This window comes from Pezoporus occidentalis, unplaced genomic scaffold, assembly GCF_034315485.1.
Source record: "Pezoporus occidentalis ecotype Australia unplaced genomic scaffold, CSIRO_AGI_Poc_V1 ctg18, whole genome shotgun sequence".
NCBI lineage: Eukaryota > Metazoa > Chordata > Aves > Psittaciformes > Psittacidae > Pezoporus > Pezoporus occidentalis.
Genome location: NW_026913640.1, coordinates 10,233,143 through 10,305,015, shown reverse-complemented (window position 1 = coordinate 10,305,015; position 71,873 = coordinate 10,233,143). Strand labels below are relative to the sequence as shown.

The following is a 71,873-nucleotide window of genomic DNA, read 5'->3' as shown; positions in this document are numbered from 1 at the left end:
CTCATATCCTCAGCTGCTTTCAGCCCCATTTTATTAAAGTTTTATTTCAGTGTGCCCTATCAGGCTGCTCATCCCGAAAATCGTAAGTTTGAGTAGGTGATAAAAGCAAATAATAATGATAAGTGAAAGCACAGAACATAATTTTTAAGTTTAGAGTACCTGCTTTAAGTTACAGGTAACTGAATGCGCAATGCCACTTACACCTAGACACATTACTGTGCATTGCTATAACAAAACTGTATTTTCTACATTTACCTTATCAACAAAAGAAAAGACAAAAACTATCATACAAATTGAATTTAAAATCTGAAGCTGCAGAAGGAATTCCTTGTAAAATTATGAGTAAGCATAATTTCAGGTTTGGGGTTTTTTTTTAATTGGAAGTATTTACGCCACTAGAGGTCCTTCATGGTCAGACTACGATTTACTCCAGTGTTGGGGTTTTGTTTCTATTTCTTTATCCATATTACATATAAGAATGACTGTCTCTAAATAAATCTGTTTTGTTTACTGTAATGCATTCTGTAGAGTGATAATATAGAGTATACACTACAGAGTATAGAATAATAGAGTGATTTTTCCTTTATTAAGCTTCTTCTGGGAAAATACCAGTATAAGGATTTTTCCAATAGAATTTCTTTAATAAAGTCTCCTGGTTTATTATGAAATAAAATTTTGTTTTTTGTTTTTTGTGTTTGTTTGTTTTTAATTCAACAATTGCACAATTGCACAATTTTGATTTTTCATCATCTTATACCACCTCTCCAGCATGCCCACTTTTCTCACAGAAAAATAAAGGAAGAAAGCAAAGGTCAAACTAATGAGTGAAATTAGGATGAACAACTGGAACAATAAAACAATGATTAAGGTAGTTTTTCACCTCTGCTTCATTAGTTTCTTTTTACTTTTCCTAGTTAAAAGCCATTATTAAAAGTGTTTGAAAACTATTTGGATGAACTGGGCAGCCTTGGGACTGAGATTAAATTTATCACTATAGAACACAACGTCATGTATGGGGGAACCAGTAACAGAGATTTGTGGCATAAACTCATAATTTGGAAATGTTTAGGAACTAAGTGAAATAAATATTCGCTGTTCCCAGAATGGCCATGAGCTGAAAAGGCGTAATAGCTGCACAAAGGGCAAATGTAACCCTAGGATGCATCAGCTGGAACCAAGACAGGGATGTGTTAGACTGTACAAAATCCTGGGATACGTTTTCTGAAATATGGTATATGTGCTGATTATTCAAGGAAAATGTGCAGAAAGATGCAAAAGGATCTATATGCACCCTAACAGCTTGGTTTGTTAGTCTAGCAAAGGACACTGAGATGGGACACTACTGCTGTCAAAAATGCACAAGAGTAGCAGAAACAAGAAAATAACTACCTGGCAGTTGGGTATTAACCCTGATAGCCAAAAGATGCTTTCCTGTCCTGTATGTATAGAAAGGAAGGAAATCACAATTTTAAAATTAAAGTATTCTACCACTCTCTAAAATGAGCCGTAACAAATGAATCTGAGAAACATCATGGTAAGCTACTCAGTGCAAAAACATGCCCTATGGCTGCACTGCCATCTCCTGTGGTGCATGGGTGGGTCTGCTGTCTCTGCCAAGGAAATGTGAAGCAGGATGCACTTCTGTATCACAATATCAAAAAAGGTATTAACTAAGCAAAAGCGACTGAGTAAGGAGGAAGTTGAATTTCAATATGTGGAGAATATTATAAAAAAATATCAAGAATTGAACTTAGGTACTCAGGTGTCATTGGAAATCCCTAGACCCAACGGAAATGGTAAGACAAAGGGTGACATTTTGAAGGCAATCAGTATGAGGTTACACAAGTCTTTATGCTTCAGTAATTCAGGTCTTGCACACTACCCTCAACTGAGATGTGAACCCCTGACTGGAACGGTACCCAGCCAAAAAAATGGGTGTTTGTTGCAAGCATAGTGCCCCTGAGGCCTAAGTAACTGATATGGGTGCTGCTTTCAGTAATAACTGTAAAATCTCAAACAACACTGGCTTTTCACCCAGTCCAAACACAGCTCCCTCAAATCTTTCGTCTTCCAGCACTGAGACCAACGTAAATGATACTGATAGAGCTAATGGTAAAACTGGAGATTACAGCTTCAAACCTTGAGCTATGCCTCAGAAAGGCAGACATAGTAAAGCCCAAGGACCATCAAAGTTTCAATCCACTCAACACATGCTGACAGCATGACTTTTTTTTTTCCCCCAAACTCTCTGTCCCTGAAATGAAGGAAACTGTTCTTCGACCATGTGACAGATTTCCTTCTCTTAAGAGAATCATATTCTCCCAGGGGTTTCATAGAATAACACTTAACATCTCTGACTGTGCAGCTGCAGCCTAAAACACAACCTCTTCAACAGGCATATTCTGTTCTTTGGACTGAACAGAATAGTTTCTTTTTTTTTTTTTTCAGTTGATCACTCTGATGACTTATGAAAATAATACTTAAAAAGACCCAGCAAATTGCCTAGAGTTTTCTCCATCCAGACTGGGGTACAACCCTATCTGAAAGCTTTCCATTATTATTTAGGAATTATAGCCAAGTGAATAGTCTCAAAGTTTGGGAAGACTTTGTGTTTTGTTTTCCAAGGAGAAACTCCTTGCAATACAAATTTGGTGTGGATCATGGGGTGCCCTTGGCTGCATTTCCGTCAGACTGGGCAAAGCACACATGATAGTTATTCTGCTCTGCACTGTAGGCCTGGAGTCTGTCAATCCAGTGTGTGTTGTTGCACCACTCAGTTCACGCCTTCAGCATGGAATCTCTGCCCTGCTCCGGGGGACTGACTGGCTTTTCTCTTCTGGGGTGAGCCACTGTGCTAAGCCTTCTAATTCTGGCTGTGTGGGCCTGCCCCTTCTCCTCCACTCATCTAATCCTAGAGGGAGCCCATAAAGCTGGCTCAGCTACAAGGAAACATCTTGGGATCTGGGAGGAGTTCTTACATAAGATCTGTGCTTTATTGACTTAGCTCTCAGAATGAGATTCCTGTCAAAGGGAAGACTTCCAATTCCAGTGCAACATCAGAGGCATAACGGGTCAGGGGCTGGGGGGAAAAGAGCAGCTCTGATGCAGATCCAATTTGAGAGGATTGGGTTCTTCTTGGAGAAGTAGATTTTACCTGTGCTCCCACCCTAATTTTAATATAACCAGATGAAGAAATATAGTCTTTAAAAGAAAATCACTAATAAAGTATTCCATTTACTACATTGATCCTATTTTTTATCAAAATACCCTGTGACACTGCACTCAGCCATGATATTACAGGAAAAACACAGTAAGTGTATACTTAATTGCAAAACTTGCCATTCTGATATTTTTCTTAACTAAGATGGCATTGTTTCTGTAGTACTCATTTCAGATTACCTGCTTATCTCTGAAGGGTTACTGTCATAATGGTAGACACTAAACCCAGTGTGGTGAAGGCCCGAATCCCCGACTGATCTGTCCTGTACATGCGTGAATGCCAGACTGCATTGTGTGGCTTTCCTTTAAATCCTACCATCCAGCTACAGAGTAGGACTGAGAAGAGAAAGCCAAAACCAGGCTAAGGGTAAAATAGCATTTTACAAGCAGACAAGACCTCTGTCTCCACTCCACCCCAACCTAGCAGAAGAGCTGGGACAGTCCTTCCATGCTTGTTTTTACACCTTACTAGCACTATCACTTTTCCCTCACACCCTGACAAGAGAGGTGTAGGTAAGAACATCCAAGGCAGCATTGTGATGGTCTACCACAAACAAAATGTGGTTTCCAGGCAGAAGAAATTGTTTCATTAGATCAACAAGTATAATTTGAAGTTGATTTAGTCTGACACACAACCAGCTCATCCATCTGGCTTTGCATGTTGCAGATTTGGGCTGCATCAATGAGGTATTATTAGGATAGGGAATTGAGAAAGTGGTTTTCTAAAAGAGCTTGCGTCAGCACATTTTACGTCATCAGTGAAAGACTGGATGTGAGGTAGTGTATCATGCAGCTGTACAGTCTGTGATGCACAGGTAAATGGTTATATCTGAGAGAAGTGAAGAAAAGCTAGCTCTTTCATTCCTGCCATATTCTTGTTTTCAGGTATCAAATCCTGTATCTCTATGTTGCATGTATTTAAGGCACAACAGGTTCCTTTTAAACAATTAGCCTAGCCTGAAATGTTCTCTGTAGGATTTGTGGGGTTTATATTCATAAGAACCCAGCTAAATCATTACATTTCCAGTAATCATACTGTGAGTCTCTGTAGTCTCCAGTCAGTATTACAACTATTAAAATATGCTCTGAATTTTATTTAGTTTCCACATTAATGTCCTAACTGTAATAAGGTAAGCACATGTATGTAATTCTCCAGCTGTTCCACCCTAATGAACATTCCTTTCAGATTGCTGCTTAGGGTTTATCAAAAGATATTCACAGAAGTCTAGAAGCAGGTTGGACAGGGCGTTCAGCAACTGGGTGTGGAGTCTGGTGGAAGAGAGGTTGGAACTAGATGATCTTCATGTCCTTTCCAACCCAAACCATTCTATGATCCTGTGATTCTATCTCTGGAGGACATTTAGCCCATCCCCTGACTTAAAGCAGTAACAGCTAGAACAGGTTGTTCAGGGTCATGTCCTGCTAAGCTTGAATATCTCCAAAGCTGAGGATTCCAGAACTCTCTGGGTCCCTGTTTCACTGTTTAAGTACCCTCAGGGTGAAAAAAAAAAAAAATAACAACAATCCTTATATCTGGACAGTTTGTGCAGATTGTTATTGTTGGCCTTTGTCCTGTTGCTGCACGCCTCCCAGAAAAGTGAGGCTCTGTCATCTCTACATTCTCCCATGAGGAACATGAAGGCTGCAAGAAGATCCCCCTCAGCCTTCTCTTCTCCAGGTTCTCTCAGCTTCTCCTTGGATGTTATATGCTGCAACCCTCCGACCATGCTGGTGGCCTCCACTGAACGCCCTCCTGTATGCCATTTTCTTTCTTGTACTGGAGAGCCCAAACTTTACCACAGTAATAATGCTTGTTAAGGTGGTGATGCAGAGTGATTATGGTAGTTTTAACATTTAACATCTCAGAAGCATGGTTTCTGCCACTTCCTTTCTGAAGTCCTACATTGTCTTACTTATCTAGTTTCTTCATTCTTTTTGCTGTTCACATGTGTCTTGAAAGAAGTGCTACTTACTCCTATGAAGGACTCTTAAAATTAAAATATGCCTTATGACATTTTAAACCATACTTGGAGGAAAAACTTTCTGTACAAGCACATTAGGTGTTACACAAGAAAAGCAGAAATTGAGTATCAAGTTTAATGTAGAACTGAGATCAAATTATTTTTTCTTCATTTTTGTCAGTATCAACAAAACACAAATAATACCAGATATTTGAATAGTGTAAAATAAAACTATTCCACACATGAAAAGATACCATAGAAAACAGATACTATAAGGTTACATAAATAATGCAGAGGTAAACTGCTTTAAATTCTTTTTCCTAAAGTTCCTACATACACAAAAGCCATTTCATTAAAAGTTCCTGCTTGAAGAAATTTTAGTTAAATAACATGCTCATGTTTCATATCAATTCCTTCTTTGAAAAATAATTACCTTTTCTCAAGAGCATTCTATTTTGGTTATGAATTTAAAGATGGGGGGGGGGGGGGGCTTAGTCTGTTCTTTTATCTATGATGAAGTTTAGGTCTTAGAACTTTTACTCTGAGCAGTTCCTAAACATTTTAAGTGAGAAGAGACAAAAAAACATTTTGTAAAAGCAGAATAAAAGTTAAAGAGGTTAGATGTCAACCAGACCTGTGGAACAGCATTCCACCTTCTGTTTTAATCTTGGCAAGACATTCCATTAATGAGTAAATGATGTAAACTGCACCTTTAACATAGCATTTCTTTAGCTGAACTTTAACCATGGGGAAAGATATTGGAGCACATTTTGAATCTACAGATTAATATACATTCAAAAGGAAAATGGTTGTTCTCGTAAATTAACATTATTTAACACAAAATAAGCTATGTTAAGTTTGTTTGTTTGTTTGGGGTGGTTGTTTTTTTTGTCAACATGAGTTTAAGAAAATATTAATCTTCCAGGCACTTGCAAGGCTTATTTTCCAGGTTAGGAAAATGTTAAGTACCCACTAACTTCATGTATATGATTCCATTCAGACAGAGACTGACCACAGAATCATTATTCTCTCTTTATCTGACAGTGTTAATATACATGCAACCTCAGTAAAATCAGTGTTATGTTGAAAAATAAGTTAATGATAGAGGAATTATTCTGGGAGGTTTTTTTACAAAAATAAAATAGCTGCTTCATGGCAAAGTGCTTTCTATGTTTCAAAACCTTTTCTCATTTATAACAGTGTAAGGTAGCAATAAATCTATGAAATGTGCTATCCTTATTCCAGAGACTTGCAACTTACAACATTGACGAGAATTTCATTTGGGTTCATTGGTTGGGTTTTGATTGGGTTTTTTTACAACTTTTCCTTAGCTGGCCTTCAGTCCTAGAACTACAAATTAGGTTTTCCCACAGGAAACACACAGGTGAAAAGTTATCCATGAGTAAATAACCATGTAACAGAGTACTGCTATTCTTGCTTTGTCATTTTGTTTGGGTATGATAAATATAATATCCCATGAAAGAAGATTACTATTACATCTGTGAAAGAAGAAAAAGAATGGCTAGACTGATACACTGAAATCACTTGCATGATGTTATCACAAAGTCACTATTGTCACTATTTTATGGAAACTGTAATTTTTGTTGTAATTTTTGTTGTGTGTCCTGTTTCTTTTGGTTACATTTTTTTTTCTGTGTGATGTCTCTTTGGCATGCAGATTTTTCAGGAGCCCTCCACTCCCAACAGCCACTTGACCCATCAATATCCCTTAGTCCACCACTACCAGTCAGACTACTTATACCACTAAACCCCTTGCCACCATTACCCACCATATCAAACCAACAGTGATTTCAGCCATAACTTCAGCAGTCGCTTCATGATACCTTAGGTTACAATGACCACTTCCAAGACACGTTCTGATTCCATAATCAGTATCTACAAATCAATCGCTGTTCAATAACTCTCAGCATGCTAAAGGGTACTCTTCTGATACCGACCTTGCATTAACAGTGCATTAAAACTTTTTTAAATAGCTCTGATTACTTTTGCTTGATGAAAAGATTGTTGTGCTTCCTGGAATTATGAACAGTACAGTATCTTGGACAATGCATATTTGAGAAAAAGAACTTTCTAAATTTGTAGTCAAATGTGTATTTACTTGTATTTTGACTTGCCTGGGACTGTCATACCTTTTCCCATTTCCTTACAAGTCAGAACTTTAACAAAAGAAAGAACAAGGCATTCTGCTATTTGGAAATCACAAGCCAGATTTTGATTTGAGGTAGACTGGTATAAATTCAGAGTGACTGACAACATATACTTTACATACACCTCTGAACTCAAACTTTGAGCTAGTTACACATCAGGATCATCACCAGTGCTTGGAGAGAAAAATGATTTAAATCAAACGACCAGGTAGCTGAGCTTGCCAGTTGGCTTTGGCTATCTGTGACTACTGGATGCAGGCAAAAAAAGATACAGCAAAAAATGTATCTACAAATGTTTGACATAAATGCATCTACTTGAATGAAATCACGAGATGGTTGAATTTGAGATCCTCAGGACAGTGAGAAGAGCGTGCAGCAAGCTCACTGCCCTGGACTTTAAACGATCAGACTTTGGCCTCTTCAGGAACCTGCTTAGTAAGGTTCCATGGGATATAGCCCTAGAGGGCAGGGGGGCCCAAGACTCTTAGTTGATATTCAAGGATCACCTGCTACAAGCTCAGGAGTTTTGCATCACAGTTGGAAGGAAATGCACCAGGAGGGCCAAGAGACCCTTGTCTCTAAATAAGGGAGACATCAATTTGATGGATGGACCACTGGTGGATAAAGAACTGGCTGGATGGCCACACACAAAGAGTTGTGGTCAATGGCTCAATGTCCAGATGGAGACCAGTAACAAGTGGTGTCCCTCAGGGATCGGTGTTGGGACCGGTCTTGTTTAACATCTTTGTCACTGACATGGACAGTGGGATTGAGTGCGCCCTCAGCAAGTTTGCCAATGACACCAAGCTGTGTGGTTTGGTTGATATGCTGGAGGGAAGGAATGCCATCCAGAGGGACCTTGACACACTTGTGAGGTGGGCTGATGCCAACCTCATGAAGTTTAACCATGCCAAGTGCAAGGTCCTACACCTGGGTCAGAGCAATCCCAGGCACAGCTACAGGTTGGGCAGAGAAGAGATTTAGAGCAGCCCTGCAGAGTAAGACTTGGGGGTGTTGGTTGATGAGAAAATGAACATGAGCCGGCTTCAGTGTGCACTTGCAGCCCAGAAAGCCAACCGTATCCTGGGCTGCATCAAAAGGAGCATGACCAGCAGGTCAAAGGAGGTGATCCTGCCCCTCTACTCTGCTCTTGTGAGACCTCACCTGAAGTACTGTGCGCAGTTCTGGTGTCCTCAACATAAAAAGGACATGGAACTGTTGGAACAAGTCCAGAGAAGGGCCACGAGGATGATCAGGGGACTGGAGCACCTCCCGTATGAAGATAGGCTGAGAAAGTTGTGGCTGTTCAGGCTGGAGAAGAGAAGGCTGTGTGGAGACCTCATAGCAGCCTTCCAGTATCTGAAGGGGGCCTGTAAGGATGCTGGGGAGGGACTCTTCATTAGGGACTGTAGTGATAGGACAAGTGGTAATGGGTTAAAACTTAAACAGGGGAAGTTCAGATTGGATATAAGGAGGAAATTCTTTCCTGTGAGGGTGGTGAGGCACTGGAATGGGTTGCCCAGGGAGGTTGTGAATGCTCCATCCCTGCCAGTGTTCAAGACCAGGTTGGACGAAGCCTTTGGTGATACGGTTTAGTGTGAGGTGTCTCTGCCCATGGCAGGGGGGTTGGAACTTGATGATCTTAAGGTCCTTTCCAACCCTAACTATTCTATGATTCTGTGAAATAGGAAAACCTGAATTGGTTGATAAATCTGCTGAAGCTTAGTAAGTGTTGACCGAAGTAAGCTAGCTTTTATCTTCAAGGTCTGGCTCAAAGAGTGCTGGTGACTGACCTGCAAGGCTGAGGGAAGCTGTGCGTGCCTAGCACTTCCCAGAAAGGGGCCTGTGCTCAGAAAATAACCCTCTTAAAAAGCAGCTGGGTAATTGTCTTCCAAACTGATAGTTTCATATGGACAACTGCTTGTTTTAAGTAACATTCATCGTGGTGTTTCTGTTAGATACCATCATTTCAGGAGACTGCAGAGAAGACAGAATGCATCTTAACCACAGCAACTGGAATTTATTTCTTGAGAAAATGTTTTTTTTTTTTCAATAAAAATGATCCATCTCTAAACTTGTCTGTGGCTCTGATCCTGAGAACCACTGACAATCTCCTCAGCACTGAGGGGTTTACCAGGGTCTCAGCAAAAAGGACTTTGTCAAAGTGTTCTTTACATCTTAAAAAGCCATCTATCACAGGCATGCGAACACATCTCTGGCACAGCACACCACCACCACCACAACACACCATCACAACTTCTTACCAAGATTAATTATCACTAATGCATCCACATAAACACTGCGTGTTCTATAAGATGCAATGGGTTAAATGCAACATGCTTGTAAGGCAAGGCATAGATTTTTGGCAGGTAAAATACAGACTTTTTCTACAATTTGTGTCAAAGCTTTTGTTGTTAAAAAGCTCTATTTGAACTTCATTACGCGTGCTCAGAGCTCCAGCCGGTACCCCCTCACCGAGCCCGGCCCGCTAACGCCCCTCAGAGCGGCGGCGGGCGCCCCCTGGCGCCAAAATGGCGCCTCCACTGCCCGCCTTTCGGGCTCGGCAACCCAGTAGGGGCTGGCGCATGCGCCGCTGGAGTCATGGCGCCGGCCTGAGGGGCTCGGCAGTAGGGATGTTTGTGGGGCGAGGGGTGCGAGCGGCCTGGCTGCTCGATGGGACAGCGAGGGCAGGAGGTCTGTGTGCTCCTGGTCCTGCCAGCCCGACCTGACTCGGGCTCTCGGGGGCACTTTGTCTTCCCGCTGGTGTCTGAGGAGGGCGCGGTGCCGTGCGCAGCCTGCACACCGATCTGTGGTGTGGTGGTACCCGGCGTGGCTGGCCTTGCGCTTACAGCTCCCGGCTCTGTGCCTTGGGGTGCAGTGGTGGGAGCGCGGCTTCCCGCAAGTTCAGAGGAGCCTGGGCTTCTAGGGAGGAGATGAAAATATATTGATAATATCTTTAGGAGCAAAGCCAGACCCATATGCAGGAGGTGCATGCAAACCTTTTCGATAAGAAGCAGCTTGCTGCCCTTAACATTTGTTCTCTGTTGTTTTTTCAAAAGGTTGAATTTGCTAGGAACCATTCCAGAGCCAGTCTTAGCTCAGAGATCCACATTCTGCACCACATTACACATTTGCAGCCAGTCTGGCTCCTAAATAGAGCATAATCTTAAAGATGAGCGCTTCCCTTTTCTAGGCTGCTCAGTTGCCATGTCTCATGTTGGGAGATTGCGCTGATTTTTAATGTATTAAACCACTACAGATACCTATACATAACCAACTATGTATTTTTTAACTACTGAGTCAGGGGTACTGTGAAACAAGATAAAAATTAAGTGCCATGGGAAAAGACCTCAACTTCAGACACCTTCTTCCCCTTGCTTTTGCTGGGTGTTAAATTCAGCCCCTTCAGCGATGCACAATGCAGCGCAGGAGACTGGCATCATTTGTAGTCGTTTCCTGCCACTCCACATTTTTTACCCTTTTCAGCTGCCCCAGACTGGTCCCTGCTCCCACAGGGATTTCTTCATGGCCTGCAGTGCCCTCAGGGTGTATCTGCTCCTGTGTCTTCTCTGCACTGTCTGTCCCGTGTATCCTCACACATCTCCTCCTGGCAGCCACTCTTTGTTAAACGTGTGTTCACAGAGGTGCTCTCTGTGTTTGTCTGGTTGGTTCAAGTTTTCACACGTGGTGGGCTGGTGGTGTCTATTGCCAAGCCAGCTGGAACCAGCTGTGAATGGAGGGCAGTCCATGACCTTCTCCTACTCAGTTCACTCCTGTAGTCTCCTCTGCTACCAAAACTCTGCCAGTTATGCCCATTTTACCGTTTTCTTTCAGCCTTGGACAACTCAGGATCTTTCTAGTTACGAGGCTTATTTAGGCAGAGGTATTCCCCAGCCTTTCACTGCCCTCCAGTGGACAATGCTGCTTCTCAGCTTTGTCTACCAGCTTTGTCTCGCCACTAAAGCAGCTTTAAGGAGCTTCTTGTCCTTCAGCACCGTATCCTTCAGCAGATAACAAAAGAACAACATGCATGTGAGTAGCAGAATTCCAGGATTTGAATACTAAGAATCCCTAAACATCTTTGACTCCTGCAAAACCGAAGAGTTTTCCTGTTGAAATCAGACATATTCTGGGGCATAAAAACTGAAGATCTGAGAGCACACATGTGCAAATAGTCTTTGAGAGACCTCAGACAGGTGTGTTAGGGTGAGGGTTTGTCCTGTTGATAATAGTCTTCATTTTTATTCCTGGGGTCAGCAGATCTGCTTAGTTCTGTTTCAATTCAAAGTATGTTTTAGCTGGGAACAGGACTTCACTGGTGAAAGTCTTGTCTGTATTTCTTTCTGAAACAAAACAGTTTAGTTTGGAAGCACAGTAATATCCCCGACAGTAATACAGAAGGAGTCTGAAGGGGTAGCGGAAGTGAAACCCTGGGAGGGAGGTCAGAGAGCTGGTTCTCTAACGGAGTGCAAGAAAACCCTGATAGAAAACCACCCCTTCTTCCCTCTCTCTCTTTAGTCACTTTTAAATGGCTTTCGGTTCCCATGAGCAGAGGGAAGACTTCCTGCCCTGAAGGCACTCTGTGTCCCGTATAAACAAGGTTGGGCTCAAACTGGATGGCATTCAAGGTGAAAGACCGTGGGACCTACTTCCAGCTGCAAAGCCTAAGACAAGCATTTGCGTCACTTTTTTGAAATTGAAATTGTCTCTAATCTACAGTATGCATCCTATGGTCACAAGGACATTAGATGGTGTGCTGCTGTACTCAATGATACATGGTCTAGTATATCTTTTCCTGAGAGGACAGGTTAAGTGGATAATTATTCCTGTATTACATCACACAGAGATGAGAGCTTCAGCCCCACAGGTCTAGTTTAGACCAGTCCTATACCAGTAAACTCAGAGGAACAGGTCACTCATTCTGACTGGTTGACATGGTGGGTCTATGGATGGCAGCTTAGTTTCTGTGTGTTGCAGTTTCTGGGCTTCATCTTCTACATGGTATCAGATGACTGTGTATGGTGGTTGCTCCCAAAGGGCTATCATCATAACATTTTATTACCTTTTATATTAGATCACTGATATAATCTGACAATGGTTCTGCTCATCACATGGCCCAATCTCTTTTATGTCTTCCATCCCTGAGGCCAATTAATTGTTGCCACCAGTTTCTATAACTATTCATTCTCCCACCTAAGTAATTTACAGGAAAAGAAACACTACCTGTGTTACCAGCTCATACTGGATTAATCCAGTCAATTCAAGCTTGCAGGTATAATCACAGCTCATTCGTCTGGACAGTTCTTCCAGGTAGGCTGAACTCAGTGGCACCATACAGGAAAATTCTTTGTATAATTTTTGCAGAGTGCAGGGTGACTTGTTTGAATTAACTCAGTGATTACATTTACCTATCAGTGTCTTCTCTGTCCTTTGTTGCAGGCACTGGACAGGACAGAGAAATAATACTCCTCTTCAGAAATGATTAGAGAATGCATCTGGCACAAAAGTGGGAATCTGGGAAAAACAGATGACCATCATAGGGGGCAGTGAATTGTAGGGTTTCCTCAGAGATGCAGTTCTTACAGAAAAAGTACCTCTTTGATCAATGTACGCAAAGGGTCCATGGCACAAAGCTCAAAGAGTATTCTTTGTTAGTGGAAATCTATGTGGTTTCATACATCAGCATTTCCCAAACAGAAAAGAGATGTAGGAGATGGACTTCATCACAGCAAAGAATGACTAGAAGCAGTCATTCCAAAGAACAAATCAAAGTGAAGTGTAAGATCAATAAATGACAAAAAGGAGGAAAGGAGAACAAATACTTCACTTATTTTACATAGTAGAATAAATTGCTAGTTTGGGTTTGGTTCTTAGCCTCATCTAAAGGCAGTCTTAAACTCACCTAAAGACAGATTCTTACACAGTTTAGGCATTAACTCTGAATGTGCATTCAGTTCAGTATTTCAGTGGAGCAGGTTTCATGATCCTGTAATTTCCTGACACTATATTGAGTTAGATATGCTTCTGTAACTGTGACAATCTAAGATGCTGTCTTAGATGTCCAAGATGGCAAGATTTGCAGAGATACATACCATCTACTACATTGGAGTAAATGGATGTTTGAGAGGGAAATACAATTCTTGTACATCTAATCTAGACACAACAAACATCAAGCTAGAAGTCATTCCTCTAACATAATACTACCAACATTTTGAGGGAGGAGATAGTTGGCAAAAATGGGTGAGACAATGATGGACCTATAGATCAGATATAGGTCGTTAACCTGTGTAGAACAGGGATGGCTTAACAGTTGCTGAGATGTGAGAGAAAGTATAAAAATATTTAATGGTTATAAAATGCTTATTGAGTTTGGTTTAAATATTCTGAAAAGTTATTACTTTCAGTTCCCAGGGTTGTCTTTGAAGTTTTGTTGTGAGTCTTTCTGGAAGATCGGGTCTGAGGAGTTAGAAGATTTCCTTGTCCTAGCTGTGTGTTTCTGTTCTTCACTGACTGCCTCTGTGAGTTCATTCTGCTGTGGAGTAATTTCACTTGCGTCATCTCCACAGAGATATTTGAATGTCTCATGAGCAAAGTGGATCTGTATGTAGATAACTACTTATTTAGATATTTTTTTTTAGATATTTATTATCTATAAACCTGTCCATGGATTTTCATGACTCGTTGTGCAGCTTTTTTCCCCTAAGGTATATACTATGTTCTGCCATAAACATATCTGTCTTAACATAAGGAACACCCTCATCAAACAAGAACATCTTCTAAGAGGTCAACCTTGAGTGAACAACCATATTACCACACAGAGATGTAGGACATTATAAAACTACACTCACAAACCATTTATTTATTGAAATTCATACAGGACGTCATTAACAATACCATCAACTGATAGAAGCTAATAACACCTGCCATGTTTTCTAGAATATTCCTTTCTCCTTCATATGTGAAGAGCTCTTCTATTGAAACTTACTCTGTGACAAAATTGGCAGCTCTATCAGCCTCCAGACCAATAGCCTAGTCAATTAAAACAGGCAAGGATAGGATCTTTCTTCCAGACTGGGCACTCAGTTCTCTTGGGTGGCAGCAGAACACATAGTTTTTCAGTCTGAGACTGATTGGGGTTGAGAATCAATTAACTTTCATCTGTGTTTCTCCAGACTTTCATTTAATCATGTGTGCGCATTCTTCAGGAGCACTGTGATCTATGTAATCCTTGGTGACCTACCTACTTACCAAAGGTTGATAAAAATCCATGGCAAATCATAAATGTAATAAGAAATAAAGATTTTTTAGATTTAAAGGTCTTGGATTTATGACTTAGTACAGTCATTTAGCTAATAATGCAGTAGATTTGGAAGTTTGGGTTTGTTTGGCTTTTTTATTATTTCCTAGAACTTAGATTTATTTTTTTTTTACCCTTCCTGGGAAGAGCAGATTCAGGCTGCCAATACCCAAGTAGCGGAGAGTGTCTGAAGGGAAGTCAGGTTCATGTTGCTGCTTTAACCACTTCACTTTAACTATTCCAGCTCCTCAAAGCATACTCATTTTTGATCACTGCTTCTGCCTGCTGGTCAGAGATTATTGTGATGGACTGCGTGCTGTCAGGACCTCTGAACTCACTGCTAAACTAACAAAAACTGAATGACTTGGAGAAAAAATTCACCCACCTTGTCCATGCCATAGTAGACATAAATGTGTGTTCACTAGGTAGCGTTTAACATCTGACACTCAAAAGGTCCCAAATGAAGGTATATATATATAAGGTTGTGCTTTGGATATATGTGAATTTATATACCATTGGCTTTCTACAATGACAAGCTTAGCTAGACAGAGCAGACTTTGGAAGCCTGGAGATATTTACAAGCATATTTAGTGTACTTTCAGAGTTGCTGATATCATATAGAGTCATAGAATCATAGAAAGGTTTTGGTTGGAAGGAACCTTGAAGATCATCTAGTTCCAACCCCCTGCCACAGGCAGGGACACCTGCCACTAGAGCAGGTTGCTCCAAGCCCCATCCAACCTGGCCTTGAACACTGCAAGGGATGGGGCAGCCACAGCTTCTCTCACCTGTGCCAGTGCCTCACCACCCTCATGTCTCTGTTTCACATGCAGATACTTCCTGTATCTAAGTGCCACTTTTGTCAGAACACTTAGAAGAGATCCCTAGGAATTACCTGTAATCATGTCTCATGTAAAGCTGCAAGATCTGCACTTATTTTACCTTTCTGAAGGTTCATTTATCTGAGTTAAGGTTGTTTTACTTGTTACTCAAAGGAGCAACTAGTCAAGACAAAGCTATGTTCAATTTATTTTTTACAAGAATGGGTGGTGAAAGTAGGGGGGAGAAATGAGCAGTGTTCAGGAGGAAGCACACGCAGGGACACACACAGACACACAATCATGAAGTCCTGGGGACTGACTGGCCAGCCCAAAAGGTCCCTGTGGGGTCCAGATTCTTGGAGCAGGCAGCATACTGCAGCTTCAGCTCAGTGTGGCAGCTCCTGGCTGTGCCTTTTACACATTCTGGGCAGCCAGGCCATGACTCTGCTGGAAGCTTCTGGGGTCACCTGAGCAAGTCTCTCAGGGCCAGCCACGTGCACATCACAGCCAAACTCATTTTGGGGCTGGAGGACATGGTCTTCTGAGTGGTGCATACAAACCCCTCTTCACCCTGCATTTGGTCAGGTGAAGGCCAAGGTGCCCTTAGTCTCTGTCATCCATGCTGTGGAGCTGCAAGGTCTAGCCAAGCTTACAAGGCAAAACTGGTGACCACGTAACACATTGAAGTAACAACAAAACCAGACTCGGGCAATAAGAATACTCATCATAACAAACTGCTCCTTAGAGTTACAAAAGAAATATGGATTCAGATATGCCCCTAAACAGCCACAGGCAGTTACGGTTTTAGTTGCATCCGTGCCTGCCGTTAACAGAGGGAAACAGCAGGCTGTGTGATAAAAAATGCCACCCATCTTCTCTCCCTGTCCTTTCCACTGTCGAAGTGCCCATTCATATGAGTGTCCACTTGCTGATGACCTTCTGCCAGCAACAAGCTACTTCCCAGCTCACCCCAGCCTACTCTCCTGGGTTCTCAGGCTCTCTGCCCCCGTGGGGCTCCCTCACCACAGCCGAATCTGCAGAAGCATCTGCTGCAGTTCTGTTTACCAGAAGTCCTGGGATTTCTGCTTATTTGGCTCTAATGCATTTACCAGCCATCTGAGGACTGTTAGTGATTGCTATCCCATGTGGTTCTCAGACTTCAAGAGAAATCTGAGGAATCTATTGCTCAGCAGATTTGTCAGAACATGATACTTAGCTAAAGCTCCCAGGAGGGGCAAAGACATTTCTCCAGCAAGCATCTCTACTGACAGAATTGTTCTATTGCCATAGATAAAGGTACTTTCACAGAGGCCCAATACATTCACTTTGTTCCACTGGGAAATGAGAAGTGTGTGTCCCTGTCATTTCCAGTATTATGCCTTTTCTCAAGCCACTTTGCATGGTTCTGTCTGGGAGTATCTAGATCACTAACTCTTTCCTTTCGCCACTTGCCCAGCCAAACTTTACCGTTTGGCACGTTCCTCTGCTTGTTGGTCCATCTGTTTTCCAGCTCTCACTCCAGCGGGCAGCCTCTCCCCAGCTCCCGCCCCCCGGCAGCTCCCTTTCACCTCCTTGCCCCTTTGTCACCAGCCGATCTGATTCCTCCACTCCTTCGCCAGTATTTCCTCTGAGCTCCCATTTTCTTCGCAGATCTCACTCTTTTAACAGCCCGGTTCTCTCTCACCCGATTTTCCATTCCGGCCTGATCCGCCACTCCCGCAGCACCCGCGTTCTCCTGGACCACCCCTACACTTGTTGCCCGCGGGAGGAGCTGTTCTGCTGGGTGAGCTGGACCCTGGGCACGGGCGGCAGCCGCAGGGCAGCGTCCCCGCCGCAGCTCCCTTTCGCAGAGCCCGCCGCGATGCGGGGCCGAGCTGCCCTCGCTGTCCGCCGCCGCGCCGCGGGAGAGGGCCGGGCTGGCCGCGCCACCGCAGAGCGGGAGTGAGGGGCGGGCAGACCGCGTGCTCCGCGGCAGGAGCGCCGGGGCGGCCGGGTCCGGCGGCGGGAGCGGGGCAGCGCGGTGCTGAAGGGACAGCGCCCGCGGGCACCGCCCGTCCCGCCCCGCCCCGCCCGGGCCGCCAGCGGGAGCCCCGGGAGCGGGGCGGGGGGACCCGGCCTCCTCCCGCCAGCCACCGCCCTGCCCGGCGCGGCTGGCACCGCGGCCCCGTCCTGCACCTGCGGGAGCAGCTCCCCTGCGCCGCGCACCGCCCGCTGCGCCGATGCCGGGCGTTGGGGCGGTCGGAGCGCGGTGCAGGCACCGGCCGCGCAGGAGCCCCAGGAAGAGCCCCAAGGCGGAGCCGGGCCAGGCCGGGGCCGCCATGGACGCGGCGATTTGGATCTACCAGTTCCGGCTGATCGTGCTGGGCGACTCCACCGTGGGCAAGTCCTGCCTCTTGCACCGCTTCACCGAGGGCCGCTTCCCGGGGCCGCTGCACTCCGACCCCACCGTGGGGGTGGACTTCTTCTCCCGGCTGGTGGAGATCGAGCCCGGCAAGAGGGTCAAGCTTCAGCTCTGGGACACAGCGGGGCAGGAGCGGTTCAGGTACAGGAGCCAGGATTTCCCCCCCCCCCATCCTCTACCGTCGCCCCCCAAACCTGCTGGACCCCAGGCACACCCTGTCCGCAGCCTGGCCCCATACCCTCGTCGTCCGACGCATCTCCTGTTACCAGGAATTCGCCTTGCCCCCGGCACATCTCACTGCATCCACCTGGCTGCTGTACCCCAACAAGCCCTGCACCACCCCACTGCCATCCAGCCTCACTGCCTCACTGCCTGCCGGTGCTCTCTCACCCCCAGCTAGGAGCTTCCTCCTTCCCCACCCTTTCCCTTCACACCCACCAGGGAACATCTACCCTTCTCCTCCCAGCTCACACTAGGGGGTAACAAGTGGCCTTGTCCTGTTTCTCCTTCCCTCCCCCATCTCTGCCCTGAAGCCCTGGACCTAGGGTAGCAATCCCTTCGCCATGTTTTCTTCCCTCTTTGCAGCAGGAGGCCCCTGCTTCACTGTGCATTTCTTACTTTGTCATCACCTCCGAACTCAGCCTCCCCTGCAGTAATTTCCCTCTGCCATTAACTCTTCCTCCCATGTGATCTGGAGAGAGCAGGTCACTTCCCTGTTCTTACCCCTTCCAGCACAGCCTCCGTGGTGTGGAAGCCACCAGCCAGCCAGCTATGGACCATTGTTAGTACCTTACCTGCCTTCTGCACCTGCTCTGCACTGATGGTTGCCAGGAGCCTTCACTACTACCTCTGTCATAGCTAAACTACCTCAAATGCTGCACTGAGTATTAAATCCTCTCTCCTCATTGTCACAAGCAAACCCTCTTTTCCTGCTCTCCAAAGAGTCATGGTCATTCCCCAACATGCAAACTGTTACTACCATTTCCCTACTCTTGTGGCTCTGCTCTGTCTGTGGTGCTTGCCACCTGTGGCAAGTTGTGTGTGGATTTCAGTTTGGGCTTGTGGTTCTGTAGGTATGAGCTCAGGTGGAAGGCTAATGTGTGGTACCTGACCCACACACTGTCTGGGTGCTAGCAGGAGGGCTGAAATAGGTCTTCTCACTGGCCAGAATTGATTCTTTCATGTTTCCTATGTTCAGCTGCAACAGTTGTTGAACAACTGTTCTTACACTCAGCTGAGGAGGTGGGATTTGGGATTTCACTGTTTTACCAGGGGACTCCAACCTTTTTGTTTTCCAATAACAAGCATTGCAGTGAAACAACAAAAAACTTCCCTGAGCTGGCATGAGTCACAACTTCATAAGTCTTTTTGCATGAGTCCTTTTGCAGGCAGGCCTCTGAAGGGTTAGCAAAGTAATGAACAGTGATAATAGCAAGCTCTTAGCGTTTTTACCTTCCTTGTGCTTTCCAGCAAAGTAAGTAAAATAGTTACAAACAAGTAACTAAGAACATGTGACCTCTTTAGTTTGAATTTGCTGACAAATGGTCAGGATGGCCAATGACAAGGCACTTGATCAAAAGGAGTACAAATGTAGAGTTTTGCATACAATTAAAATCAAACGATAGCCATCCTTTAACCTGGGGATGCTCAGGGGATGTGCAGTGATGAGTCATGCAGTCAGTTGCTTTTAAATTTACCATGAGTAAATGGTAAATCATCTGTTTTTTTTCTAATACCCAGACCCTGCAAACTGAAGAAATTAGTTTTAAACATTTGTGTTTGTGTTTCTGCCTAGAGTTTCTTGTCAGTTGCTGTACCAAATATCAGCATTTATTGTATAGTCCGTTTTACACTTATTCGAGTAAATTATAAATATTATACTAAGTTACACACCACAGCTTAAAATATTGCACATTCTGCTCTCTGCTAATGGAGAAAACTACAGATCACCGGCAAAGATGGTCTTGGGGAAGAACTAATTATTCCAAGAAGTAATCTAATTTTGTGGAACACCAGGCAGATTGCGGTTCTGTTCCCTGTTCTGTTCTGCTACTTGCAGTGGGACTTCACAGGAGTTAAAAACAGGCTTTAAAACTGCCTGTGGAGTTCCTTGCATCCAGAACAAACTACTGGCTGCATAATAACCCCCTTCTTTTGATTCCAGGCATTAGTGACATTCCCTGTGGACAATTAAGGTGTGACACACCTGCCATCATGCTCTTGAAAGAGCACACTTACTTCCTTGGAGAAATTGTTTTGGAAAAATTCTTACATGTGTCTAGTTCACTGCTGCTGCTGTAGTTGAACTTAGTTTGGTCTTAGAAATCATCTTTAACACATACTGCTTGAGTTACTTCTCAAACAAGGTCATTCTCACCACTTCCACAAGAAGGATGAGCAAGCTGCAAATGCTGGTGCAGAGCAGTTTGTTTACTGTGAGCCCAGACAGGGCAGTTACTGACTGTATTTTGACATCAGTAGACATCACTAAGCAGCATCTCTCATTGGGTGAGGTGCCATATGGACAACAACAACATAATCAACAGCTTAATCAAACACCTTTCTAGAACAAGAACCTGCAGATTTGCTTAGTGCAGACAGGTCAGCAATGCAGACTAAGGTAAATGAGGGGGATACCCTGTGTTTCTTTCTATCTTGTGGTTAGCTGTCATTGAGAGCAATCTGCTGCTTTGGCTGTGTTCCACATTGTCTACTTGGCTGTGATTTATTTTTTTGGTTATTTTCCTGTATTTAAATTCAACAATATATTTAAATTATGAAACTCTCCAAAGGCTCTAAAGTGCTTGGTAGTAATGCTAAGACTGAGAGCTCATTTCAAGAACACAGCGACAAAATATTATAGGGATGCCTCAATTATATTAACCCACTTTTTAGTAGACTGTGATACTGGATATGTTTCGTTCTAACACATGGCTTGAAAATAAAATACTGCCCTTATTCTTTTGGAGTAAGCAACATGTATTTTCAAAATTATTACCATTACAATGTAGTCTTTAGTCATAGTACAAAAATAAGTCCTCAAAATTAGATAAAGCTTTTAGTGAAAGTTTGGTTCATCTGGTAAAGATCAGCAAGGTCATAACGAGAAAGAAACACTGTGACTGGTTTAAAGTCACCCTTGAGCCACAGGCTGATGTGATTAGTACACCTTCATTTTCAGAAACAGTTGTTCAGTGGTCATCACTAAGGCTTTTCTTGAGAGTATTCATTAGGGTCTTACATCTTGAACCTGACATTAAGCTAAAAGAATGACTTCTGTTATGGACAGTATTTTCCCCTTCCATAATGGTAGTTTAGGCAGAATTAATTAGTGGAACTAACACATACTCTGCATGGAAAGCCATAATTTACAAAAGAATTTACAATCTCCATTTAACAAATATTCCCAGTTAAAGGTAGAGACTTCAAAGCTATCCTTTGGAAGAACATTCCAAGTATCATTACTGCACATCATAAAGTGCAACTTCTTGAGGACCAGTCTCACCTCCAGCAATTTCAAATATAGAACCATCTGGAGGAACCTCACAGCATTCAATATCAAAGTGTTGTTGTTCCCTCTTAATACTTAGTGCAGTCTTACCTTTTTAGCATGTTGTCATAGGGAAAATATGATTTTTTTCAACCCTTTATCTGTATTTACCTTTCATCTATTACAAATGCCAAGCATTATATGAAATGAGCAAAAATGTTATTTATACAACTATCCTTGCTGAAAATAAAAACTCAGGATGGTCTTGAGGATGCTGGGACTGGGACATACTTAACAATATCTCAGGTAAGGAGATTTGTAATCTTTATGTGGAGTAGTAGAGAAGATAAGAATTACCTTTTCAATAATGTGTTTGTAATTTTCAGGCAATAATGGTATAATAGTTCACATATTTAGTGTGGACATGCTGGAGGCTATAGCACACCCGTAATCAGTTGCTGTTGGGACATACTGAGGAGCTGCACAGACACTGTAGGCCTCTGTTCACAGTCATCTCTATTAAGTAGGAGGATTGTTTCCCTTCATTTAGTGTAGCCATGGGATGTGGGCAAACTCCCTCCTGAAATACAGTGTGCACCTTAAACAAAAGCCCAGGCAGATGATACATTAGTTTGGGCACTTCCATTAGCTACGGTTCAGGGTCTTCCGTGAAAGAGTAGCTGAGAGAGGAGGCAGCAAGAAAGTACTGGGCATAAATGAATAGAAGAAAACCAAAAGTTTAGGCAGAGGTGTGAATAAAGACAGGTGCAGGGATGGATTTCATAGCTCAGTTCCCCTTTCATTCCAAGTTGTGGACAGGTTTGCCAGGTTCTAAATCTGAGCAAAGTTCTGTTTCTCACTTCCAACCAGCACCTCCTCTGAACAGTTTTCTGGAAGGAGACGGCAGGCTTCATTGCTGTCTCCCCAGGTGTAGAAGAAAGGCTGCTCTTTGACCATTACTTTTTCACCCTAATCCCCCCCTTTCCCTGACTTAATGTTTTCCCTCTTTAAAGGAAGTTCTTCTCTCTTCCTCCTTCCCCACAGAAAATTAATCATGCTGCTGCAAGTAACACATTCCCTTCCATAACGCTAGCCTAACAGCAGTAATGACCTAAATCAAGGGTTACAGAAGAAGCCATCATTTCACAGGAATTTAGGATCTGCATGGGGATGATTTATAAGTGGAAATTTAAATATCCTTTATGAATATGTTGGACTACATCAAACCTGACCCGTCACCAGTTCCTCAGCCTGACTTGAAAACCTTGCAGGACCCTAGGATTGGTTTTCTTCTGTTCAAAAAGGGACAACAGTAAAGGAATTAAAAGCTTAATTTTACTTTTAGAGTCTGATCTTGCAACACTTCCAAAGTGTGTATAAAAATGCAAGTGGATTCCCTGCTTCTGAAAGAACACAAGAAAGGCCAATCAGATTTTGTGCATGGTCCATGCTTGGATATCTTGTCTATGATAGGGTGTTTGAATTTGCTATCTTCTACTTTCACTTGAGGGACTTCTGGAAACTGATGCATTTTGTCTATTTGCTAGAGTTCAGACAGTCTCTTGTTCAGGAATTGTTCAGTCTTCCATAGATTAGTGATAAAGTCTGTATTCATAACATCTTTCCTCAGGAGAACTATAAGTTTACCAGCTGTTGCATGAAGAGCCTTTTACAGTTAGTTAGCCTTTATCTCCCATTGGCCACCATGCACTCTTATCATCAAGCTTTGCAGTGAAGACATATGCAGTACATTGACATGGCCTGTAAAATCTATAAAGCTTTATGTCTTCTGAGCAAAACCCCTCAAGCAACCTCTTGTACCATGGGCTCCATGAACACTGACTTGTGCCTTGTGAAGTAGCATACAAGGAATCTGTGTATAGATTAGAAAGATAAGTACCTCCACTGTGCTAAGAGAAAGTTCTGCATTTCATGAGGAGCTTGAACCCATCTGAGGGTGCTGACATGCTCTTGGGAAGCCCTCCCAGGCAGAACCTTTCCAGGCACTCACCTGGAGCAGTGGTTTGTTTTCAGGTGAGCTAAGAGGGAAGGCAGTGCTGTCCCTGGTGAGCAGCTCACAGCCTGCACAGGGCACAGTGCTCAGGTCCCAGCGGAACTTGTTCAGGCACTGAGGTTAGATACACAGCTGAGTGGAGCACAGCTTTAGGTGTTGGTGTACAGTTATGCCTTATGGAAGGCACTTAAAGGTCCTATAATCTTTAGCAACCACCACGTTCACAGGCCCAGATGTTTTTCCCAGTTGATGGCCAAAATTTTCTGCTTCAAAATTTTGTCTTGTCAGGAACATGTTCTTTTAAAAATATATTTTATTATTTTTTAATAATAAAACTGTTCAAATATTTTTCAATCATATTTTGATAAATATCATCCACAGGGATCTGGACAGGCTGGATCGATGGGCTGTGGCCAATGGTATAAGGTTCAGCAAGGCAGAGTGCCAGGTCATGCATTTGGGTCACAACAACCCCATGCAATGCAGGCTTGGGGAAGAGTGGCTAGAAAGCTGCTTGGTAGTAAAGGACCTGGAGGTGTTAGTGAGCAGCAGCTGAACATGAGCCAGCTTGGGCCCAAGTGAAACCCAACAGCATCCTGGCTTGTAGCAGAAATAGTGTGTCCAGCAGGTCTGGGGCAGTGATCATCCCCATGTACTCAGTACTGGTGAGGCCGCACCTCGAATCCTGTGTTCAGTTCTGGGCCACTCAGGACAAGAGAAACATTGAGGTTTCTGAACCTCATTGAGGCTGAAATGGGACCAGAGAAGGGCAATGGAACTGGTGAAGGGTATGGAGAACAAGTCTGATGAGGAATGGCTGAGGGAACTGGGGTTGTTTAGCCTGGAGAAGAGAAGGCTCAGGGGAGACCTTATCGCTATCTACAACTACCTGAAAAGAGGTTGTAGCAAGGTGGGTGTCCATCCCTTTTCCCAAATAACAAGTGATAGGATGAGAGGAAATGGCCTCAAATTGGATATTAGGGGAAAAATTCTTCACCAGAAGGGTTGCCAAGCATTGGAACAGGCTGCCCAGGGAAGTGGTTGAGTCAGAATCCCTGAAGGTATTTAAAAGATGTGTAGTTGGTGCTTAAGGGACGTGGTTTAGTGGTGGACTTGGCAGTGCTGGGTTAACAGTTGGACTTGATGATCTTAAAAGGTCTTTTCTAACCTAAATGATTCTATGATTCTTTTCTCATATTAGACAATCATATAACTGGTATCATAGGTATCATAGGTTTCTTTAAAACTTTATGTTTTGCTATTTTTCTTTTCTTACTGTTTTCTAAAGCCTCTCTAGTGTATCAAGCTTTTTTTGGTAATGAGAAAACTGGGTTCAAATTATACATGCCAAAACCACAGAAGGAACAGCTGCTGTCTCTTCCATATATTCATCCAGTTTTTGTGATGTACAGCCTGAAGTTATGGATACTCTTTAATCATCTCTGTTACAGACAATATAATGACTTAGATCATAAGTGTAAATTAGCATATCTCTGCAGAAATGAGTTACAGCAGGTGAGGCTACTGACTGCTGTGTATTAGCACCCAGCAACACATGGAGGGCTGTTTTTCAGTACTTCAGTTCATAGATACATGATATGACATTGTTCTAGGTAGATATGCTTGGTAAACGATGGACTGCATTTTCAATACTAACCTACTTTCTTCCCTGGATAATGCATTTCTTTGGTATAATTGTTTTCAGGATTATTTTTCTCATGAAAATGGGTTGTATTAGCTTCCACTTGTCCAAATCGAATCCCATTTTTGTCACCCACTTCCACTCTTTCTAGAATCACTTGAATTATTTTAATGTACTCAATTGCGTTTGCAGCTGCTCTACAGCAAAAAATGCTTAAGAAAATCCAAAACAGATATTTATGGCAGCTTTACTTAATACTTCAGAAAATGTGACACCCCTCATTTATGGTCTTAAATCATTTTGCAAAACCATGTGTCATTTTTCATATCCAGGCTACTTGGATTAATCTGAGGGTAAGATCCTGTTATCTTCACTTTCAGACTGTTCAGAGAGACACTCCATGGACTTTATTGCTAGGAATGTAAAAAACATCTTTCTAAAACATCAGTACAAACAACCCCTCCTGTTATCTAAATAAAACCATTTCAAACGTTGTTTGCTGTGGCTAAATGAATTTAGATATGCCAAGAAACCTAAGGCTTATCCAGCTGTGCACTTATCTATCTGTAATATGACGACTACTCTAAATTATATTTCTGTGTTCAGACTGTTATAAAACACTGTATGAAGCATGATGAACTAAAAATCAGAAGGACCTACTGCTATGGAAAGGTATGTTACTGTGTACAATTCATCCTGATTCCAGAAATTTTGAGGCTGCATCCTCTTCATAATCATAAGATGAAATGCTAAATTGCCTAAATTAGAATTTCAAATAATGACTGTAATAGAGACTGTGCATCTCATTTCCACTGGAGAATACTTATGGATACACTGGCTATCTATGCTAGTAGCGAGTGCTTGTGTCCATTCATTGGTAGGCTGTCACTTCCTTTAAAATGTCTCTTCTCACCTTCTCTGTTCTCCCCTGTTTCTCAAGATTAAAGAATTACAGTAATTTTTTAGTCCCTGTATCTCTCTCTATCTCCATTCTAAGAAACACTTTTTCTTTGTCTAGAGCATATTGGAAATGTTTTCAACTCTTCCAAGATTCCTTCCAGTGAATGCTCTGAAATATAGAGGGCTCAAAAGTAGAAAATATTTGTTGCCAGTCCTGGAATTCTCATGCCAAAAAAGAGTAACTGCAGTTATAAAGGGCTTTTGGACCTCTGTGTGAGAGAGATTCTAGAGGTAGAAGTGTTCCTTGCCAATGCTGTAAGTAATTTGTATTTGCCCAGCTCAGTCACTCTTGAATAGTTTTGTTTAGGGAATTTCCTTTCTGAGTCTGTTACTTGTTTATTTCTGCAAGCACAAAAAATTATGATCATCCTTACAAGCTTTTCTGTCTAAGAATTTTTCTGCAGGGAATGCAAAAGGATATGCTTGTACATTGGCAAGCTTAGGCTCCAGGTTTCTCATTATCTGCCTCCATATTTTGGTTTGAAATAATTGATTAGAACAAAGCAAAGTACACGTTTGTATAGAACTGAAGGTCTCAGAATTCAACATCAACAAGTATTTGACATATATGTGTATTTTCTTCTGTGAACATATGCTACAGTTTGCTAATGCAGAGTACTTTGCAGAATAATTCAGCATTCAGAATTTGCACTAGAGGGGCTGGCTTCAAGAACATTTAGAAAGTGACTTTTGAATGTACAAACAAAATGAAAAAGGAACATTTTTGTGTGTAGAAAGTAAATTAACAAAGTCAAAGTAGTTTTAAAAAAGCAAAGGTATTTCATAAAACTTATAGTAGATACACATTGCCACTTCAAAAAGTGATCTATTTATGAATAAAGTGAAAATGTAAATCAATTTTCACATTTTTTTTTCTTCACAGATCGATAACACGCTCATATTACCGCAATTCAGTGGGTGGCCTATTAGTGTTCGACATCACAAATCGACGATCTTTTGAGCACGTGAAAGACTGGCTGGAAGAAGCAAAAATGCATGTGCAGCCCTTTCAGATTGTGTTCCTGTTAGTAGGACATAAATGTGACTTAGTGTCACAGCGTGAGGTTACAAGAGAAGAAGCTGAAAAACTGTCATCTGACTGTGGTATGAAATATATAGAAACTTCAGCAAAAGATGCCACGAATGTTGAAGAATCCTTTACGATTCTTACACGAGACATCTATGAACTTGTAAAGAAAGGAGAAATCTCAATACAAGATGGATGGGAAGGTGTCAAGAGCGGCTTTGTTCCAAATGTTGTGCATTCGTCAGAAGAAGCTGTAAAGCCCAGAAGACAGTGTATCTGCTGAATCTGTAGCATGCCAAAGAGCAAGTCACGTGTTCAGAAGATGATGCTAACCTAAATAACAGAATAATAATTTTGAAACAATATTAGATCATGCCATAGCTGAATTATAGAATGGTAATTTGTTTTTTTTTTTAATCCTTCTGACTAGATCATAATTTCATAAAACTTTAAGTGCTTGCTTTCTTTTCAGAGTATAATAACTTCGTGTGGTCTTCAGGAAAAGAAATTACATCTTACTAAAGAAAAAACTAATCCTATAGCAAGACACTGAGAAGTGCAGTAATCATCATGACAGCATCCTTGCCTGGGCATTGTATTTTGAATACTGTTTAAAATCAAGGCTCGCTAGGTGAGGATCAGAGGAGCTCATTACTTTTGTTCATCCTGCCTTAGTTTTGAGCAAGAAAATACTGTACCTTATACTTCTAAAATGTGATTCTTTACTCAAGTGCAGGGTTGCTAATGACCATTGAAGTTTAGAATGCTATAGAATTTCATAATAAAGGTAACTCTAAAGAAAGCAAGCTGGAAGACTGCTCCAATAGCAAACACTTTTGATATGACTATTAATATGAGCCTTACTAAAGGAATGTTTCAGAAAAGATGATTTTTTTGTATATGAAAATGGGGAATAGATGCAATGAAATTTATTATGAAATATTTTCTCAATTGCCAATGAAACTAGATGTAACATTACATATGATCCAACTCTTGTGTGACTCGTGCACAGAACAGATTTCCCATCCACTGGAGTTATATTTCGGTGGCTGGATTCTCAGCTGGGCAGTTATCACAGCCACACTGATGCCGAAGGGCTTATGTTGATTTACACAAACAAATTCCATATTAGCTTTAAAAAATAAATCTACTTCTAACTACAAGTAAAAATAAATTCAAAAGTGCTGCAACTAATGGAGACCCAGGCCTTAAATTTGAATAGAGCAAGGACTTGTTTATTCTCAGGCAGCAAATGTTAAACTGTTGTCTAAAAAAATGAAGGTTTTAAAACCAAAAGTGTTATGAATAGAAGAAAATTTCTAAGATAATGCTTGGCTACAGAGGGCAAAGTTGGAGAACCTCTATTGTGAGAAAGCAACATATAATAGCTTTTAATAACAATAATAATAGGAGAAATCTGTGATCATGTAGCATTTTATTGGGCTTGAGGTCATCTTCCTACTCCTCTGAATATAACAAACACTAGCTTTATGCAAACTATGCCCTATATGTTTAGCACTTAAATACCAAATAAGTCTCTTTTATTGCAGTAGTATAACAAGATGACTTGATCTCCAGAGTTGGTAAACATCCACAATGTATCTGGGCATACTCACAGCCACCAAACATTAAGCCAGTTATCTTCATACAAAGGTGTGTTACCGTGTTTACAATTCTCCATTTTCAAGACCAGGCAACAAGTCTGTCTAATCTAACTTTTTCTTCTTTTTTTTTTTCCCCAACAAACATATAATTGGTTTTCCCTGAGGTTACTTTTAAGAACTTTTACAATCTTTTTGTAAGTATTCCATAGTTATTCCAGTTATTTTATTCATTTAGAACCACTAAAATTACTGATTTCAAAGGGAACTCAAAAGTTAATTACCTCTAGCCTGAGTCTCACTTGCACTGAGGCACAGTTACGCTGTCATAGAAGGATTCAAAGGCCTTAATATAAACAGGAATCAGCCTTAATTCAGTTAATTCTAGTCTCAGCATGCCACAAAGCAACAGCTGTGAGCCTGATTCTCTATTAAACTACATATGTTAGTCATTTACACCAAATCAGTTTCGATTTGAGGGCATTTTAGGCCCTCTTTACAATGTAAACATGACCATAGATGCCAAAGGTAGTGCAGAATCAGGCTGTGTGCTGATTCCCCCTATGATGCTAGGCTGATGTTGCATATCTCAAGATCTTCTCTTAGTTGTTTAAGAGGACAAAATGGGTCAACAAATAAATTGGTGGGTGGGGAGTCAACAGCCCTAAAGTCTGCCACTGGTTCACTGTGTGTTTCTGAGCAAGGCATTTATACTTTTTGTGCCTCACCTTTTTCTGTATCTCAAAAAGATTATCATTCTTCCCCGAATTCACAAAGACTGCTAAAACCTAATCTGACTGTATGATCTTCAGTCTGGACTCTTTTCTCTGTGTGCAGCCTGTTGTAGAGTGTTTAGCATCCTGGGATGTGGATATTAATTTCCTCTGCCATACCAAAAAAAAAATATATCAAAAATATTAAAACAGCTTTATAAATAGCAGGTATTGCTATTACTGTGAACCTGCATTTCATTACACATTTCAGTACTTTCAGGTTAAAATCTTTTATCTTAAACTTTTCTTCCTGAATACTATGGAACCAATGAGCTTTTCATTTTGTATGAAAAAAAAAACGGGTGTGTTGAGTGGGAAGGGGCTGGGAGAAGAGGGGAGTGGAGAGGAGGTACACACAGAGAAATAAACAGTCACCAGAACAGAGCCTTAATGATCTCTGCTGTCAATGTTGTACCTACAGTGTCACATTTATTACACTGGAAATAGAGCTTTTAACCAACTGTGTAAGGAGCTGGTATTGTCAATGCAACTAGAAGACAAGTTCACTGTACATACAGTTGTCTTATTTGTAATTCCTAAAAATGTAGATTAACGTGTACATTCAAACATTGTCTGTCTTCATGATATATTAAACCACTACTGTACCTTTTCACTACACACTTGCAGTTAATAGAAATATCTGATAAATGGTTTGATAAAATATATCATTTTGTTCTCAGATACTTTGCAGTACAGTATATAAGTAACAGCTCGAATAGGCTGTAGAATGGATTATATTTCAGTGCATGTATATTTGTTTTTAAAGCAATGAAGGGCAAATAGTGATACCAGAATGAAATTTTCAGAAATCACAGAAGTTAGAGAAATCTCATCAGGCAGTCAAATCAATAAGTAGAAATTATTTATTAAGAAAACACCACATCTTTGCAAATTAAAGTTTGGTAAATCCCAGTTAGAAAAAGGAAAAGCCTGTTGAAATAGTAAACAGTTTGTATTTGGATTCATAGGCCTGACGAATGGATATTAAGTACTGGTTTGGACTCCTAAAATGTTTATTTTTAGTTTGATAAGAATAAATATCTTCCTCTACTCATTTAAATATTTACACATTAAGATAATATTTGCACATGAAGAAAGTTTGGCTTGCTTATAATTGCATCTGTCCTGTACAAGAAGCAGAACCAAGATAAAAACTTGAGGGGCCTATCACAGAATCATAGAATGATTTGGGTTAGAAGGGACCTTAAAGATCAGCTAATTCCAGCCCTGTGCTATGGGCAGGGACACCTTCCATTAGACTGGGTGGACCATATGTTCATACTATTCATTTATACCTTTGGTATGGCATAGATTCATGGCATCAAGCTGGTAACTGTCCTGTGCTTACAGAAAATAATCCAGGTTTGACTGAGCACCCAGGTACACTGCAGCTGCTCTGTGCTGAGATCCCTTCTGCCACAGCCAGGCTGTTACCAGTACCCAAGTTGCCTACCTTAAAGCAAAGATAGGTGATGCATGATGCTCCCAGATAGTTCAGTCTCAGTGTGCCTTATAGAATACATGCTTCATTTCCTCTTTTGACATCATTAACATCCAGCTGTAGATCAAAGCACATGCCATCAGCTCCTCCAAGCCTTGCCTTTCACCTGAGCTGGCACAGCAATCTCAGCAGCCTTTATTCAGCCTGGAAGAGAAAGAAGGAAGGCTGAAGGTTTATTCTCTACATGAGCATGGAACCATACCACAAACATGCTGGATTGTATAAGAAATCATTAAATACCACCACACAGTTGTCATTAGCAAACATTTACACTGCTCATTTCTCAGAGTCCAAAGACAATTCTAAAAGAGGAATCTGTAAAAACTAGATCTCTCTAAGAACCCTGATGGGTAGGAGTGCAAACAAAATAAACAGATCCTGAAAGAAAAAAAGAAAGAATAAAGTCCAAGTATTTGCATAATGATCCTTCGCTTTAGGCCTTAGCTGTGGAATGATCCTTTGCTGTAGCGCACAACTGTATGCAGTAGTATCTATAATGCCTGAGTTTCTTAAGGATAATAATGGTATCATTGAATGTACTTAAAATTAGAAAAATTCAACCAAAAATTCATCTGCCTGATCCTCTGAAGGAAAAAAATTCAAAAAAAAGACTGCACCTCCTGAATCATGTGTACTTGCTTTCCAGGTCATTGTTAGTAGTAATTCTGTGTCTGGGTTTAGTGTTACATTTCATGAGGTTCTCCTCTGAAAAACAACTACTACATACGTAGTCATTTTACTCTGCACTGTTTTCTTCCCTACAAAGTGACTACAGCTATGGAAAAGCTGAATTTTACTTTTGAGTACAGCAGGATTGTTTATTGCTTTTCACTGAATGTGCAAAGCCAATGGAAGTAATGTGAGTGAGGATGTGCCAGTTGAGGATAATATAAAGACTATGGAGTTGTACAGTTTCTTGAAGACAATTTGCCTTGCATAATACTTCATTAGTGGGAGTGTAGCATATGTTTGAAGAAAACTAAGTTGGTTCTGCAAACCCAAAAAGCCTTTGCTAAGCAGTACTTCTAACATGCAAGAGCCAGCTCTGAAGACACAGGACTCCACAGAGCAATCGTTTTTCTTCATGGAGTTGCTCCCATAAGCAACCAGTAGAACAGCAAACACAGCTAAAATGCATCCAGGAAAAGAACTTGATAGCACAAATCCCCCAAAATATAATATACACTCTGTGGGCTTTTTGCCCCTGGGGAAACAGGGAACAGTTGTTTGGCAGCAAACACCACCACAGCACTTGCGTGACATCTCTTCCCACGACTGCCCTTCGCCCACAGAGGCCAGCAGGAATGGGGAGCAGCAGGTTCTTTATGTAAGGGTAGGTAAATCTTCTTTTAAACTCAAACTGAGGAATCTAAAATCCCAGTCCCTATCTGCTAGAATGGATTTGATATTTCGTTCACTCATTTCTCTGAGAAAGTCACGTTTTAGGCTAGGCCTGAACTACACAGGGACGGACAGTCAGTGTGCAACCTGCTGAGAGACTACTCCATGGGAGCAATGCTGTAAACCATCTGACATCAACTTTCAGCAGCCTCACAAGTAGCTCAAACTAAGAATAATCCTGACTGCCTTCACAGGCTGCTGAGGGCCTACTTGCAGCTAAAGAGCTTCTACAGAAATGTAAAAGTAACAAAACCAAATTCTATGTATTATGAATAAAATCAATGCTTAGGTAAACAAGATGAAGTTTCAGCTATAGTTCAATTGCTGTGATGCCTCATTGCTGTGTGCAATCCACCTGTGTGCAAACTGATTTTTCCTGTTCCATGAAAATTGTGGAGGGACAAACTGAGCCTCCAGTAGCAATAAACTCAGTCACCAGGGAAATGAATGAAAAAGATAAGGACGGAAAGGAAGACACAGATAATTTCTTCCATCCCTGCGCAGCCCCAGGGGAGCCATGAGACCAGCCATTGCCAGAGGCCTTAAGACCCTACAGAAATTTCCATCATTGTTATGGGACCTGTGGGATGAAGGAAAGCACCAAGGACCTGGAGTCAGCACAGCGTCTCAGGCTATTGACTCCCCAACTTCAGCAGCTTCCCAAGGGTTGGTTTCAGTGGGACAGCTGCAGAAGATGAAGTTTGCTGTGCCTGAAGATTTGCTGGCACTACATCTACACTGCAGGCTTCTTCCTCTTTCACCTTTTCCCCTGTGTGGCAGGAAGGGACTGCCAGAATTCATATTTGGCACCAAGGTCTGACAGTGAGCAAGGCAATAGTTTAAAATGTTAGTGGTAGTTGCTAAGTATTAAGGTACTAAAACTGAAAGGAGGGATTCTGGAATATATTTCAGTCATAATCCTAGTAATAAAAACCTTGCAGGGCTGGCACTGCTCTGCAGCAGTTTGGAGAATTGTATGTTTTGGTTTTCAAAGCTGAGCAAACAGTCGAGCTATTTAGTCATAACTTATATTAATTGGCTATTTTTAAGTAATTACTGATTATTATTCAGGGGGGAAAGCCTCCTCTGTGCAGATCATTTTTCTCATTTCCCTGGCATACAGCCAGTGTTACATGCATTAAAAGAGCAAGCTATGCCAGGACATAAGTTTAGAAGATGTAAATCTCAATTCTGGTCAGCTAGACCATTGACATCCACAGTAACACACTTCATTTTATTGGGATTTTCCTCTGCCCAGTTCTCTGTGGAAAAGAGTCTGACTCTCAGAGAAACTTTTAAAACAAACAAGAGGCAAGACTTACTGAACACTGGAAAAGAGCTTGCACATGTGAACAAGTGTCAGAAAAGCAGAACACTCATTTTTCATGTTGTAGCCTCTTTCACTCTACCATGCTTCGCAGACCAGCTATAGCTTCCTGAGTACACAGAGTGAAAGGAACAGTAAATTTCTAGCCGTCAAAAAAAGGCTAGAACAGGAAAAATTTTATCAGATGTAATTCGCCTCTGCAGCTGTGTGCCTGGGCATGGAACAATGGACACATTTTGCCTAATGCAGGCCATGTGCTTCTCCGTGTCCCAGGAGGAATTTGGTCTCAGCAAAAACTCTCCTGCAGGTTCTGCCTGCAAACTGTCACCCTGCATCACCCCTCAGTGGAACTCAGTGCAAAAAGTGCAAAGTTTTCCAGCTAGGAAACTGTGAGGGAATAGCACTGTTGTCTAAAAATACATCAGAAAAGGATAAACACTGGGGAGAGAGAAATTCTTTAAGCTAAAGGACAATGTTGGCATAAGAACAAACAGGTCATTCTCAGATGCACAGGATAGGCTGATCTGGTGATGCTAAGATACCAAAACTTTAAACAACTTTAAGAGAAGTTACTGTAATTTTCACTCCCATACAGAGGCAATGTCTCCAGAATGTAATTGTGACTTGAAGTGAGGGTGACATGAAGCCCAGATAGTAAACACCAGAAATTCAAATGTTTGCTTTCTTGTTGAAACAGAAACAAACACAAAAGTTTTGTGTGAAAAGTTTGGTCACTGACAGTGCTTCTTTCTTTAGCTACAGGTAGATGTCTGCGTGTCCTCACCCTTTTAAACAGGTTGTCTTTAGAGAGTCATAGCATGGTTTGTGCATGCAGTCATTGTGACTGCCCAGGGGAGTAAATAAAAGAGACTTTAGTGCTGGTAACCCTACTGAGTATATGTAGTTTGATTGGAGAGCAGTCTGAAACTGACTAATCAACCATCACATGATTTTTCCGTCATGGACAAAGTGAAGATTAGAAGAAGCTAAACACATCTTATTTGCACCACGTGTTTCAGTGCATTAAGAAGACAACATAGCAGTACATATTTCTGTCTGAGGCAACACATTCAAACCCAACAGATTTGCTTCCTGAATCAGTTCACTCCAAGACAACCAGGATATTATGCATGGTATTAATTTCACTGATCATCCAATTCTGAATGAGCTGTCTCTTGCAAACCCACGGACAGCTCTGGAATTAAATGTACACTCTGCCTTTTACAATCCATGCAAAGGATATAAAAATGTGGGCCAATGTAGTATCATATAATATATGTAATATACGATATATAATATATATATCTTCATTACCATCAGCATTTGGTAATAATCCATCTGCAATAGAAAAGCAAATAAAACAAGATTATGTAACATTGTGTACTGTCAAAGCACCCTGAAGCGGTACTAAAATATCACAAAACCTTGAGGCTCATGGATGTCTTCCCAGAAAATTAATGCACAGATCTTCAGCAAATATTAGAGTCATGCAAAGCCATGCAAAATGAGATGCACATTACTTTTAATGTCAGTAAAAAGTACCACTGTTTCCTTGTCTCACTGCTTCTCAGGTACTCAAGTATCTTATTCCTTGGCTAGCACTACTCACAGCTGCTGCACAAAAGCATATCTGGGCAGGATGTAAGAACTCACACACTCAGTACTTCCATCGCTGCCACTTCCAGGCCAACTGCATAAATGTTACAGCAGCAGCGCTACTGGGTGCTTAAGGATACTTAGAACAGACAAGACCATGGAAGGTGCCCAGGTACTGCTGCGTCCTGTGTATTCTTACATTTGGTAGGTTTGTGTGGAAAGTATAGGTAAATCCATCATTTCTTTAAAATGACTTTAAAGCACTTTAAAACACAGCCCGATTCTTTGAGCTTAAATGCTGGCTAAGCAAAATTTGCAATTATAACATTCTGATAATGTGTGTTGTGCTTTCGCACTCTCAGCTTTGCATTAAAGGGAACTGAGATGAAGTTTTCTAGAGTTAGTTTACTTTCTGGCTGAATGATGTCTAAATTATTTCTCAAAAGAATTTAAAAAAAAATCACTGAATTGTGGCATTAACAGCAAGCATATATCAAAAAAATGAATGGATGCAAAAGAAATTGAACAAAAGGTCTCAAATAATTTGAAATAATCACATTTTAAAACGCTTTAGGGAAAGAAGGACAAATCAGTTCATAGTGTAGTGGCTCCCAGAAATGACTGCCTCCGTATCACAGTCTATCAAATGTTCACCTGTATCTCAGTTTCTCTAGTACTTACATACCTGTAACATAACAGGCAGGCTGTCGAGTGGCCAGTGCACAAATACACAATGCACACGTTTTACTAACCCTGCTGGAGAACTTGTAGCTTCAGCACTGTTGTCGAATACATACACAATGGACAGTATCTAATGCAATTAGATCTATACTGCATAATTATGTGGTATACATACAACTGTATAACTGCATGCATACAACTGTATAACTGCATTGCAAATATTGCAATTAATAGAAGCATAGAATCATAGAATGGTTTGGGTTGGAGAGAACTTTATGATCCTCTAGTTCCAAACCCCCTGCCATGGGCAGGGATGCCTCACACTAGACCATGTCACCCAAGTCTCTGTCAAACCTGGCCTTGTACACTGCCAGGGATGGAGCATTCACAACCTCCCTGGGCAACCTATTCCAGTGCCTCACCACCCTCACAGTAAAGAACTTCTTCCTTATATCTAACCTAAACTTCCCCTGTTAAAGTTTTAACCCGTTACCCCTTGTCCTATCACTACAGTCCCTAATGAAGAGTCCCTCCCCAGCATCCCTATAGGCCCCCTTCAGATACCAGAAGGCTGCTATGAGGTCTCCACGCAGCCTTCTCTTCTCCAGGCTGAGCAGCCTCAACTTTCTCAGCCTATCTTCATATGGGAGGTGCTCCAGTCCCCTGATCATCCTCGCGGCCCTCCTCTGGACTTGTTCCAACAGTTCCATGTCCTTTTTATGTTGAGGACACCAGAACTGTACACAATACTCCAAGTGAGGTCTCACAAGAGTAGAGTAGAGGAGCAGGATCACCTCCTTCGACCTGCAGGTCACGGTGGGGTTTTTCTTATGATATACTTAAACATAGTATAAAGCACACAGTATATAATAACAGCAAAGAAAAGAATTATTAACTAATTGAAGCATTCAGAAGCTGGAAACTTTGTCAAAACAGGAAATTATTCAGTACCTCCTTTTTACTGCTCAATTAAGAAAAGGTTTTAATATGGCTAACCTAATTAATTAATACAGCTGCAGACCATATTCAGTCATCATTATCAAAAGTTCCATAGTGTACTTTTCTAACACCTCGGGGTCCCTATCCCCTATAACATGAATCTTCAGGTCATGTCCCTCACCCACTACCTAGAAGAGACATGGGAGTAGTCATCCCCAGCGGTAGGCAGTAGGGCTGTCCACCCAGGTGGTATGCAGCAGGGCAGGTGGATTGGATGGCATCACCTTGCAGGTTTCCTAACCTGTAAGAAAAAGCTCCTTGAAATGCTTTCCAAGACACATTTTAGATGGAGGCTAAACATTTTAATAGAAAAGTAAAATTCTTTTTTTCCCTATATAAAACCTGAAAGTTTCCAAATCCCTGCTAAAAAGTACCTACACCCAAACTTTTCTTACTAAATCAAAAACTCATGAGAACTGGCAGGAAGAGTGACGGCTTAGCTGGAGATTTGGGTGTAAGGAAATGACTTGGTGTCACAAAACACAGATCTGTGCCAGTGAGTGTTTGGTGCTTTCTGCTGGAAGCACTCCCAACAGCCAGGCAGATGGGCAGGTGTGGCATCACCAGCAGCCTCACAGCAATGAGGTCGGTGAGCTGGGGTGGGGGCCATGCTTGCCAGCCTCTGGCAGCAAGGACATTTATTTCTCTGCTTACAAACCACATTATTCGGCCACACTGAATTTCATAGAATCATAGAATGGTTTGGGTTGGAAGAGACCTTAAACTTCATCCAGGTCCAACCCCTGCCACAGGCAGGGACGCCTTCCACTAGAGCAGCTTGCTCCAAGCCCCATCCAACCTGGCCTTCAAGACTGACAAGGATGGGGCAGCCACAGCTTCTCTGGGCACCTGTGCCAGTGCCTCAGCACCCTCACAGGAAAGAGTTTCTTCCTTGTATCTAGCCTAAATCTCCCCTATTTCCGTTTAAAGCCATTCCCCCTGTCCTGTCACTGCATCCCCCTGTAAAACCTGGGCCTCTGCTCACGTCTCCCAACTTCCCGTGTGTTTGCCGGCAGGAGGCACTGGGATCAGAGGGCGCGATTTGCTGGGGGGATGTCTCTGAGGTGGCAGAGCCGCCCCGCACGGTTGCTGCCCGCTGTCTCCCCAAGGCGCTGCCCGGCGCCCTCCGCAGCCGCCGGGGCTCCGCACCAGGGCGCGTCCCGGGGGGCCCTGAGGGCAAAGGCCCCCCCCCCGCGGCTGGCTGAGCTCGGCAGCGCAGGGCGGGCGGCGACGGCGGCGGGCCGCCAGGGGGCGCTGCAGGCAGAGCCCTCAGCTCGAGCGGCCGCTCTCGGCGGCGGGGCCGGCTGCGCGGCGCCGCATCAGGTGGGCCGGCCCCTTCCATGGAGTCGCGGCTGCTGCCGAGCGCCTCCTGCCCGGACTCCGCCATGAGGCTCTAAGGGGCGGCTGCGTGCGGAGCAACGAGTCGGTCGTGCTGCCGAGCGCCCTGAGCCTGGCACCGGCCTTCTTCGCCTGCAGGGGAGCCCAACGGTGCGGCCGCTGCTACTGCCGCCGCCGCGGGTCTGGCCGGGCGGGCGGTCGGCCCGGGGCCATGTAAAGCGGTAGCGGCCGGGGGCAGCCGAGCCGAGCTCGGGGAGAGGAGCCGCCGCCGGCCGGGGAGGCCCCGCGGGGGGGGATCATGGCGACGTCTAATCTCTTAAAGGTGAGAGCGGGGCCTGGCCGTTCTCTGCCTGAGGAGGCAGGCGGCGGGGGCCGGGCTACCAGGGCTGCCCCACCGCCGGCTGGGCCCGGCGTGTGGCTGAGGCGGCCGGGCTGGGCAGACCATAGGACGGCGGCAGGCCGCGGCCGTCGCTCCCCGAAGTTGCCGCTCCCGGGAGCGGGAGCCGCGGCCCTCCCTCAGGTGAACGGCCTCGGCGCCGCGCTCAGTGCGGGACCGCCGGCCTCGGCCCGGTCCGGCCGGTGGCCTCTTGGGTGCCGGCACCCCGCACCCCACCCCTGCGCTCTCCTCCCAAACACGCGTCGTTGGGAAACAGCGTTGCGTCGTGCAGTTAGACAGGGTACGGAGTCGTCCCTTTGTTTATTTAAAAGACCTGGGTGTACGGAAAATGAGTTTTAAGTTTAACAAAGAGTTGAAAAATGTCTTCGCCGCTGGCAGGTGGTGTTGTTTGGAGAGCCACCGTATTCCATCGGTTATGTTAACTACAGTTTTTCTGCAAAGGAGAACTCCTGGAGGCCTTTAGGTTATATTAAGCAGCTTTGCTCTTACAGGCAGACGTTTTGAAGCACTTTCCCCGCTCTCGGTGCCATATCGGTCACCCCCCGTAGGTTTGAACAGGAGTTTTCAGTAGGACAGTCCGGCACTGGAGCTCAGGGCTGCCTGCCCTGGTATTTGTGGCATGTGTGTGGAGAAGACTGTATGTGGCCTTTGAGGCCATGCCGGCATATGGCAGACAGGCCTACTCTAAACAACTGCTAACTAGTGTCTGCAGAAGGTGTTCCTAGAACATCAGGTTAAGGTGAAGAGCCTTGGGAAGGCCATCTGCTTCCCTTTATCCGTTAGCAATTTAAAATATGTGTGAACATAGACCTATACATGTGGTCAACACTACGTATTATAGTTAAATGTGATTCCGAAGGAGTGCTGCTTACATTTTGGCAATCTGACCTATATTGAAAGTACAGCTTTGGCCTGAAACTGCTGGTTGTGTTACTCAGAGATGATCAGTGTGAAGAAATGAGAAATAATTGATAACCTTCTTTCTTCCTGGTATCCAAAAAAAGGGTTTAGTATTAGTAAGATATTAAAAGTCTTTACCGAAATTGAAATGTAACTGAAATGAATTTAATTTCTCTATAGTTTTATGTCTAAGTAGTTCGATTTTTTAGCAGATAAGACTTAACATGAAAAAATAAAATTGAAGAATCCAAGGACACTGGTGGAAAGAATAATTTCGCATAAGAAGAAATGTGTTTTTTGTGGAAGAGCGTGGTTTTGGAGCAGGGAACAGACAGTCTTATCTACTTGTTAATGATTTAGTCCATCTCTTTGCTATATGTTTAAGTATCTGTGGAGACACCAATGCGTGCTTTGACCAGACACGTGTAGTTGTATAGCCTGTAGAAGACAGAAGGAGCAGGCCTGAAAGGTATGTCAGCATTCCACTGCAGCTGGTTTGAAAGAATAGTAAGTGTACACTGAGTGAAAATAGAGTCAAAGTCCTTGATTCTGTGAGATTACTCTTGCCTTTGTGTTGACTAGTCATGTTTTTGCAACTGGCCTTTGAATCATGAGTATTTTATGTTGACAGCAATATATATATATGCACAGTGTGTTTTGGGAAAAATGCCACAGGGATACCTATTCTAAAACAGGGCTTCCTGGTCACTTGGAGTGTTTTAAGCACTATAACTTACTAATTAGTGAGTTTTCTAATGACAGTAATGTATGAACCCTGCGTTACAAAAGGAAAGATTTTACAGTGATTTGACTTCATTTATAATGACACAATAAAGCAATGTGTTCGAACTAGATGAAGTCTTTTGTTCCCTAATTCTGCTCATCAGAGTGCTCTCAGAGAAACTGTTGATTCCAGGTTGGTGTTGATTGGCAGTGCTTCATGTGTTCTGCTTTAATGTTTAGGGAAAAAAGCAATGTCTCAGCACAGAAAAATCCCTGGCTGAGAAAGAAGAGGTGTTAAAATCTGTAAGGGTTTTTTTCATATAATTTCCAAATGAGCCTGCATAATCAAATCTTAAATTTGGTTTAGACAAGTCTTGGTTTTGCTAGGATAAACAGGAACTAAGAGTTTTCTCTGTTTTTTACCCATCCTTGTTTGGCTTCCTGCATAGTTGAGAAAATGTAGTACTCTTCTTATTGCAGTAATGGGTACTAGCTGAATCCAAAGCTGACTGATGTTATTTTAAAGGGCATTGTTTGAACTCCACTAGTGCATGACTTTCCTAATTGTAAATATTTTTTTTAGTGAGAAGCGTATTCTCAGAGAACGTTCTTTTAAATGCAAAATTAAAATGACCTATCATATGCTGAATCCTGGTGAGATACAACAAGTTGTAATGTGGCAAAAATGTTGAAGTAGTTAGTAAGAGCTAGCTATGACATGGTAAGCTAGTGTGAACCCTACTGTGCAGAACTGTTCTCCCACACTGAGGTCATGGCTTTCCTGTACATGAGCCATTATGAGGCCAGTCCCCCAGAGTTTCTTCTCTCAACATACCTTTGACTCGGGCACTTCATTCTGGGAGGTGTGTTGGACTAGTAACCTGTTGCCTTTGCAGTGGCAAAATAGTCTAAACCAATTCACTCGTGATGTGAAGATACATGAGTGTTTCTGCAGTTTGTGGTACAGAGCACCTCAGCTTATTGCAGCACAAAGAAAAGCCATAGTTGTATCCATGCTGGCTGATCTTTACATGTCTGTAGAGCTTTACTGGAGCTGCCAGCAAATGGAAGAGTCCGTCCTTGCAAGATGACTTGCAGCTTGAGCCTGGCGTTAGGAGAGAAGCAGCAAATGAAGCAGCAGATTTTCTGTAGGTTTAAGTGAAATGAGAACCATTATTTACCTTTGCATTGGTTTAAAGTGGGATTGTTGGGTTTTTTTTTACTCTCATGTCTGTGTCACTGACAACTGGAAACAGATCTGAAGTTTTGGAACTCTTCAACTTAAAGTAAGTATTCCAGATCTGTGTTTTAACATTGCTTCTTCCTGGCTTTTTCCAATTAGGATATCCACTAGAAGTTGCACACCGGTTAGTTAAATAGAGCTTTTTTTCTGGAGTTTTTCTGCTTTGTGTAGTAACTTCAGTGCTATCACTACACTGACTTTTAAAGGTGCTGGTAGCAGAGATTAATCAGACAGTGAATTTTCATGCTTATTTCAGTCTAGGACCTCGTACTTCCTATTTCATCCCTCTGGGAATTAACCTTAATATAAATCTATCATCTGTAAATGGTGAAGTAGTAACGGTGAAGATGTTATATATAGCTAAGATGTATAACAAGAATGTTGGGTTTCTTACAGTACAGTTTAGAGCATCTGATGGAGATTAGGGCTGAATTTATATGTGGCCTGAAAGTGTACTGTGTTACAGAGTGTACACTAAAGAGACCGGAATGTCCAAATAGACATTTGAAGGTTCAGAGGGACAGTGGCTTAGAGGCCTCATCATACTGCCTTGCTTTGTTACATTCCACATTTATTTAGGCTCTTGTACCATATTCCATGCCTGCTGTGCTGCTTTTCAACTTGCTTACAGTTAAGGTGAGGAATTTTGTGTTGTGCGATAATACCCAAATCAGAAAAACTGGTTAGTGGAACAATTCCACTTGCATCACTTACTAATTCTGTGTAATACCCACCAACAGGTTTTTTACCTGCTGTCCTAAAATACTATGTTTAGGTGCTTCTGCATAAAAGTGAAGAAAAGGGGAAAAGTAAGTTTGAAGAGTAAAGTTGTAGTATATAGCTCAATATAGTGTTTGAAGTAGTATGTATTTCAAGTGAAGTTTAGTGTTAAAATGGAACTTTAAATCTCTTTGATCAAACAGTGAAGTGACTTTGGAAACATAAAATATTTGTGAAGTGGAATTATTTTGCAAAGGATTACATTTGAAACTCCTAGAATAGTCACTTAGCAAGGGTATGGCTATCAATCATCATCCTTGTTTTCAGAGAAAATTGGGTAAGTGGAGTAATTTTATTTTGTTAAGGTGTGAATTCCTTCCCTTGGGAGCTGCGGTTTGAGGCAACAAGCTAAGAAAAACAAATTACCCAGGAAATGCAGCTCAGAAGTTGCATGGGTTTGTAGCAACCCATGGGTCCCTGGTGTTGTCTGTGCCACTGGTGTATGTGTGACTTTGGTCACAAGTAAGAGTTACCACTGTTTGACTTCCTCTGCCATTATAAAATTTTGTTGTCTGATGCCCTACTAGGGGTAGAATTAATGAATGTGAGTGGCACACAGTAGGTGGTAGTATGCACTCTTTCTTTTGTAATTTCAGCACAAGAATGGTAGGTCAGGGAAGCTTGTGTCTGTCTAGAGGATGCTGAATCCTTTATTGCCCATAAGTAAGAGTTTGAGTGGAATTTTTAATCCATTAGTTTTATTTCCTCTTCTGTCTAATATAGAGGGAAGTGAAGAAAAAAAATTCTGTATGTATAGAAAACAGAGTTCTAAACTTCTCTAATGGCATTTTCTGCAAAGCTTTATTTGGGAAATTCTTTTAAAGTAGGTACATGCTCATGACAAGTGCACATGGAGTTTTTACAACTGAAATGGAGTTTTATGTGTGCTTCTTCGAATGAGGTAGAAGACAGCCTAATGTCTCCCCCCCTTCATGTTTTACTAGTCTTATTCACAAAGAGAATTTATTTTTTATCTTCAGCTCTTTTCAGCAAAGGGCTGGATTGCACTTCTCCAAAATTGCAGAACAGGCTTTTTACCTCTTTCAGAAAACTTATGGGATCTACTCTGAAGTTTCACTCCAAAGGAAAACTTTGGAGGAAGTTGGTTTTACTTATTTTATAATGTCTTTTCTACAACTTCTAACTGTACAGTAGCTGGTCTTTCAAGTTCATTATCCTGCAAAAGGGGACTGGGAACAGAAGCATCTACAAGTAGAAACTAACCATTTTCACAGGACTAGGAAAGATGAGAGCAACTTCTCAAAGTTTAGGGAATAATTATAAAGCTGGCTCTCTGGGGAGGAAGCATGTAGTTGAGCATTTTCAAAGATGATGCATTCAAATTTTTTTTTACAGTGGAAGGGAACAGGCAAAAGTCTCTCTCTAATTGGAAAATAATTTATTTTCCTTTTTTTTTTAATGTTAAAAGAATTATAAGCTTCATCAAACTGGGTGCTTCTGTGAAGCCCATGTTCAGTACCTAATAGTATGATAATGCTGTGAGGCCTCCAGCTGATGTTGCTATAAAAATTGTTACTGTGATTCCTGTTGTATCTTTTTAACTGGAAGATGAGACATCTTTGCACTTCAGAGTAGCAGGGGATACAGTTTCCAAACTGCGCTTGTGCTGAATGCTAAATGACAGATTTAATTGTAAATTTCCATGTAGAAATTAATCAGAAGGAGATGGTTTAGAGAACGTGTGGTGCTGCTTGTGCTTGTTTATCTGAAGAGGTGTTAGTGGCAGAACAGCGCACTTGTCAGAATTTCAAGCAGCTAGACTGTATTATTTGGTGCATGTGAAGTGAATTGTGTCAAATGTAGTAGTACTGGCCAAGGCAATGATCTGTTCAAAAGTAAACAGTGCATTGGAAGATAACATTGCACATAACCAGTAGTATTTCTGCCACAGAGCTGTCAATCAACTGTTTATTTTTTAATTGCAGGTTTTTCTTTTAAAAATGTAGAGCTGTAAGCAAATAGTGATTTTTTTAAAGCTGTTGGTTTGGGGATTTTTTGTTTATTTTTTTAAATAAAGGAAGCCTGTCTACTGCAGTGATATTTTTTTTTAAATAATCAGAATTATATTGGAGCATTTAATTTCTGTAGTTTTGCCTTAATATTTACCATAGGATTGAAAAAATCTACCTTGGATTAGATTTTTCAGAATGGTGGAAACCATTTTCATCTGCATCAGCTGTAGTCCTGGCCATCAAACTGCCTATGGCCAGTTAACCCACAGGAAGGGAGTCTGTAATACAGCAGCTCCTACATCACTCTGCTTACTTCCTCCCTCTTTGCTGCTGACTCCAAATGCGCAGCGGAGAAGAAGGGTACATGGCAGCATCCACAGGTGCTATTCCTGATTCCTGGCTGCCATTTTGGCAATGGTAATTCATTCAAGACAGATTTCCAACTCTGCCTCATGACTTTCGTTGCATGTATCCTGGCTGGGGCAGTGAAGCTGACTATCATTTATGTTGTCCATTTATAACTCCATTAACAGGTGAAGAACACTTGCTAGAACTTGTTGCATTGTAGCTAGTGCAGTGAATAAAGCAAAAAGTTGGCAGTCTGGCTTCTCTAAGAAACAAGTAATAGCTCTGTCTCATTTTAAAGTAATAAACACCGTGATAAGTGCTGTTCAGCTGTGGTGGTGTAGCTCAAAGGCTGGCTTATGGGAGACACCTCAGAAGATATTTTTAAGTTTACCATAGGAAGTGCAATCCTTAGAGATAAGTTTAAGAAAATGTTTTATTAACAGTATTTTTTTTGTTCTTTTCAGAACAAAGGTTCGCTTCAGTTTGAAGACAAATGGGATTTCATGCGCCCTATCGTTCTGAAACTTCTTCGTCAGGAGTCTGTCACAAAACAGCAATGGTTTGATCTGTTTTCGTAAGTAATTTTTTACTATCTTTCATCTTTCTGCATAACAGGAATACAGTTATGGTACTACTTCTGATACAGCAGCTAGGTGTGGCATGGTCTATGTGGGAACACACAGAACAAAAACACGAGTTTAAGTTTTGTTAAGTGGTAAGTGTGCCTGCATCACTGTAAATGTACAAAAGTAGAGTTTTCTTGAGATTCAGATCCTTGCAGACAGGTTGGAGAAAGAACAGCAGAGCTCTTGACTTAAGCTGATCATAGTAAACAAGTTTTGTACCTACCCACAAACCTTTTGTTGGTTTTAGAGAGAAAATGTTTACTGCTTCGGCAGTTCATTTAAAGGCAGTTTGCTGAATGTCACATTATTCTGACTTGAATGGCTTTCTTCTAAAATAATAATGCTACTGAAGTAGCAGGGCAGTGCAGTTTAACTGGTATAATTTGAATAACCTTATACCCTAACAATAAAATATATTTTTCAGACAGTGTTTGCATTATTGTACTTTGTAAAACCCCTCACATTTTACTTCTTCCAAAAAGAGAGAAGTTGCTTCCTGATTTTTTTCTTAAAATACATCTTGTGACCTTTGCCAACATAATGTGGAAATTAACAACATATATTGAAAGAATATCTGAAATAATCTTTGTCTCAACACATAGCTATTTTCCCTCAGATACACTTGTAGCGTAAGTCTGCAGCTTCTCCTTCTGCTTTTTAAAATCTGTCACGAAAGTGTTTTTTATTCAAACACAGTCTGCTGCAGTCATTCTCTTTATTGCTCTTTTTGATGAGGACAGTGCAGTGATTCTTTTTACACCCATCCTACTGCACCTGTCACACTTCTATGCCAACCAAAAGGAAAAGTAGTTTATCATGTAATGAGTTTTAATATCTGATGATGTGTCACCTATAGTGGTTGCCAGGTACATGGTATATTTCAGGTATAAATTCAGTCCTGAGCCATTAGTTTCATTTTTAATAACAACAACTAATTCTGCATTGGTATTGAAATTTTCAGTTCATTTTTCTTGTAGCTGAACTATTCAGTATAACTGAAGTAACTCTGTGGCTGAATTCAGGATACTGAAGGAAAGGATCCCACTCTCCTAGGTTTTTATTTTGGACAGTGGTCTTTGTTAAGCTCTTTAATAAAAATTCAAATCGATAGGTGTCTTCTACCTGCCCTTTGAGTATAATTATCCAGTATTGCTTTTTCCACTCCTGTCAGGAAACAATGGCATTCTAAATGCAGTAACACCTTCTCTGCATGTGAACGTTGCATAAGCCTCACAATTTAGGTAGACCTCTGTAAATCCTGGGCCAGCACCAGCATGTGGTAAAGGAACTTTCTACCTTATAAGTTTTGTCTTTTCAGTTAAACAAAAAAAGCTGCTTTTAAACTGAAAAACTGTATTGATTTAATTGGAACAAAGTTATGCCTTTAGATTATGTAATTGCTTTTCTGCAAAGATGTGGCCTTATTATTGAAAGGAAGAATAAAAAACAGAGGAAGGGAATGAGTCAAGAAATGGCTTGCTAGTCCGCATTATATATGATGTGTGGTTAGGAGTCTAGCTTGCTTTATTTAGTCTTTAGTATGGAACGAAAGTAGGAATTAAGTTACTCTTGCTGAGCTGTAAGCTAGGAAAAAGATTATTTGGATGTTGTTAAAACTCATAAATAGAATTTTGCTTTATGCTGCTGTTTGAGAGCTCTTCTGCAGTAGGTTTCCACTTTAAAATGCTGTCACTGTCCTGAAACATTTCAGTGATGGCATTAAACTAATTAAGACATCTTTTAAATTACCTGATGCCCCTGAGCTCAGATTTCTCATATGTAAGATCTCTTTCCTTTGTAGCACAAGAATGATGTTGTGCTTGGATTGTAAAACTGTGAGTGAAGGCTGCATTGTGATAAAGAGTATTATAGAATAATACAGGCTGAGTAGTAATGCTTCTACTGGCAAGTGGTTTCTGTCTTTGTCAAAGAAAAGCTTTAGAAATTGTCCTTAATGTAAAAAGGAGTATTGAATGGATACTGAAACCAGAATAGGCTTCTACATCTCTTTTGTGACCATACTATTTCCTAGATAGGTTGCCGCTACTTGGTTCAAAGACTTTCAGTCTTATTTCAGTCTCTTCTCCAAACATGTTTTCTAGCACATGGTGCTGGGAACTAACTGTGTGGTTTTTAACAATGATAGATTAAAAGTGTATTAATCTCTTAGACATAGTGAAATTATGGCTTTTTAAACCTCATGCCCTACAGCATTAAACTTTGAGTAGTTGTTACTAAAAGGTGGATGAATTGTTTTCTAGAGATGTACATGCAGTTTGCTTGTGGGATGATAAAGGTCCAGCAAAAATCCATCAGGCTCTGAAAGAAGACATCCTTGATTTTATTAAACAGGCACAAGCAGTAAGTTCTTAACGTTTCATAACTTCTATTCATATTGTTAGAAAAATAACCAAATAGTTTTGACTTTCATTGGATCTAAATGCATAGCTTTTTTGTTTGAAATTCTGTGATGTCCTGGAGATCTTAATTACCCTGTGATTTTCTATTGACACAAGTAAGACTTAGCCTTGAGCATTTGCCTTGGCTCATTGTTTTCTCACAGTCCTTGAAATTGGGCTGGGCAGTGATTTTTTTTTTTTTTTTTGTGGTGTACTAAAAAACAAAACAAAAAAACCCAAACCCAGCATTATTTTTGTTTATCCAACAGTACTTACGGTATCTTCATTCACTTGAAAAGTCTTGAGGCAAAATTTTATATAAGAAATTACTGTCTGAAAAAGAAATGTTGTTTGTCTAGCTTCAGTGCAATGCTGACATGTCCATGGATGGCTTTAAAATAAGCCATATGTGTGGTGTACTAGAAATAGCCCTGCTATCGACTCAGCAAGCTGAGCTGTCCAGTTTTATGGACTTCCCCCAAACAGTTGAAGTTGTCAATAGATTCCAAGGAAATATTTGTGTTTGTAAAAAGTAGAACAAAAGATGTTTTCTGTAATAAGGGATTTAAAAGAGGGGATTGTTGAGAAATAAAAAATAAATTTAAAAAAAAGAATCTTATGACATTGGAAAGGAAAAAATGAAAAGTCTGTAAAATCTTTAGTGAGGAGACTTACACCACTGAGGCTTTGCTTAAAGGAATATAGTTTCTTACAGAGGCCTTTGTATAACCAGGCTTATACATGTTGATTTTTAAATTCCATCAGCTTGCTTACATAAATGCTATGCTGAACTGAGGCCTTTGGCATGGTCTGCATTGGCTGTTGAGAGGCATGTTTTTAGGTATTATGATAGCCATTGTACAGTGTAGTTGCAGTTTCCAGGCTTTAGTAAAATATACATGTTAACTAGTAGTCTGGGTCTAATGAAAGGTTGGTAGGTGCCATTGAATTAAACTTTTCACTGTATAGAAGAAAATGTAGTCCTTACAGGTTACTTATTTTTATTTTTTTGTACATGTGGCTGTACCAGGACATGTTTTTAGATCAAAGGTGTTTTAATCTTTTTGACCTGCAGGTGGCTTAAAAATAAAATTTAAAAAAAAAAGCAGATTCATTTAGAAAATTTAAACTTACGACTACTTACTTGTTGTTATTATTCTTTACCCTTTAGAAAAGGTCTATATGGTATGGGTTGATAACTGCTTCCCTGAAATAAATGGTACTTTCTTATTCTGATATATCTGTGCAGTTGAATTTTTTATGGAGAGTTCTTTTCACTGTAAGCAAAGTATTCTGTATTTTGTGCAAAAATGTGTTTATGAATTCCCTCCTCTTCTCCCCTCTCCTCCAGAGAGTGCTGAGTCATCAAGATGATACAGCTTTACTAAAAGCATATATAGTGGAGTGGCGCAAGTTCTTCACGCAGTGTGATATTTTGCCCAAGCCATTTTGTCAGTTAGAGATTACTTTAATGGGCAAGCAGGGCAGCAACAAGAAGTCTAATGTAGAAGACAGTATTGTTCGAAAGGTAAGTGATAGGTATAAGAGTTTAGTTGCACGCTCTTCTACCTGCAGTAGTAGTACAGAAGGGATTCTGTAGCTGAAGATGAAAAGCACCAATCATGGAATATGATGTATCACTTTGCTTCAGTGTGAGGGTCAAAACAACCATGCAACTCTTCTTTTCTCTCCAGAACGGTTTCACTCTTGTTTCTCCACTTCTGCTTTGGCTATTAACAATTTTGTTCAGATGAGTAAAGCACTTCTTTACTGGGCTTTGGGATTGTTTGGGGGCTCGCTCAGGGTGTTTTGGTTTTGTCTTTGGTTTTGGTTTTTTGCTTGGTTTTAATTATGACTTGAATCCTGGGGTGGAGGCAATTGTAAATTCACCTACTGTTTCTATACTTGTGAGTAGCAAGTACTTGTATATATAAACAATTAGTTTTTCTACTCCTATTTTATTTGCCAAGGCCAAGATTTTAATGGGGGCACATCTCTGCACTTTATAAATGACCAATCAAATGCTGTCATCTTAAGTTAAATATAGCTATTGGTCTCTTAATTTCCCCTTTTTTCTCCACGCTGTCAGCATACCAATGAAAAGATTGGGCATGTAGAATCTTATGAATATGATCTTTTTACTGTTTCATATCCACGTAAAGAAAGTCTAGGGTTTTGAGTATGGAGTGCTCAGTGTCCCAGATCCCATGAATAATGGTCCTTGAAATTGCTTTAGTCTTTTATTCTAAGAAAAACGAAGCACATCAGTTGTAAAGTGTTCAGTCCTTTAGTTTAACGTCGTTCATTATCCCTTTCCATTGCAGGTAGTATCTGTAAGGAAATGAAATTTCTTTAACAATCTTTCATTTGGTAGTGAAAAGCATCTCAACTGTCCCCCTGCCTCCAGGATGGGAAGAACAAAATAGATTGAGTGCATTACTTTGGGCAAGTTTTTTTAATTCACCCTCCTGTTTTGATGTCTGATCCTCTGTTCCTCTTGAAGAAAAGGAGGCGAGAATAGCAGCAAAGAGAGGAATCTCCCACTTAGCTTTTTTGTTTCCATTGTTTATTGGAGAAAGCGTGTGAAAAATTACTTGATTACTGAGGACTGTAGGAATAATACAGAATTATGGAATTAGTATATGAATTAAACACTGATTGGCTGTCTGGTTACACTGAGTAAGCTTAGAATGTAAGCTGACTATTACTTCCATAACAAGTTCAGAGCAAGATCAGGTTCTAAGGTAGTTGAACTGCTGTATATAACCTGAGAAGTACATTATAAACTGCTTGATTTCTGTTTCTGATCCCCTGTATTTCTTTTGCACAAACTGAGGTCTGCATGTACCTTTCTCACAGGATTTTTTTTCTTCTTCTTCTTCCCAATACACAGCTCATGCTAGATACATGGAATGAATCCATATTTTCAAATATAAAAAACAGACTTCAGGACAGTGCAATGAAGCTAGTTCATGCTGAAAGGCTAGGAGAAGCTTTCGACTCTCAGCTCGTTATTGGAGTTCGAGAATCATATGGTATGTTGTGCACAGACCCATCTATGTCGCCTCCTCACTTCAGTAAATGAGTTTTCATCATGCAGAGTTGACAGTTGTGGTAGTAGGGTTGGGATGCTTATCTCAGCATTTATATTGATGTTGATATGTGATACCAATTAAATTCAGTTTCAAATCTAACTTCAAAGTGATTTAGCTGTGTATGTTACTACAAAATGGGTGTTTTCAAAAAGCAAACTATTCCTTGACCTTTTAGGTTTGCAGATAATGACTTTGTGCTTTGTACTCTTTCTGATTCTTCAGGCAGTTTGAAGAAAAAGTGCTAAACAGGCTGTATCTAAGACTTTCTTCTTTGAAAAACACATCTGTGTATCTGAAACTTTTGTGACGTTTCACCGTTGCCTGGTGCTTCTATATCACTTTGCAGCCTGTTGAATTAAACTGGAGGCTAATACTCTCTCAGATGGTTTTATAGTGTCCAGTTCTATTTTCTTAAAACATATTCCATTTAAAGTCTTTATTTATTCATCTGTAACAGTTGAGAGGAAGGGGGAAACTTTTTTCCAAATAGTTCCTAGCACTGCAGAAGGCTCGCTGTCAACATTCTAGTAAAAGAAAAACCCTAAGACATTGGGAGTATAAGAACAGCATCTAAGAAAAGCTTTTTGCTCTGTCAGGCAGAGAGTTCTCACTTCACTAGGCATTATGCTGAACTGCCCTTACTTGTTTCTTTTTTTCTTTCCTATTTTGCAGTTGTATGTGTATTTCTGGTTACCATGTTTGAATGTCTCTAATGCTGGTGATAAATATGAAGTTCTGTCCAGTTTCCTTATCATTAATCTAAATATTTTTAGAGCAAGGACTGGACAATTTTGGTTACCTTTAGGGGTCAGAGTACGTTTATAGGGTACTTCAAATTGTTCAATGCAACCTTTTAATACAAGACTCGCCTTAATGAGAGAGATTTGCTCATTATTAGCCACTTAAGTTTCCAAGACTTGAAAGTAAGTTTGGACTTTCTCTTTGCAGTTAACCTTTGTTCCAATCCCGAAGATAAGCTTCAGATATATCGGGATAACTTTGAAAAGGCATATTTGGATTCAACAGAGAGATTTTATAGAACACAGGCTCCTTCTTATTTGCAGCAAAATGGTGTACAGAATTATATGAAATATGTAAGTAAAACTTCTGTTGTAACTTTATTCTGGAAGTGTTAGTACTTAAAATGATTGCTGTTCTACTTTTGCACAGGCAGATGCTAAACTAAAAGAAGAAGAGAAAAGAGCATTACGATACTTAGAAACAAGGCGTGAATGTAACTCAGTAGAAGCAGTAAGTATGATGTGCTGAAAACTGGTGTATTTTGTGTTCATATAGTATTACTACATTGCAGATTTTAATTTTGTGTGTTAAAGTATTACTTGTAGCAGTAGATTGAGATGAAACTGTTGATTTTATGTTTTCTAAGAATCCACTATTTTTTCCTGCAAAAATCTGTATTCCTTTCCAATCTGGCAATTTAAAATTTCTGTAGATATTTTAATAGTAAATGTGGATCAAAAGTTCAGATTGAAAGACAGGGGTTTACTTAGGTTGATTTTTATTCTTTCATTTTTAATTTGGTTTGGTTTTATTTTTCTTCATACACTTACCAGTGGATGAGAATATTTGAAAATAAGTTGTCTAATCTATTAAGTAAAGAGTTTTTCAGTTCTCATGTAGAATACCTGAAAGAGTTATTGTTCATTGCAGTCAAAAGGAGCAATAGAAGTTCCATTAAAACTTCTGTAGCTTTCCTCTTAGGCTGGAATATGTCCATTTAATATAAAGGATGCTGCTTCTTTTTTTTCTTCTCCCCCATGAGCAATATTTTACACAGTTCCGATTCTGGAGGAAGATATAACTGCAACAGAATGTTCATAATAGTGTGTGTTGAAATTAGTTCATGAAACGGGTTATTTTAAATATGCTTTAAATCTGGGGGTTTAGTTTGGTTTTTGTTTGGGGTTTGTTGTTTTTTTTTTTTCCAGTGGATCAAAATGTATTCTGTGTCTTTTGTTGTTATAGATCATTAATTTTGAACAGCTATAAATTGTGACCCATATCAAGAGGCTGACAAAAGAGACATGGTCCTGACCTGTAGAAGCAGTTTCTGTTCTAGGTCTAGCCCTAGTGTCTTGTTCAAGTAAACCAGCCTGGTCCAAATAGGGTATGCTGGAATGAGAACTATTCTTAGCTCTTGGATATATATTTGGAAACTAAGTAGGGTAGTTGGTGTTCCGAAAGTGGTGGCTCCCTTGAGAGAAAAGAAGCAACAGAAATATTGAACTCATTACTGGTTTGGGAGGGCGTTTACCATATTTACTAACTTATATGCGTAGAAGAAATATGGTTTCCTGTATAGATTTTAATCAAAGTACACAGATATTTATGAATCAGTGAATGAATGAGTTATTTTATAGAGCACAGTTGCTGGGAGCAGGCTAGATTGTGTGTCATGGCAGACTTCAGACAGATCAGACTTTGGTGGTCAGATGGCTAATGGAGCTAATTCTGTTTAATGTGTTTCAGCTAATGGAGTGCTGCGTCAATGCCCTGGTGACATCTTTTAAAGAGACTATTTTAGCTGAATGCCAAGGCATGATCAAACGAAATGAAACAGAAAGTAAGTGAAGCTTCAAGACCAGTGCAGGATGAACTCAGCATCCACTGTGTAAAAATAGATTTGTTTGTAGATGTATCAAATTACTGTTTTAAATAGATGGTGACAGTGTTACATAGACAAAATATTACTGCATGTGGGCAATTTATATCACTTCTGAAATCTGTATGTACAACACCCCGATTTGAATGACTGGATAGTTCTCATCTTACTTGAAAGAAAAGAGTATTTTATTTTGTTTTCTTTAGTTTTCTTAAGCTTATTTTCCTTGTGTTGAACAGCTCTGTTAAGTGTTGCATATATCTTATTTTCTATTTGAATAATTCAGATACAAACACTGCCCCTTCATTCTACCCCCACTATGCCCCTTCCCTTGAAAAAAGTGAAGCATCTGTTTGCAAAGTTGTTTGTCCAAAAAGCAAGGAGAAAACTTTCTTATTCTGATTATTTGTGCAGGACCAATAGGTCAATGAACAAAAACTCTGCAAGTTTTTAAGCTGGTTTTATAGCCAGTGTGTCAACTGTGAGTACTAGAGTTAGCTCTGCATGCCTTGGTAAAGTTTCAAGGTTTTTTTAACTCTGCTTCCATAACTTGAGAGGTTAGTGTGATTCAGAAGTCTTGTGTTGGTCCTGTATGATAAACCAAACTAGATAAATCATTAAATTATCATAATTTAAGTAGGGAAACTAAAAACAAACAGAAAAAGCTGAAATTACAGGTTTTGGGGCTGACTTTTTCCTCTTTTTTTAAATATCCTGCAGCCAGGGAATATATGCTAATGTCTATATGAAGTTTTCATTTCTATGTAAATGTGAAAACTGTTTTATGACTCGGAACAGTGTAGAAAATACTTCTAAATGCTAGCATTTCAGAAAATATTTGACCTCAAAACTATGTCCTACTGATCTGTTCATCTAGCAGCGTGATTTCTGGCAATAGTCCAGAGCTAAATCTAGAAAGCCACCAAACTTCTTATGAGTATATGTTACAGCCTTTGGGAGAATACAGGAGGCTTATTGAAATGCAGAGCTTCAGAAAGGTTCATCTCTGTAGCATCCGAAGCATCTGTCTTTAGAAACTTGTTGAAATGTTCACACAGTCCTCTCTTTCTTTTTGGCTATGTCTGCCCCATTGTACTGCTCAGTTGCAAAATACTTCTGTTTAGTGTATAAGAGCTCAAGCATCAATTTCAAACCTTTTGTGTTTTCCTAGGCCTACCTGTGCTCTTTAAAATGTTTTAATAGAGGATGCAGGTGCAAATGATTAAAAAATTATTTAAAGATTGGAGATGTACATGTGAATACCTACATCTAATAATATCCTCTGCTATTCTTCACTATTATATCAACCAGCTGGGAAAAGACCTTTAAGATTATCAAGTCCAACCACTACCCCAGGACTGCCAAGGCCACCACTAACTCATGTTGCTGAGGGCCTCCTCTACACATTTTTTGAACACTTTCAGGGATGGTGATGCCACCACTGCCCTGGGCAGACTGTTCCAATGCCTGAGCACACTCTCTGTGAAGAATTTTTTCCTAATATCCAATCTAAACCTCCCCTAGTGCAGCTTGAGGCCATTACCTTATATCCCGAAGAACTTCATGACTGTTTTTTTAATTGAACAGCATCTGTCAAAAAAAGACTTTTTTTTTTTTTGTTATGAGCTGGGTACTGCTTTAAAATGTTCTTAAATATTAAGTGCTTAAAATTTCCATGCCATACAAAGGAAGGAAGGCATCATGTTTTCCAACTAAAAACTATTGAAGATGTCATAACTTGCAAACACTCTTCAGAACTGGCTTAGTGCATTTCTGTTGGCTTATAGTATTGGGGATGGGAGGCTTAAATTTTATTCTTGAAGTACTTCATGACAGGAATAAAAAGGTCATTTGGCTTTTTTGAATACAAAATGAAAACAGGAATTCTGAAGTGCCCCAACAACAACAGGATGGATTTCTTTATTCTCAGCGTCATGTTTTCTGAACAAAGTTCCAGTGAAATCTTCCTTTTGCTTTTGTTACTTTGAAATCTGTCTTTGAAGAATCTGGGTTTTTGGGTTCTGACAGTTTTAGGGAGGCACCTGAAGTCTTCCTTTGCCACCATTTATTAGGAGAAACCACTGGATTTCTTTTTGTGTGAATTATTCATGCCATTACTGGTTTTCAGAAACAGATGTAGAACCCTTTAATATATCATTTTGTTGCTTTTTTTTTTTTTTTATCCCCACCATCTCTTTCTCCTTCTCACCCTTTTTAAAGTACACGTGGAAAGATTCAGTAAACATTGAGTGAGATTTTTGGACTTACCCTGTGGAAACGGTGCTGCCATCGTTTATGGTACTTTTAAATTGCACTGAGAATACTTCTGTCACCATTTTTTGTCTGGTTCCTGAAATCTCAGAAACATAGAGTGGTTTGGGTTGGAAGGGACCTAAAGATCATCTAGTTCCAACTCCCTGCCATGAACTGAGCCACCTTCTACTAGACCAGGTTGCGCAAAGCCCCGTCCAGCCTTGTCTTGAACACTGCCAGGGATGGGGCAGCCACAACTTCTCTGGGCAACCTGTGCCAGTGTCTTACCACCCTCACAATAAAGAATTTCTTCCCAATATCTCAATCTCCCCTCTGTCAGCTTAAAGCCATTCCCCCTTGCCCTGTCACTGCAGGACCTTTTAAAAAAGTCTATCTCCAGATTTCTTGTAGGGCCCTTTAGGCACTGGGAGCTGCTCTAAGGTCTCCCTGGAGCTTTATCTTCTCCAAGCTGAGCAAGCCATCTTCATGACCTCCTCTGGACTCGCTCCAGCAGGTTGACATCCTTCTTACACTGGGGGTTCCAGAGCTGAACACAGTACTGCAGGAAGGGTCTCAAGAGACCATAGTAGAGGGGGAGAATTACCTCCCTCAACCTGCTGGTCACGCTCCTTTTGATGCAGCCCAGGATACGGTTGGTTTCTGGGCTGCAAGCGCACACTACTGGGTCATGTTGAGCTTCTCGTCAACCTGTACCCCCAGGTCCATCTCCTCAGGGCTGCTCTCAATCCATTCTCCACCCAGCCTGTAGCTGTGCCTGGAATTGCCCCGGCCCAGGTGCTGGACCTTGCACTTGGCCCTGTTGAACTTCATGAGGTTTTCATTGGCCCACCTATCGAGTGTGTCAAGCTCCCCCTGGATGACATCCCTCCAGCATGTCAACTGCAGAGAACTTGCTGAGGCAGTAGGGAGTCACACTCCTAAGCCATTTTGTGTGGTCTTTAGTAGAATTGCAAGTTCTTATTGAGGTTTTTTTGCAGTTTCCATTCTTAAATTTGCATTGTTACATTATATACATTTAGATAAACGTACAATAGATTTTTTTTTTTCTCTTCTGTGTGCGCTGCTTTTCTATTTGGTTCCTGCAACAGTTGTTGGGATCCAGAAGTTGGTAACATCTATTTCCTCTTCAGTGGGGTTGCTGAGAAAAGTATGGTGGAGGATAAAACAGATGGGCGTCTGGCTTTTGTCTCATTTCACAGTAGATAACAGCATTGAGGAACTAAGTGAATCTATCAGATTCTTTTTTTTATAGAAAAAAAGAATCAAAGTCCATGATGGGTTTGTTCTACTTCATTAAGCAGAGTCCTTTGCTGTGTTTAGCTCAAATGTCTGTGGTCTTTCGAAAACAATCTGGTGACCTTAATCCAGGTGTTCTTTTGTAGAAAGCTTTTATGAGATGATTATTGATGTTTGAAAAGGGTTTTTAGCAGTGTTGAAATACCTCCACAAAAAGCAGACAAGTAAACCAGATCAGTTTTTAAAGTTTTTGAACTGGTAACTTTCAGAAAAACGAAATAAACTCTTTGGGAAAACAGAAAGGTTTACCTTAGTTTTCGTTACTTTAGAATTTGGCATGCTTTTAATTAAAACAAAACATTGTAGATGGCATTGGAAGATATGGAAGACAGCTCTGCTGGCCTTTAATTAAAAAAAAAATCAAAAATAACTTCAGTCCATACAATTTCCTTCATACACTCCTGTAGGCTTCCAACTGAGAGACTCCCATTTTGCCAGGGATTTTAAGGCAGTTATACTGAGAACCTGGACTAAGTCCAAATTGCGATTGACTTTAGTGGGTTTTATTCAAGCTTATGATGATGCATGCATAAGCAAGTATTATGTTGTAATAAATACCTCTTTTTGCCTTCAGAAGAATTTCCTTCTGGGACCAGACTTAGAACACTGTTGAAAACATCTTTCCTTTTAAGGGGTGAATTGGATTATCTGTTGTGTACATATTCAGTGTTCTGCTTGGGAGATACTTGCAGAAATGCAGTATGTTTGGTTTTATACAGGTCTTTGACTGGTGGCTTTATCAGTATTTGTATCTTTCAGAGTTGCATTTAATGTTTTCACTCATGGATAAAGTTCCGAATGGCATAGAGCCTATGCTAAAAGACTTGGAAGAACATATTGTTAGTGCCGGACTTGCAGATATGGTAGCAGCTGCTGAAACTATTACTACTGTAAGTTTATTGTTTTTTAACAAAATAACAATGAAAAACCAACATTTCAGAAGTTAAAATACTCTCTATTTTGGGGACATAATGTGAATTGAAATAATTTTTTAAGATTTTATGTTTAAACTTCAAATTTTGACCCACTGAAAGTTTTAGATGTCTTAAGAATCATTTTTTATTCCTTTTGTTCTCAGTTGTAGCTTTAAAACATGAATCAAAGTTGTAGTATAGAAAAGGTTATAAATGAAGTGCATGGGGTATTTACATAGTAGGATCATGTCAGCATCTTAATTAAAAGCATTCTAACTTGCTGGTGAAATTTGCAATTTACTTTCAATGTTCGAGGGGTTGTTCAGTGTGGGTATTAGACATTTTTTTCCCCGCACTGTTCTTTTTCAGCCTTTTATCATCTTTTTGTCTGGGTCTAGGAGGCCTGAGTGTGTACAGCAATTAGGATGTGCCTTTTATTGGTCCTTGAAAACATGCTTTATTTTAAAAGTTATTACAAAATATTTGAAAGTTACATATTTTTTATCTCTATATATATGCTTATATGTTGGAATACTATCCTGAAAGTCTGTGTTGACACCTAGATGCTGTAAAGCTCTTCAGTACAAAGAACCAAGATAAAATGCTCATTTGTAGTACGCAGGCCTGAGAATACTACATTAGTACAGGTTAGGGCATTATATGAAAGCTCACCCTGAATTCTCTAGAGCTTGTTTTTTAATTTGATTTTTACCACTCTAGGATTCTGAAAAATACGTAGAGCAATTGCTCACACTATTTAATCGATTTAGTAAGTTGGTTAAAGAAGCTTTTCAAGATGACCCAAGGTTTCTAACTGCAAGAGATAAGGTATGTATTTCTGCTGTTCATTTGTTTTCAGTTTAAGAATTGGTGTAGTTCATATTATGATGTCTCTGAAATCCGTGTGCCCATTCACTGTTAAATCTAGAAGCTGTTCTTACGCAAGGAAGAGTGTAGCTGAAAATACTGAAGACACTTGCCTCAAACTGATTAGCTTTTAATTTGTGCTGTAGTCATGCATGAAGTTGCATTTGTGTTCAGCTTTGTGATGTTGTAGAGCACAGCAGATGATCTTTATGTTGAGCACTTTAATGTCTGATTCAGCACTATATTTATGTTTAGAACTTAATACATGTTTGGGTGTAGTTTCATGACTTCAGATACGCAACCTGCTCTATGCAGTCACTTCCTAAGTTGTTGCTTAAAGGGAATTGGATGTTAATGGAAATGAGGAAAACACAGAACAGCAGTTAATGGGAAATTAGGTCACAAGATTTAAACTTTCATGTTGAAAATCAAATCTGCAAACTTTGAGCTAATTTAAAAAAAAAATAATGTTATAGTAATCTAAAAAAGGTATAAAACCATTGTGATTTGTATATTTAAGAGAGAAATTGAGTGAAGCACTAGTAATCTGTAATTACTTTTCAGGCGTACAAAGCAGTTGTGAATGATGCTACAATATTTAAACTTGAATTGCCATTGAAGCAAAAGGGGTAAGACATGCAAACTTCAATTGAATCGAGATTTTAAAGTTGTTGAAAGTTTGAGCTTCTCTTAAAATGCCTTCAGAAAGTAACACTGTGTTTAAAAGTGCTTTGTGGTTTTTATGTTACGGAATTTCAGATTCCTTATCATCCTCTGGTAAGACTCTTCACACGGCAGTGGATCAGTGAATAGCAGCCTGTTTAAACTCAAGTTTATTTGCAGTAACTAGGGATCTATTCTTTTATAGTAGAGTAATAAGTCAGCTTGTTAGCTTAATTAAACAATACCTTCCCAAGTTATGAATTCCAAAAACCTGAGCTGTATAACTGCTGCAACTTCAGTAGAAGCCTGAGGGAAAATAGAGGCAGTAATCTTTATGGGAATAACTGTAGCAGATTAATCTGTAACTGTCCAGGAGCTGTTTCCTACCTCCTCTTACACCAGCTGAGAGTGTGGCCTGGCTGGGTGTTACATTTTTGTTTCAATGCAGGATTAACCAGGTTAGTTTAAACAACTTGCAGTAGATTAGCAGGCTCGTGAGACTCCGAAAGGAAAACCATGCTTACTCTGGCCATTCTTCTAACTCAGCCAAGAGAATGTAGCAGACAGTTATTTGATTGTTAACACCTAATATGTGGTGTGCACTTGGGTAAGAATTTGTATATATTTAGGTGGTTGGGGTTGCTTATATGTATAGTCTGATTTGGTCAGAAATCCCTGGGAGCACATTGTTTAAATGAGGGTTCTGACTTGTATTAACCAAAAGACCACTGATCTGCTTTTACTCCAAATGGTATTTAGGAGGGCAGAAGTCACTAGACTGCAAGCTGCTTCCTGAATTAAGAAGGACAGGTTGTCTGAAGAGATACGGCACTGTCTACACTACTTGATGGCAGGGTGGGAGTATGAGCAAGAACACCAGTTCCTGAGAATCCCTACAACTTGCCTATGATTTTACTTGCTGCCTTTGGTTTGGGCCCTTAAGAGTAGCAGTGTAGTTGGTGCTGTCTGACTCTATAAATAGGGATTGGTCCTTGGCACTGTTTTATTCACCAGTCTAGACACGGGTGCAGAACACAACCTTGTGCTTGCATGTGCATGCATTTTGAGGAACAAGTCTGTCTACTGTAGCATCTTCTTGCTTAACTTTAACCTGCTTTTAATTTCCAAGCAGCCAGCCCGCTTTTATACCTGTTCTAAAACAATTTTATCCTGTTACTATATGACAGATGTGTTGGGCTTTGCAGTCTGTGAAATGCAGTGCAGGAAGCTGTTCTTGGGACTTTCCTTGGAGCATACTGACAGGATGATGGGAGCTTTTCAGTGCTGCAGTTATTAATCCTTTACTGGAACATTTACTGCCACGCAATGTTTAGTTGTTTCAAACTGTCATTTCAATGTAATCCCTCATTGTTAGAATTCTAAAATTAAAAGTTGTCTGAAAATGTTTGGTAGAATTTATTCTTTCAAGGAGAAAAGGGAGTTTTCCCTAATTTTTTATTAGTTTAACAAGGATATGAATTCACCACCAGGATCCTTGCCAAGGTGATCAGGAAAGAGTGGTCTGTCTTGTTGGCAGTGTGACTACTCTGGAATAGCAAGATTTTATATGTTTTGAAGATACGTTTTTCTTTTTTTTTATTTAGTGTTGGATTGAAAACACAGCCTGAATCCAAATGCCCTGAGCTTCTTGCTAATTACTGTGACATGTTGCTAAGAAAAACACCACTAAGCAAAAAACTAACCTCTGAAGAAATTGAAGCAAAACTTAAAGAAGTGGTATGTTTTTGCTTTCTACTTCTTGATTATTCTGAAGAATGGATTTGCGTTATTTCATTTTGTGGGTGGAGGCCTTGATCTTCAAAAACAGTTATGCAAGGTGTAATAACAGGGGAAAGAGATTATTATGTCATTCAGTGTATGTGTGTTTAAAACCTGTAATGCAGACAGTGTTTCATGTCTCTGTCAGATCACAAACTGAACATGCTAAATTAATGCCTGTATCAGACTGTCATGTATTACAGTAACTAATATTAGTTAGAAAATAATACAGGAGACTTTTACATACCAATGTCAGTGTCTTTTCTGATTTAAGAGAAGGCTCTTGATGGTTGGCAAATGAAGAAATTGGAGGTGTGGTGAGAGATTCATAACTGATGTCTCTGAAAAGTATTAACACAGTTGCTCTTAAGGCAACATCAAGTAGCCTTTTTCTTCTTCATAGTCTACAGTGGCATTAGATCAGCATTCAAAGATTTGTCTGATTGATAACACAAATATATTAAAATCTACTTTTTTGACAGCTTTTGGTCCTTAAATATGTACAGAATAAAGATGTTTTCATGCGGTATCACAAAGCTCATTTAACAAGACGACTGATATTAGATATATCAGCTGATAGTGAAATTGAGGAGAATATGGTGGAATGGCTCAGAGTAAGTAGCCTGACATCTTTCTTTGGTTGTGCCTCTTGTTGTGGTACTAATTCCCACTCTTAAACTCTTGATATCCCTCTTGCTTAGGTGAGTTCTATCTTAAACTGCAGGCTACTTAGGACTACTTCTACTTCTGTTTCATTGCAGTACTTCCTGAAAGCAAAGGTTTAGCTCTTTTCTAAAATAATTGTTAATCCTAATAGTGATAGTGATAATTTGAAAATATTTCACATCTGATTATCTGAAGGCTTTATATATTCTGTATGCAAATGAGCAAAATGCAGAGTACTTGTGTAGATGTGTAAATTAATTGGAGATGTGTTCTAATTGTGAAATTGAATGTAAATCAGAATGATTTGCATGCCTCATGATCCTTTCAAATCTCCGAATTCCTTGATTCCTTAATGCATGCACATGCTTTTCAGCACTTGGATTTCTTTAAAAGAATCATCATATGCCCTGAAGGGGTAACTAGCTATGACCCATGGGGAAAAAAAAAAAAAGCCCTTTATATTGCATTGCATTTATATTTCTGTTGTTGATACCTGTGTACTTTCATGCTCTTCATTTTTTCTTTTTAGTTTATTTTTCAAGTAAAGCTTTTTGTTCGTAGTTGTCTGTGTCATAGTTTAGTGTTCTGTTTGTTTGTACAGGAAGTAGGAATGCCAGCAGACTATGTAAACAAGCTGGCTAGAATGTTCCAGGATATCAAAGTGTCTGAAGACTTGAACCAAGCCTTCAAAGAAATGCACAAAAATAATAAACTTGCTTTACCAGGTATGGTTTTCACATGATTTGCTAATTTTCCTTGCTCTTAGTGAAAAATAATTCTGTTGAATATTGAGTTAAATCAACCATGGGTTGACCGTAGCCTTTAGGGCATTGTTGCCCCTAGATTGAAAGTGTCTGTAGACTCTACTTTCTCTTACACTTGACACTAGAGATATATCATCATTATCAGTAAGTTACTGTGGGTTTTCATTATAAACAATCTTGTAGATAGATTCCCTACTCCTGTAAATAAATTCCAAGCAGGGGCTTGAATCAGTATCAACCAGGTGAATGCCTGAACTACTCCCTTCTTTTATGCCCTCATCATTCTTCATGAGTGCTTCATGCTGTGCTCCTCCTTTATCTGCCAGCAGGAGAGCTGGATGCACGCTATGAAGAGCTTAAATCACATTTCTGAGATTAAATTTCACTGATGAGAGAGGCTGAGGAACATCCAGGTTTGGACCTGCTACTGCTGAAAACCCTTGAGCAGTGCTTACAAGCATCAGCTATAAAGCTGCTTCAGGGCTTAAGGAGCTTTGCAGAGGCAAGGCAAAACAACAGAGATTCCAATCAGCGTTGCTGGCAGAAAGCCAGCAGTGATAGATGGAGTACCCTCATGTTTAAGTAGGTGACACCCTGCAACTTTCTGAAAACTTGGTCCTCCATAATTGTATTTAGAGTAGGAAAAAAATGCATTTAGTTACTTTGTTTTGTCTGTCTCTTATACCTGGAGAGTCACATCACCCAATGTTGTCTTACAGCTGACTCTGTGAATATTAAAATCTTAAATGCTGGCGCCTGGTCCCGAAGTTCTGAAAAAGTGTTTGTCTCACTGCCCACGGAGCTGGAGGATCTCATCCCAGAAGTTGAAGAGTTCTATAAAAAGAATCACAGTGGTAGAAAACTGCACTGGCACCACCTCATGTCTAATGGAATTGTAAGTGTGTAGGTTTTGATGTATCAGTCTCAATGACTGTATTTTCTGTGTATTTATAATAGTAAGAAAGCTTGTGATCTAGAAAGGCTTATATGTAAAATTGTCTTTCTGTTCACAGATAACATTTAAGAACGAGGTTGGCCAATATGACTTGGAGGTAACAACATTTCAGCTAGCTGTGCTGTTTGCATGGAACCAAAGACCTAGAGAGAAGATCAGCTTTGAAAATCTTAAACTGGCAACTGAACTCCCTGATGCAGAACTTAGGAGGACTTTATGGGTATTTCCCTTTCTCTTCAAACAGATTGCTGCTTGGTTTTGGAGTTTTTTCCAGTACTATGAAATACTGGATTAGTATTTTTAAAGCACTGTCAGATGAGGCTTTGAAACTGAAATGTGAATACCTTTCATGCTAATTAATCAGTTGTGACAACGGTTCCTCGCATTGCTGCTGAGCACACAGCCTTTACATTAACGTGTTTTCTCTACCCAGTATTATCTAACTTAAGTTTTTGGAAACAAAAGATCCTTTTGACCATATACCGACTAAAGCACACAGTTATGATTGTGGTTTGTGGAGTTGGACTGGTCTAACTCGGGGAAATCAGCAGCACCTGATAAATGTATGTTGCTTTAAAATAACTTCAGTGTTCGCTCTCTCAGACTTTTAATCATTTAGCTCAAGAATAAAGAGAGAAATCACGTAAGTCAGACTTAACACCACTTCGGTAGCTGTGAGTTCCTGCATTTTGCTGCTTTCTGTGATTGTAATTTATGCTAACCTATTTCAGAAGAAGATTGGGTAAACTGTGTCTGCTCTCTGGTTTTATCTTCATGTTGCCCTCTAGCAGCTGCAAACAGCTGTGTGGCTTCCTCACTACAGTCTGCACAGCAGTGATCTGTGTTCTTAAAAAGTAATTTTTTAATTTGGAAAGTCTGGTGTTTTATTTTCATTCTTTCCCCCTCCCTTTTCTCTGTAGTCTCTTGTAGCATTTCCAAAGCTGAAACGTCAGGTTTTATTGTATGAACCTCAAGTCAATTCACCCAAAGACTTTACAGAAGGAACCCTCTTCTCGGTGAACCAGGAGTTCAGTTTAATGTAAGATGATGTTTGAAAAGTAAAATAACAATGTACAATTTTATAACTAGAGGAATTCACTTCAAGTTAACCTTTGCCCTTGACAGCTTCCAAGATTCAGCTAGACACATGCTTTGCTGCCCTGTCCTCGCTTAGTTTTGACAATAGTCATGCTTCAAGTAAGTGGCTGGACTAGCTGACCTCCAGCAGCCCCTTCAGACACGTGTTTCTATGATTCTATCTCTGAAATAAAATGTCTTATAGGGTCACTTAGCGATCAGGTGCAAAGTTGGAGGCTTTGCTGTCTTCCTGTTCTAATGAATTTCCAAAGAAAGTGGTATGTTAAAAAAAGGAGTGAAACTGCATAATAATATTTTATGCTGTCAAAAGCAGCACTAGAGGAGTGTCCTTATTTCAGTGAGAATTGCAGTGCTCTCTTACTGGTGCTTTGAAATCCCTCAGAGCATAAGGTAGTATAAAGAGAGAACATCTGAAGTGTAAAAACTACATTCAGCATGTTTTACTTTGATTTTTGCTTCTCTTTACTATCAGTGACTATGATTAGAACTGGCTCCTTGCTAGTAGTCTTAGGATCTGGGCCTCATTCTCGGTAGCAGCTGGACCTCTGGATCTGTGGGAAGAGAAAGGGGTGACAAATCTGCTTTCTTGGGGTTCAGTTTCTTGCCCAGAGCCGTGATGTTTGTCTGTGTCATCAGGATCATGAGCTTTAGGAAATGATGGGAGGGAATGACAGAAGAGACAGGCTGTACAGAAAGCTTGTGGGTAACCCCACAAGAAATGGTGTCAGCTTTCTTTGTTACAGCTGCTGGGTTTTGGCCGTTTTTTCTGCTAGACAGACAGTTCTTTTGATGGACCATTAACCAGTCCATTTTCCTAAACTTTGTTTTAAAAACTTCCTCCAAAGAACCCTAGTTTTCTATCATTAAATCTAATTCTCTGAAATGTTGCCATTTAACACAGTCCTGGTAACTTTTCCACTTTGCGCGCTGCCAGTTTCAGCTGATGGACTTTTTGATACTGGCATATTCAGGTTTTTATCATCAGAGACGCTGCCATTGAGCTATGATCCAGCCATCTCACAGCGGCAATGCTGATAGCCTGTAAATATCTGATGTGTGATGGCACTTCTTGCTGCTACAGTTTCACTTTGACAGGAATTCCTTCATTAAAAATGTATTTTTTGCTTATTTTCATACAATACAACTCTTTCAGAAAAAATGCTAAAGTTCAGAAAAGGGGCAAGATAAACTTGATTGGTCGATTGCAACTTACTACAGAGAGAATGCGGGAAGAGGAGAACGAAGGAATAGTCCAGCTAAGAATATTACGAACACAGGCAAGTAAACTGCTAGAGGAACATAGAATGACCCTGTTTCTTTCGTTGTGTTATCATTCCTGCATGCTTTCCATGTTTGAATGTTGATGTATGGAACATGCTTTTGAATCCCATTGGAAGTTACCTTTGCCATTTAGCTTAGAGCCTTTGTGAGCACCAGATTTTTGCCTGTGTGTTTGTGCACTTGTAGTTGTCAGCCTCTTGGTCTGATGTGCGAGGGCATAATTTTTAAAGAGGACAAAGCAGATTCAAAGCAAGCTGTACAGCTGTGTGTGGTTGTGGGTGTCAGCAGCAGATGGTAAAGTTGACTAACCTGAGCCACCAGCAGGAGCAAACAGTCCTCTTGGTCTTGAGATCTCTGATTGCTTTGTATGAAGAGAGTAGAGTTATCTGAGAGATGGGATCACACTTTATAGTAGCAGTATGAGTTTTTGAGAGGCCCTGTCTTTAGAGGGAGGCTTTACAAGTCCGTCTTAGACATACAGACTGCAGCTTCCTTCTCTGTGGTTGGTTGTAATTGAGTCAGGTCTTTTGAGCTGACGGTTCTAAAAAAATGATTTATTTTTTTTTCTAGACATCAGAGATTATTACCTATCTTGGAGTCTCAAAAATTCATCTTACCTTCAAATGCAGGTCTAGTCAGTCAAATTAGATTCCAGGCCATGCACCGTGTGGATTGTAACACCTGACTCAACATCTTGGCCATACTTGCTGGAAATGGCTACTTCTGCTCAAAGACTGAATTAACATTAGGGTTTAGTGAGTAATTCACGCTCTAGGTATAAGATTTAACTACAGATGTGACTGCACTTACATCTCTTGCATCTTGCAAGTGTTCATTTCTTTTCCTTAATCAAATTCTTTGAAAGCGTATCAGTATCTACTTAGGCTAAGAAAGGCAGCATATGTCTGATTTTTGTTGAAAAAATACAGATTTCCTTGCTGCCCTGCCTTACCAGGAGCTCTCTGACAGTGTTCAAGGCCAGGTTGGACAGAGCCTTGGTTGGCATGGTTTAGTGGGAGGTGTCCCTGCCCATGGCAGGGGGGGTTGGAACTAGATGATCTTAAGGTCCTTTCCAACCCTAACTATTCTATGTTATGGTCACTTTGTCACTTCACCCAGGCATTTTGAAAAGCATACTCATTTTTCCTGTTGTTCCCCCCAGGAAGCTATCATCCAAATAATGAAAATGCGGAAGAAAATTACTAATGCCCAGCTTCAGACTGAACTGGTAGAAATATTGAAAAACATGTTCTTGCCACAGAAGAAAATGATAAAAGAGCAAATTGAGTGGCTTATAGAGCACAAATATATCAGAAGAGATGAGTCGGATATCAACACCTTCATATATATGGCATAATTGGAGGACTCTGCGGGATGCTGAGGACACAGCCAGAAGGGTGCTTGGACAGACAGCCGCACCAGTTGTGCTGCAGAAGGACTTGTTTTGACTTTCGTTACGCATTAAAATCCCTGCCTTACCTTACAGAGGACTATATTTTGCCAATCTCATTCAGCTAGCATGATGGCATTCCCTTCATGTTGCACACTTTTAACAGCATGCTGTTTTGTGGGAAACTTGCATTCATGAAGAGCCCATTGTGAACTTTTTAAAGTAGATTTGTTTTACACCCACCAGGAAGAATACAGGTTTGGGTTTTTAGATGACCAGTACTTGCACAAGGAAAAACTATTCAAATATTCATGCACTGAGGAACTGCTATTAGTTTTGTTTTGGGTTTGGTTTTTTTTTGGGGGGTGGGGTTTGTTTTTGTTTTGTTTTTTAATGCAATTAGGACTAGAAGTAGCACTTTCACTTTTGTGTTTTGGATCAAGAGAATAATGTACTGTCTACCTTTGATCCTTTTTATGTAATAACATTTGAGAGACACAAACACATGCATCACAACTGATATGTATTTGTTACAGTTAAAACCTGTTGGCTAGAGCAGTGCTTCAATCTAGTAACTGGATTTTAAAAATTGACACAGAAGTCACATAAAAGTAATTCCAAGTCATGAGTGATATTTTTCCTTAAGCAAGCGATCATTGTTTTTAAATTGTTTGCTGTAAACACGTGGATATACGTTATTTGTTACCTGATTTGGACAGGTGTTTGCTACAATCCTTTTTGGGAAGGTAAAACTTTTTCTCTTCACTCTGAAAGCAGTTTTCATGGTTGGGCCTGCTATACCGAGCAGAAATATTAAGTGTATTTACTTGTACATTTAATATTTGTATTCCAGATATTTAAGTATGACTACATATACCTGAATGCATTAAAGAGTAATTGATGCACAACTACCCCAGAAAGAAAGTAACACTTGAAGATCTCTGGACTAATTCCTCACTGGTAACTTCATATACATGCAAGGTTAATACTGTTGGGCTGGTTTCTTGCTTAGAAGTCAACATCTTTATATGAAAAACCCTCTGCTTTTTATTTTTGAAACTGGCAGGGTAGGAAATACAGTTCTAATGGAAATGGTAAAAAAACAAGGAAAAATACCTTGTTTAGTGTATGCAGAGAGAGTGCCAAATATGCATCAGGAATTTCAGCTTTTTAATGTTACCTCTTCTATTTTCAATCATCTGAAGTAGTCGTTTGGCACTGCCTTGCCTCTCTGCTCCTCTGAAATGTCCCAGCATGTGCTGGACTGATAACACGAGTCACTGGAGCAGAGTTGCTGTCTTGGGACAAAAGGTAAGTTGCGCTCTACTCGGTTCTGTATGAATATTCTTCTATAAATCACAAGTGTGCAGAATGTTTTTTAATTAACCAGTTCAAGTACAGTATCTAAAAGTCTCATCTTCTTCAATGGAAAGGGGGAAAAAGACACAGTTAACTCCAGTCAAAAAGGAAAACCTTCCAGTTGGTTAAGAGGAGTTTTGCTTTCACATGGTTTCATTAAAGTGTACAGTAAAAGTGGCTGGACAGCAGACTCCGCAGGGGTGGCTGTTTGGACCCTTAAACAAGCTACACGCTCTACTACTAATGTAAATGCTAGTGTGACTGCCCAAGAACAGTGTGTACGTGGAGATCTATTTGAGTAGGAGGGGTTTGGTAGTGCAGGTTTGAGAGAATGAGAGATGGAGAGAAACCGAGACCTGGCCAGTTTCAGTTGATTGAAATCCGACAGCTTATGTTACATGCTTTTATGGTTACTCAAAAATAGATGCTGTTTAAAACTACTGCATCTTTTTATGTTGACCCTATGGTGTTGCAGTTCAGAATCGAAAGCAAGTGGTGCTCTGTATAGTTAACTGGTAAAAACTGTTTGAACATTAGGAAACTCTAATAAAAGACCCTGCTGCAAGACTTTCAGTCTTTGTAATTTAGAAGTAATAAATGCTCACTTGGGATTACTGGGGGAAGACAGGACAGTCTGAGCACACTCTTCAACATAAAAATTCCAGCCCTTAACCAGAGAACAAGAGGTGTGAAATTGTCATGCAGAAAGAGCTTCAAAGGGGATGATGCCAATTTTGAAGCCATTGATTTAGATTTGAGAGGTGTTTAAGAGGCTGCATCTCATATAGCTGTCAAGGGAGCCGGAGTGTGTGCAGAAAGCAGCAGGTTGCTAAAAGCTAAAGAGCTGCATGTTCCCTCAACTGATAAGTATGAACCAATATAACCTAATCTCTACATTTCTCAACACCTGGGATGCAGAAATAGAATTGGTAATGTGCCTATGACATGATTGTTTTTCTTTATACCAGAAATAGATGTCGGGTTTTTTATTGACTCTTGAGACTCACACCAGCAAATTTGTTCAAGATGCAGAATCATGTTTAGCATCATTCATCAGGTCACTTTCACCAATATGCACTTAAAACTAGTATCACCTGGGGCACAGGAAGATATGTGGGGTAAACTATTCTTTTGGGGAGGGCAAAGTTCAGACCTAAATGAAAATGAACTATTGTTCACTTGCAATATGGCAACAACGCACTTTTAAGGCTGCAATTTTTAGCTATGAATATATATGTCCAAAGACCTAGCTTAAAGAGGTGCTGCATCTGAAAAGCATGTTGCCATGCACACTGCCACGGTGAATAGCTATGGAATGAAATCTGGTGTAGAAGAGAGGAGCAAAAAAATCATTTTTTTATGGGTTTAATTAAGAAATACTGTTAAATCTTTCTCTGTCCCAACAACTTGATGAGAATCTCAGTTTCGATTCTGAAGTCTTCCATTTTCTCTTTCCATAGTCGGTGGCCCTCCCTTCTGTTCCTACTCATTTGTCTTTCATTTGTTATGACTGTAATGCCATTGCGTTTCCAAAAGACAATGTGACTTTCTCGTTTTCACCTTTTTAACTGATTCCAAATGTTCTGAATGTTCACATGTTGCATTTAGTTGCATTGGGAAGCCATTGTCCTGTAAAGTGCAAATTTTAGAAATGCAGTTGGCACACAAAAAAAGATTTGATAGTTTTACAGAAAGATTTCCTATCTTGAACTCTCAACTGTTTTCTATTGTCATCAAAATGACTGGGATGCTATCTCTGTAATTCTTTGAGGTCATATTTGTGAAATAAACAACACCCGAGAGCTCTCCTGTCATATACACTATATGTAGTCTGGAGTGTTGAGCAAACTTGAGTTCCTGAGTTGTAATATCTATCTACGTATGGTATTTCCAATTTTGAATGTGTGCCACTACCAAGATAATAATGCTGTACGATTTTGAATGGTGGTAGTTTCTGTATGGCAGTCCAGCTGAACTATTTTGATGTACTGCTTAATTTTTGAATTTTATTTTTTAAGTTGTATAATTTATTTTCTTGCAAAATAAAAATGTAATATAAAAGACTGTTCATTTAGTGAGCTGGTTTGGTGTCTTCCCCTGCAAAAGTTTTAAGTCTAGTTCAGGTGCTGCTCCTGCAAAATGCTACTGTATGAAATTTGCCTGATTCCAGGTCCCCAAGTCTCTTATGATCAGAGTACTAAAAAGAAAGGTAAAGACTTCCAGTTCCTTTCTTGTTCTGAATTTTCAAGTACTTGAGGTTATATGTAGAGCTATTTAGTCTTCCAAATTGTATTTAAAGATGAGCTGTAGTCTTTCAACTCAAGCATATCACAGCCTGCCGTGCCAGAACAGTAGACAAACAGCGATGTGGGGCCAGTCGATGGCCTGACTGGTGCTTTCACTGTAATGAAATGTAATGTTTCTTCTCTGACTGTCCTTGCCTTTCAATGTGAATCTGTTCTTACATTTCAACTCCTTTTCTTTTTTCCAGAGCGCACCAGCTGCCCACAGTGGTTTGTGCTTTCTGGTATATGTGAAGGTTAGAACTACTTGTACAGGATACAAAGCTATTTTTGGGTGGCTGTTCTGTTCCTGCAGGCAGGACGTTGATGGGGACTGACATTATTTTCAAAGGTGTGTTTAGTCTGTTAGGGCAGTGTGGTCTTTCTGAGCAATGGTTTTCCAGGTGGAGTTGTTCTCTAGAAGTACGCCACTTGCCACAGGAGTTCCTTAGTGGAATCAACTCCTACCAGTGGAAATTTATCACTATTTAGGTAGAATCATTGACCTAAGTATGAAAAAAAAACGCCCAAACCCTAAACCTGCTTCATTCTTCTGACAAACCAAGAACATGGCTTGTTTGCTTTCTCTCTGCTTTACATGTCAACATAGAACCATCAAGTCATTTCGGTTGGAAAAGACCTTTAATAGTGTCAGGTCCAACCATTAACCCAGCATTGTGAAGTCCACCATGTCCCTAAATGCTGCATCTACACGTCTTTTGAACACCTCCAGGGATGGTGACTCAATCACTTCCCTGGGCAGCCTGTTCCCGTGCTTGACAACCGTTTCTGTGAGGAAATTTTCCCTAATTCCCCTGGCACAACTTGAGGCCAGTTTGCCTTTTCCCTATGGCTTGTAATCTGGGAGAAGAGACCAGCACCACCTTGCTGTATGATATGGTCCCCTCTGAGCCTCCTTTTCTTCAGGCTGAACAACTCCAGTTCCCTCAACTGCTCCTCA

At 40.5% G+C, this 71,873-nt stretch overlaps 2 protein-coding genes across 2 annotated transcripts; both read left to right on the top strand.

Moving 5' to 3' along the window:
• Positions 1-17,683: 17,683 nt before the first annotated feature.
• On the top strand, positions 17,684-30,782 carry RAB39A (RAB39A, member RAS oncogene family). Its single transcript, XM_062615318.1, has 2 exons — positions 17,684-18,008; positions 26,857-30,782. Exons 1-2 carry the CDS (start codon positions 17,686-17,688, stop codon positions 27,281-27,283), a joined length of 750 nt encoding a protein of 249 aa, XP_062471302.1. The 5' UTR covers positions 17,684-17,685; the 3' UTR covers positions 27,284-30,782.
• Positions 30,783-38,165: 7,383 nt separating this feature from the next.
• Positions 38,166-70,694, top strand: CUL5 (cullin 5). Its single transcript, XM_062615352.1, has 19 exons — positions 38,166-38,539; positions 45,046-45,155; positions 47,469-47,568; positions 48,958-49,134; positions 50,500-50,641; positions 51,650-51,795; positions 51,872-51,952; positions 53,192-53,285; positions 57,654-57,784; positions 58,529-58,636; positions 59,240-59,304; positions 60,943-61,075; positions 61,600-61,731; positions 62,385-62,508; positions 63,267-63,442; positions 63,561-63,722; positions 64,423-64,541; positions 65,754-65,881; positions 67,048-70,694. The coding sequence occupies exons 1-19, from the start codon at positions 38,516-38,518 to the stop codon at positions 67,236-67,238; spliced, it is 2,343 nt and encodes a 780-aa protein (XP_062471336.1). The 5' UTR covers positions 38,166-38,515; the 3' UTR covers positions 67,239-70,694.
• The last annotated feature ends 1,179 nt before the right edge of the window (positions 70,695-71,873 follow it).

Bases quoted from the DNA above. Each gene is read 5' to 3' on its own strand.
- CUL5 (XM_062615352.1), top strand. From the start codon at position 38,516: ATGGCGACGTCTAATCTCTTAAAG. The intron at 38,540-45,045 runs GTGAGAGCGGGG...TGTTCTTTTCAG, and splicing joins CGACGTCTAATCTCTTAAAG to AACAAAGGTTCGCTTCAGTT. The intron at 64,542-65,753 runs GTAAGATGATGT...CAACTCTTTCAG, and splicing joins AACCAGGAGTTCAGTTTAAT to AAAAAATGCTAAAGTTCAGA.
- RAB39A (XM_062615318.1), top strand. From the start codon at position 17,686: ATGCCGGGCGTTGGGGCGGTCGGAGCGCGGTGCAGGCACCGGCCGCGC. The intron at 18,009-26,856 runs GTACAGGAGCCA...TTTTCTTCACAG, and splicing joins GCGGGGCAGGAGCGGTTCAG to ATCGATAACACGCTCATATT.